The 71,066-nt window shown below is 41.2% G+C and overlaps 1 protein-coding gene across 1 annotated transcript; it reads right to left on the bottom strand.

Annotated features, from left to right (window-relative positions):
* Positions 1–13,728: 13,728 nt before the first annotated feature.
* On the bottom strand, positions 13,729–64,570 carry BACE2 (beta-secretase 2). The gene is made up of 9 exons (XM_054382670.1): positions 64,259–64,570; positions 41,067–41,155; positions 33,127–33,343; positions 31,437–31,565; positions 30,101–30,235; positions 27,380–27,481; positions 21,717–21,866; positions 20,357–20,525; positions 13,729–13,982 (listed from the first exon to the last, which is right to left on the bottom strand). Exons 1-9 carry the CDS (start codon positions 64,568–64,570, stop codon positions 13,729–13,731), a joined length of 1,557 nt encoding a protein of 518 aa, XP_054238645.1.
* Between the last annotated feature and the right edge of the window lie 6,496 nt (positions 64,571–71,066).

Here is a 71,066-nt window from a genome sequence, read left to right as displayed (position 1 = left end):
GCATAAACCTCTGTACAATAGCTGCTATTGTGAAAAGAAACCACCAGCAACAAACGTACCGAAACTTTTCTTGCTAAAAAGAGAAATACATTTAAGACGAGAGTTTAGATTAATCCAATCTAAGTTGGGTATCATTCCATGTTCAGATTCTGGCTAAGGCCTAGCCGCGAGGTCCGGCACTTGCCCCTCTAAAGCCTGTGTGGAGGCTCTGTCCTCTCTCGCCCCTAATTAAAGGACACTGTGGGGAACAGCCCTTCGCCCCCATCCCGCGATAAGGGGCCTCGCCCGCCTGGCCGGCCGGCCGGCCAGCACCTTCGGGGCGCCTACCTGAGGAAGGCGCAAGGCGAAAGCGAGTCGCCGGCAGCCCTGCCAGGAGCAGCGGACGGCAACACCGGCACTCTCTGCGCCCCTCTCAATTGGCGGGGTGAGCCCCCGGCGCTTTGGGGCTGCTACTCACTTTGCCGGCTCGGCCACATTATTCATAATGGGGGCGGACTGCTCGCCCTTCTGCCCCTGCTTCTCCTCCTTCTTGTTCTTCTCTCTCGCCTTGTTCTGCAGCCACCGGGACAGCGCGCGAAGGGGAGCGGCCGCCTTTCAGCGCCGCCCCGGTGCCGCTGGCAGCTCAGTAGGGCAGGGCAGTGCCAACAGAGCCCCGCACACCGCTGCCCTGGGCGCTTTCCTCTGATGGGGAGGCTGGCTGCCGGGGAAGAGGGGGGCTGAGAGCAGGAGATGGCCCTGTAGGTGCCATTGCCCGGGTGAGGCACAGGGGAGTGGAGCTGGGCACGACCACAGTTACGGCACAGCCAGGCAGGCGCGATGCCCCTTGCGGCGCGGCCCGTCGGCTTTGCAGTTTGCTGGTGTCAGGAAGGACCAGATGGCATCAAGGCCTCATGTTACTTCTTTAGCAAGGGGAAGGAAAAGTGGGAGCGCAGGTGCTCTGCAGGTAAAAAGGGCATGTAAAATTAGGGGGAAAAGGATTTATCCACGAAACCATGCCCCTTTTGAGCCAAGGAGATAGGACAGTAGATGTCACCTAAAATTCAAACATAAGAGAGAAAGCTAAAAGTTACTTTCTCCAGAAAGAAAGCAGATGGCTGGCAGGATCAAAAGGAAGGCTTGCATGCTATCCCGGAGCCTGCTTGAAAAGCTGTTTTACCCCACACATCAAAACAAACCAGTTATTTTAAGTCTGCTGAACCCAACCAAGAAAACCAGCAGGGAAGGGCCTTTCTCTGGCCATGATCAGGCTCTGTGTGGTGTTTTAAATAAGGCCACGGTGCAGGGCCCCATTGGAGCCTCCTCCTCGTTCCTCCACCCACTGCCCACAGCACTGGGATGAGACAAGCGCTACCGTGGACACCAGCCTACCCGTCTGAGCCCATGGTTCCACCTTGTGGTGGGCTCTGATAGAGCTGTGAGCAATGCGTTGTGCACCCTCACCTGGATGTTTTCTTCCCTTTGGGGTAGCTTGGTCAGTTCTTGGTTCCTATTGCCCCATCCAAAAAAACCTGGCACTGCTTGCACCCCCACTTCTCACCCACTCCCCAGCATCCTGGGCCAGATGTAACGAGTATGAAACTACAACAGTGCTGGCAGTGCACATTTCCTAGTCTGTGTCACATAACATGAGATAAAGGCATGGCCCATCAGGAGCCCCACATCATAAATATACTGTTCTGTTTTTAAAACTTCCAGTTTCCAACATGCTGTCGTTGGTAGGTGTTTACAGGCCTCTGTGGACGCTGAGTCTCCCCAGCATTGGTCAGCCCTGACCCTGAACCAAGAAATTCCATCTCACATCAGGGACAGCTTCTAAAGACTGAACAGCTACTCAAACATGTTTAGGAAACAGAGCTGAAGAAACTGAAGACCTTCAAGTTGGGCTGGTGATTTTGAAAATGTCTCAAACCACTATTCGTCTGTAAGACTGTCTGATTTGGATTTCCTTATTTATTCCCTCTGCAGCAAATCCTGCACTGAAATTATGTTTAGTTACCAAACAGATGAATAAAGTCCTGCAGGAGGGCACAAAGGACTGCAGCCAGACTGGGGCTTTTGCCTTCCTCCCAGTACACCCATGAAAGCTATAAATATTTCCAGTCTCTGGAGAAGAGACATTTCTTGTCCTTGTCTGTTGAGTGGAATAGTGTAGTATCTTATGATTTGCAGCTAAAACCTAAGGGAGTAATTGCTGCTGGTTATTTTCAAACATACTGGAGCTTGCAAATGAAAAGCAATGTCCAATAAAGCCTAGGTGTGTGAATAATTACAGTGGTAATATGGGTCAAATAAAAAATTAAAAATATAGGACAAAAAAGGGAGTTATGAGTGGGCAAGGGAAAGTTAGGGACAACACAGCTCTGGGTTACTATTCCAAATATGGAATTATTTCTGCAGGAAATGTTATCCTGCAAGATGGCACATCAGAAAATTACATGTCTTCTACTAAGTGACTGAAGCCATTGAAGAGTGCATTTCTAACCTTTAAAGTAAAAAATACATATTTTTCAACCCAAAATGCTACAAATCATGGTCACCAAATGAAAAATACTGATAATTTTTTCCCCCCAAGAAAATTAACCAGGACTCAGAATAACATAATTTTTAAATAAATTAATTGCATGTGCATTGGTGGGTCACAGAATGCATGGATAAAAATTCAAAGCTCCTAGGGGCTTTGTCACTATCTCAACACCTTACTGTGGAAAAAGCCCCATCATTAGAGGTCAGTGTCTATTGGGTAACTGCCATTTCACCTGCTTTTACCCACAAGAAAAATATAAGAGGTTACTTCATTTATCATAACTGCCTAAGCTACAATGAACTACATGCCAGCATTTGCTACAAAGCCAGGCCACACAGAGGTTGGTTTGCTTGCCTGCCAAAGTCCAGGGATCCAGTGGTCTCTAGCTGAGGAGTTTTTCCTACCAAAAGACTAGAAAACTTTAAAATGCTTTATTTACTTCAGTAAAGTAACTATCTCAGTCTTACGTCTGGAAAAGAAATGCAATACTGTTCTTTCTTTAGTAACTAATCATAGATTTGGGATGCAGAACACTTTTGGAGTATCATTTCTGTTCTTATTCTGTAACCATTCTGTATTTGAAAGCTTAGAGAAAATCTGAAAATATTAATCTTCACTCTCAGTGTTCATGAAGCTGTAAGATCCTTTGGTGATAAGCAACACAGGAAACAAATTACTCTTGCAGCCACTAAGGGGAACAGGTGAATGTATGTACCACCGTGCTTATGTATTAATCATGTTTTATCATCACAAAAGTCTTGGTTCTTAGGAAAAGTTTATGGGCATTTGCTAGCACTAAAAGTACAGCAGAGCACATCTCTGCTTGCCCTCTGAGCCACTGTACCTCGAGAGGTGTTTTCTGCATCCACCTCACTTGGATAACCAATTAACAGTGTCATTTCAGTCCTTGAAGTTATTTCATTTAAATGTTTTCAGCTCATCCACAAAAATCACAGAATCACAGACTGGTAGGGTAGGGGTTGGAAAGGACCTCTGGGGATCATCTAGTACAACCTCCCTGCTAAAGCAGGGTCACCCACAGCAGGTTGTGCATGGTCATGTCCAGGCAGCTTTGGAATCTCTGCAGAGGAGATTCCACAACCTCCCTGGGCAGGCTGCTCCAGGGCTCCAGCACCTTCACAGCAAATAATTTTCTCCTCATGTTCAGATGAATCATCCTGGGCTCTCATTTGTGCCTGTTGCCCATTGTCCTGTTGCTGGGCACTATTGAAAAGAGTCTGGCACCATCCTCTTGCCCCTTGTCCTTTAGGTATTGATGAACAATGAGAATGCTCTCTGTCTGCTCTTCTCTAGGCTAAAGAGCCCCAGGTGTCTCAGCCTTTCCTCCTCACAGACAAAGGTTCAGAAGTCTTTGCACATCCCTCCACTAGTGCTTCATTGTGCCCATGGACACCAGTATACACCAGAAGTATTTGTCATACTAACTGCTTGCAGGTGAGAATGTAACAGAGAACTGCAAGCATCTCCATAATTTACTAAGCTATTCTGAATTCTTCATCCCTTGTACTATTGCAGCTACAAGCTATGAAAGCAAAAGGATTTTTAATTCTGCTGAGTTAAAAAAAAATAATGATTTAAAATGAAGGCAGAGTTTATAAGGCAGAGAAAGAATATTATACCAAGTCTTTGCTTGTAGAGGTCACAAAGACTACAAGGGCTGCTAGAAAAACTAGAATATCTACATAAAATATGTAACTGATGTTTAAGGTCACTAATTTTTCCTAAGACATGGGCCAGATAAGAATATACACATGGACAAAATAGGTGGCAATGTGGAAGAGCAGTTCTTTAAGAAGCCATAACTCAGCCATGCATCACTGTCTGCCTGTGCATATACTTCAGGTAGAACCTCAATGTCCTGAGCTGTACTAGCATAAAAAATAATATGGAGAAATAGGAATTTAAATGTATATTTTGATACAATGGATTTTCTTTTTATCTGGTGTATCCTGAATGGCTTGAATGAAACCCAAGAGCAGATACTTAGAACAGGATGACAGCTTTTAGATAACACTTTCCCCCCAGATATGCAAAAATGAATTATATAACGAAAGGCAAAGAGCAAGCAATGATTACTTTCAGATGATAAGCTAGAAAACCTGTAAAGCTAGTGAGTCTAGCTCCCAGGACATAGCTGGGCTGTTAAACAACACAAAGGTGGGGCATCTGTGTGCTTTTCTTATGCTTCATTAATCCAGAGATAAAAAGGGAAAATAAATTCAGTTGCACTTCATCCAGATAGATGCTGTTGATCAGTGAAGTTTCCTCAGTATAAGCAGCAACAATATGGGCCTAAATCTAGTCATCTTTTGTACACAGCAGCTCAAACTTTTCAGAAGAGGAAGGCGAGGGCAGAGAGAGAAGAGCAAAATGAGAGGGAGAGGAAGATCCTTCTGTTAAATGCTGGATATTTTGATATGGCTTTGCAGAATCCTACAGGATCTCTGGTGTCTGTTTTTGTTGAAATGCTGCTGTCAACACAGTCATTAGACTTACAGGTCTCTATTAGCACAGGCCTGGTGCAATCTCACACGGTCTACAGCCAAGTCTGTCTGTAAACAATTCTGCAAGCTCACTCACTGAAGTAGAGATTTACCAGAGGAAGCTGGATTGGCAAGGTCCCTGCTGTCAGCAATCCCAAAGCACTTGAAGTGTGATGACATCCCATGGTTTGTCCTGGAGCTCTTTCTCCCTGTATCCATTCTGCCAACACCAGGTTTCTCATCAGGGTGCCAGGCTGATGCCATTGTGACAGGCTTAGGTCACCTGAAGGTGATGCTGGAGTTCTAAAAGAGAAAAAAACTCACAGTAAATCAATGCACACAGAATGGAGCACTAGATATCTTTCAAAGCTATCTTCTAGGGAGGGGGATGAGCAGGAAAAAAGAGGCATCACCTTTTGCTTGTGGGCCAGGATGGCAATGGACATGGACAGTCCCATTGGGTTGGTATTTCAGGACAGTGTGAAAAAAAAGGTGGGTATAAGTTATTTGATGGAAGGCAAAATATGCACAAACCAGAAGCCTGTGAAAATATACCAACAGTTTAAAAATCAGTAAAAACATCAGCCTAGAGATTTTCAAGATCTATGATAAAAATATCAGATAAAGAACAGGGAAAGCTGACAGCCAAAGGAAAAGTCAATAGTATTCTTATGCATAATACTTCAGAACACTGCTGTGTGCATGAAAAGAAAGAATTTGAGGAATCACAATACCTTACTTATGAATAAAAAAGCAGTTTCATCCAGCTAACAACTGTAACAACCCAATGTGCTATGTGTGTATACATTGGCAGCATAGATTCTTGCAGTCTTTACAATAACCTGCATTTCTTTGGAAACTGAATTTCATAGAAAACAAATGATGAGTCAAGGTATAGGCATACCAAACAACAAACAAACAAATGCCTAAACCATTTATTTTTAAAAAGAGTTTGTTTTGGTGCAGAAATGGAAGAATAGTTAATATCTACAGTTTTAAGTGGCCATCATCAGGATTATATGTTGTTCTGACAAATTACATTGAGCACTTGGATTGTAAGACTTCGTGTATTTGTTTACCCTGCAGCTATCATTACTAAGAAAGCTGTATTCTTGGAATAAATCCTTACTTTCCTGTTTCATATACAAACTGAAATGGTATTTTGTTTAGCTAGGCCAGCTTTAATGGGGAAAGGCACAAGAGAAATGTGCAGCCCACTTTACAGGTTTGGATTCAATAAGCCTGAAAGACAGAGGGTGCTCTGAAGATGATGGTAATTTCAAAAGTGTAAGAAGTGTTTAGTCATAAGGAAAAAAAAATTGCAAAGTTGTACAGTCCCCTGTGAGCAGATATGTAGTAACAGGCAGGCTTCACTAAATACCAAGGTAAATAAGTAAAACCAGCAGCTTTCCCAAGTATGAAATAAAAGCACAGTTTTAAACGGTGCTAATCTGTCTTGCTTGACCAATCCCCTACGTTTATCAACATGAATAAAATACCATCCTAGCATTAAAGATAAATGCTTAAAAATAACGAACTTTTTAAAAAAATAGACTTAAAAGGGGAGAGAAGGGCGGTGTTACTAAATGATGTGGAGACCCCACGCTAAGGACCTTTTTAGGTCGGCTATTTCAAAAAGAGAAGAATGTTAAGTAGTGTTAATAGCGTTCAAGCAAGACAGCAGAATTTGCTTTAAGCGCCGAGCTCCATGTGAAAATCAAACCATGTGCGCCACCTCCCGGGGTACGAAACACAAAGCACAGTAACCAGCTCCTCTGGGCTCTCCCAAGCTCAGAGCTGCTGGCCGTTTTAGGGACAGGGATATTCAATTTGTAGACCTTCCTGTTTTATAGTTTAGGGCAGCAGACAGCAATTTGTCCATCCCAAATCATCAGAAGCTTCATCTTCCCTAATTAATGTTTTCTGTGCCTGATTTCTGTCCAATACCAAAATGAACTGATGAAAAGTTGAAGCCACATCATCTCAGGTATTTGGCCATAAGTAGGAAAAATCACCTTGAGGACAAACTTGCCTGCTTCTGTCCCTCTATGCTAAGTTCAGATGAGATCTAAAGCAGTTCTGCTTTCCTTTCAGAGCTAAACCCAGAAGTTAGAACTGAAAACCACAAGGTACTAAAGAAGAATTTGGATGGATATAATTTATCAGCTTTGAAGTTTATCTTAACAGGATTTAAAAAGACCCATAGAATAGGTTGAAAGAATTAATCATTTATTTTAAGCAGCATAAAATTTGATTTTTTACATAGTGTTTATCTGAAAATGGCAAGACCTGGAAGTACAAAGTATTAATTTCTGGAAAATTCAGTAATGAGGCTTGACAGTAAGTATAACAGACATCCTAAACATCACCTGAAGACTGAATTAAAGAGACTATACCCCTATTTTCAAAATGTTGATCTCATTTTTCCTTTCAGTCAACGTTACAAAACATTGTCTATTAAAAAAAAAAAAATCAGGTGAAGAAATGCCTCTATAAGATGGAATCTTTTCCTTAAAAATGAAGGCCTTTCCACATTTCCTTATTAACTATCAAATAACAGTTATGTAGTGTTAAAGACTTAAAAGATTTCTGCATCTCTATATGAAACTGTCAATAAAAAAAATGTGAACTGCCTGTTTCAGATAAATCTTATTTAAACACTCAACCTTGTACAGTTTATGCACACACAGAGCACTGGCTAGCAAAGCAATTTTTTCCAGGACATACTGCAGTAGCCCATGCCTTGGTGCTATCAAGAAATTGTCAGTTGTCTTTTCAGTCCCACTTCATCATGACTTTCAGTCCATTCTTTTCTCCCCAGAACATTCCAAAGGATAGCGACGTTGCAAACACAGCATTTAAACATTCAACTATAGAATTCCTCTCTAATGACACAGGAACAAACATACCCTTTGCAGGCTTGATATGGCTCGGTGAAAACGTCGAAGATGGTTACAAACAATGTAGTTCATTCAAGTATTTTGCTTAAGCACACATTGCTGTAAAGTCAGAGCAGGCTTGTTGCTCAACTCTGAAAGAAGCAGAAGCATCCCAGTCAGCAAAGAGAACCAACAGACAGGGTCCACTACAGTTGGTGGAAGGACAAATTGCAAGGCCTTCAAGACAGGGGATGTCATCTGAGTAAGGAATGGTACTAACATACACTGCTCCTTGTGGTCCTCCTCTCCATCCTTGTATTTTGTAAGGGCAGAGAAAAAGGAGAATGTTCAGGACCAGTGAGGAAGACCAAGTGGTTAAGTATTTCCAAGTGGGAAGTGAAAGAGCTCAAGAAAACAATCAAATGCACAAAGGAGTTCTTTGCACACAGACAAATTCAGGACCAGTGACATTGATGAACTTTTAGTTGTAATTCTCCTCCAAATACTAAAGTATTTTCAACCTTGAGTTAATTTCTAAAGCCATACAAACTGCATTAAAACAGGTCTGTGAATGGTCACCAAGAGAAACATCTTTGGTCATAAGGCTGAAATTTGGATATAGAGGTCTTCAGAAATTAATAACTTTTTTTTCTGGGCAAGGGGCTGGGGAGTGGGCAAAATGAGGAAGCTAAAAGACATCAGAAAAATCAGCTTTATAGCCAGCAAATTAGTAGGACAGTAGATATACTGTATTTCCTCAATTTTAAGTGATTACCATCAATTTAAAAGAAGGAGAAATCATTTACTGAGGGCTGTTCCCCTTAAATGCTGAAAGTTACTTCCTGTGTTTTACTTTTTGGCTATCTTAAATTCTGCATATGCCTTCATAATCTAATCTAAAATTTCCAGTGTTTGAAAAAGCCATCCAACCAGAAAGACCCAGCCAAAGCCTAGTTACAATGAAAAGGAAGAAAAAAAAACCCCAACCAACCACAAACCATTTTATATTGCAACTGTACAGTCACTGATGTCAACATGTTTTAAAATAATTTTTTTGTTTTTACTGCAAGCAGAGTATTGGTGGAGGTGAGACAGATCACTATGCAATTTGTTTATGGAGAAGGGGATATTCAGAAACTGGCCTATGATTCTGCTCAAAGGTGACTGTGCTCATTGTTCACCTCTGAGTGGATAATTCCCAGTAGCAGCAATAGGCACCTTACAGTGCATTTGCTTTCAAAATACTCAGCCAAGTGAACCCTTACAAAAGAAGCCAGGTGACTGACTAACATTACATTTATATCCACTTGTCAGCATCTGCAGTTGCACTCCCATTCTGTTCTGCCAAAGAGCCTCAGCATTCATCTGGAAATCTGTCTGAAGACTCAATTATTTGGTGTCTCCACATATCACCAGCCAGCTTCAGCTCCCTGTAACCTTTCTGTCAGTTAGTACAAGTCATAGCAGTAGTTTTTGCATTATGGATCCATCGCATGCAGGGGTTTCAGGTAACATTCCTGAGGAGCCATTACCATGACTCAGGATTAAGCCTGGCCTAATGTCTAATTAGGCCTCAGAAGCCAGAAAATCCAACTGGCTCAGAAGATTGCTCATATCCCATTACCCACCTGTCCTCACTTCTCTCAACAGCAGCAAGAACTTCTATTGGCTAGAAATGAACAATTTATCAGAGATTCAAGTTTGACAGGAATTAACGGCTTGGTAAAATGTACAGATCTTTTTTTCTTTTAAAGGATCAATCTGTTATGGTCTTACAATTTTTTATAAAGTGAAGGGTAGTTTACTTCTCTCTCTTTCCATAATTTGCTTTACTTTCACTTCCATGGGTTGTTGTACCAGCCCTGTTCATCATGCTTATGTCCGAGATCAGGATATGACAACCAACCAACCCAGTTGTTGGACACCTCTACAGAAATCAGAGAAGCTTTCAGCAGCACAATCATTCTGGAATATCAGAAAATATAAGAAGCACTCTCTCTCTCTCTCTCAAAGGTGCTGTACTAAGCAACCCTCATTAGCCTTTTCATATTTAAAGGAAAAGGTTAGGACACAAAGGCTCATCCATAGGCAGCAAGTAACTGAGTATAATACCCACAGGTTCATTTTACCTGATAGTGAGTGTCAGATGTTGTAAGTAAGTGATATATTAACAAGAGATACTAAACCAAATAGCTCTGTGATGACCATTAATTAACCTGCACAGCAGCAAAGCTGAGCACTGGAATGGTGCACTGCCTTGATATATTGCATTTACCTTGATCCAGCATCTAAACGCTAAATACAAGCCCTTTCACCTTAAAAGCAAAGCAATCCCCTCTACCTAACTTCTTTTATAGAACCTGGAAAAAAGGCTTATTATAATTCATCAGTTTTCCTCAGCATTTAAATTGAGCCAAAAAGCCCGAGATAGCATTTCTAACACTTGTGAAGGCAGTAGGATAAAGCTAACATACTCCCATGCCTAAACTCAGGTTTAAGTACTTGAACTCAAATCACACATCTTCAAATCCCTAACAATTACACTGATAGGACCAATTATCTAAAAGGCTGCATCCAATGAAACACAACTTTCTGACATTTTCATGGAACATGATAGTACATCCACATAAGTGGAATGCTGGCTCTGCAAGAAATATTGGTATGTGCATAAGGAATTGTTTGGAGCATCCTGTCTTCCATAATAGAGTATTTTCCAGCACCATCTTCACTCAGAGCTCTGCTTTTTCACCCCCCTTCCCAGATTCCCCTCCCCACTTTTTTTTTTTTTTTTTAGGTATCGTTTAATGTTATCTCTGAAGTTAACAGGAGCTTGAAATACTTCATAGCATTCTTCTCTACAACAACAAAAAAAATATCAGGGAAAAAGATCACTCATAAAATATACTTGGTAACACTGTAGTCTGTCACTGTCTTTCATCTTTCATAGAAAAATGTGCAAAAGCATTATTTTTCTTAATGTGCTGTAGGCTAAAAATGAACCCTCAAGAATTTCTATTGCTCTTCTTGTTGCCTGAGCAACAAAGTGATACTCACCTGAATATCTGCCAGTGTAAGTATCAATTTACTAGCTGAGATGAAGTTTGTGCTGCTAGCAGATGTTGCTAACATCATTTTTATTATAAGCCAAATTTTAGTGGCGAGGGAATCAGGAAAACTCAAGAATATATTGAGCTAATATATTGAATATATTTGATTATTGCTCCTGTAATTCAAGTGCTTGTATTAAAATGTCTTGACCAATGACATTCAAAGTGAAAAGGTAAAACTGAAAGGCTTTTATATGAAATCTCTCACACTGAAAAGACTTCATTTAGCAACTCAGAAGAAATGTTGTCATTAGAAAGCATGTCATTAGAAACCTCTCCCAATAAATTTCATCCTCAAACTCTGTGGTAGGGAAATGGGAGGGGCTGAGGACAGGGAAGCAGCTAAGAAACATGTGAAGAGCATTCAGGTGTTACTACTTTCAGAATACTTTCACCACTCTATCTATCATTCACACTATGCTTGTTTGAAACTGGTGACAGAAGCATTACTTTCATTACCATGCTGTAGAAGAAGGAATACAACTTTGAAAACCAAACCCAGAAGGACACTATAGAACCCAACCACAGAACTGGAACATCATTATCTTTTCAGGGAGCTTCTTGTTATAACGTACTCAAAATGTTAAGACAGTAAGACGGAGACTTAGGAAAACATAAAACATGGAGAAAACACTGAAGCTACTGAAGCTCTCTACTTTCTTACATTCCTTACAATTAATCATTCTTCTTCTCTTAAAAAATAAGAGGCAGAGAAAGAAAGGATGGAAACTCAAAAAAATTTCCTTGTATTTCCAACTTCTAAGATAAATGAATTTCAGATGTTGGATCAGAACACCAATTATTTTACTCTCTTCAGACAAGAAATCAGAAAGTGCAAGAATTGAAAACCAGAAGAAAACTGTAGGCACTTCCAGTTATGAAGTGAAATAGACAAGTTAGTTTAACCCCCCCTGAACAATGCTTTATTTTCACACCCATCAAGTGCACCACTGTAAAAGCACCATTGCTGCTTTTTCCTTGCAGAGTCAAATGCAACGGCAGAGTGAATCAGAAAGCTATGTGAAAGGATAATAAGCAGAATATTTTCTAGACAAGACACTGGGAGATTCAGAGCTAAGCTTCCTTTTTTTTTTCCCCTCTCCTTGTTTCCCACACAGATATGCAAACTGCAAACTGATTTGCTAGAGAAATGTAAATGAATTATTTTTTTTCCTTTTTAAACAAAACCAAATGGATAACTAATAGTTATCACTGAACTCATCAACCTTGCATTATATTTCAAACCCACTATGCCAGTGGCATTAAAAGGTGATGGATGTCCTGCAATACTGAGAAACTGTCCTGTCTGCAAAGAAAACATCATGTTCTGACCTCAGCATTAAGATCTGTGCTTGTGCAATGAAGGTCGGGTCAAATATAGTCTTTCCTGCTCTCTCCCACTATTGTTTTCATCTTTCTACATTTATTTTCTGCTGATGAGTACACACACCTTTCGTTTGACTGACGCACTAGTGAAGCTAAACAAAACACCTCCAACTGCTGTTCAAGTTGAGAAACAATCCAGCCTTAAAACTTTGACTTCACAGTCTGTCCATGAAGACAGATACTTTCCCCTTGAACTTCTAAGGTTGCTGAGCTCAGCCAAAAAAAAAAACAACCCCAAAAAAACCAAAAGAAAGAAAAAGAAAAGTCTGTTTTGTTTTTTACTTTTTGTTACATGCTTACTAGAAATACCAAATGGCACAGCAGAACATAGACCTTACCTGTATCATCTGTCCATACATATGCAAGACCAGCCTTTCTAAGTATCAGTCATCCTCAAAAACCCCAAGAAACCTCACAAACCCCCACATTAGGGAGGAAACTGAAAAGTTTTTTTTTGTGCACCAAATTGGAAAGTTGTGACCTATTAGTTTTTATAAAATCCAGTATTTGAAGCAAGGAATTCCATTTGGTCATATGGAACGTCTTGTGCTTCAAGACCAGTTCTAAGCCACATGCTTACCAGTGGTAGCACCCCTGTAAATGAAGAGAGGTAGTCTGGTTTTACACTAAGGCTGAGCAAGTTAATTTCCCAGGTTTTATCTCCTCAAACTATTTTGTAACAACATTCAGGAAGGGCAACCCTCTGAAGTAGCAGCAGCGATCTTGAGGAAAAAGACCCCACAAACTGACATTTCTTTTTGACCTCAATTGTTTTCTCTGCTGCTTAAGTCTGATATTTCTCCCTCCCCCGCACCATAAGCAGTTTCAAAATGAACTGATGTAAACAGAGAGCAGTATTCATTTAATGGAATTAATTAGAAAGGTCATTATTTTTTTTTTCTTCTTCTACAGTTAGGGCTTGATTAATTAGAAAATACTGACAGAATACTGACAGCTCCTTTTTTTTTTCTCTTTTTTTTGTTTTGAAAGGGGAATGAACAATTTTGCTCAGACAGTGGAAGAACACAATGGTGTGGGGGGTTTCTTTTTTTTTTTTTTCCTTAAAGAAGGTACTATTAAGAACATAAAGGCTCACTGTACTGCAGTAGCAAACCCAGTACCGTAGCACTTACAGAGGTGGTTAACAGTGCTTTGGTTCAGAATCAGTGTTAGAAAATAAAGCTTAAAAAAAGTTATGACGCAGGATAGTTGGCGGGATTTCAACAGCAATTTGTAACGAACATGGAAAGAACTGAGGCATTGGCTTCTTCCTCTTGGCAAAATATGTTGTTCTTCATTATAAGTCCCAGGTTTGGTGATCAAGTTTCTCATTTCCATCGATGACGCACTAAGGAGGATTCGTCATTGACCACGTCATTGTCGGTGTAGCGATGCTGACACCGTGGTGGAATAAGCAGCAGGATGATCAGTACAAGGAGGATAATTCCACACAGGCTCATAAGAGCATAGGAGGCAATCCACAACACTGGTTCATGGAAAGAAATGCTAGAAACACAGTTGCTTGCAACATCTGCTGTTGTGAAAGGGCCTTCAATCTCAGATACTGGAGAGCCATCGACTTCTGTGAAATTACAGAAAGAAAAACATTAAGTCTACAGGCATCATTTAAAAGCAAATAACAAAACATTAAGCCTCAATACTTCTACATTTATTTCCCTCTGTCATCATACATCTTGGCATGCTATATTTTATTGTATTTCCCATTGCAATAAAAATGCTGTTACTCCTTGTTTATAGAATGGGAATCTAAAGCATAAGGAGACAGTGACATTCCCACATCTATACAGGCTGTCAATCAGAGAACAAGACATTTGAATCAGGGCTCCCACAGCCCAAGTTAAAGCCCAAGCCACTGGACCACCATTTCTCTCAGGACTAACCTTTAAGAAGTGTCAGTTTAACAAAGATTAAAAATCGTACATCACCTACACTTGGAGCAGGTAAGGGTCTGGGCAGGTTTTGTTTGTTTTTGGCAATTACAAGAACTGGAGGAGTACCTCAGATGAGTCTTATATCTTCTGTGTTTGCCAGAGTTTTAGGCAGCAGCATGCAGGTTTCATTAGCTTCACAGATACCTTAAAGGATTTGCAGCCCAAACACAAGGTGTAGGACAGAAAGCAGCACAGATGTTCTTGTGAGTGCAGGTGAAAATTCAGAAGGGGAGGCGAGTCAGGAAAGCTGGGTGACAGCTGTCCAGAAAAGGAGAAATTTGGTGAAGATGAATGGAAATGTCAGGAGTGCACAGCTGGGACAAGAGGGAGCAGTGCTGCTGGACAGGGAAGAACTAACCCAGGGCATGAAAAATTGAGATGACGAAGGTAAGGCAAGAAGCATGAAAAGGTGCATTGGTAGCTCCATTTTTGAACAGCCATCCATCTCAGTAACATCACAGACTGTGTTACTTGTTTCACCACAACAAACCCACTACTTGTTAAACCAGTATTTACTAAAAAGGGTTACGCTGCCCCTGGTTGTCACTGTAACCATGGCAAGCACAGCAAAGTTCCCCTGAGTTGTGGACAGGGCTATATGCATTGTAAAAGCAGAGCAAGTGAGTTGCCTAGGGCAACAAAATATTCAGAGCATTTGGTATCTGCAGGTGTTCAGCCAGGGAAGGATGGATACCTTTTAGCTTGCTTGGGGCAACCAGGAGGCTGCAGTTAGTACTGCTGTGCATTTTAAGAAGTTTTCCAAACAGTTGCAATTCACTTCTCTGGTCAGATACTTTAGGACATATACAGAGGCCTCAGTTTTAACCTTCCTGCTTAACTTATTGTTAATTTTACGTACAGACACACTCTTGCCAAATTGTAAGTGATCTTGCTTACTGAAAACAGGATCTTGTTATTTACAGAGATCTTAGACATAATTCCTGAAGACATGTTTAAAGAGATTAGCATAAAATACCCTTTGTAAGGAAAAGGGGAGCCTGGGTTTTGAAATAGCAGGAAGGTGGCCTTTAAGTTTCTTTTGTTGGTTTGGGTTTTTTTTGGGGGGGTAGAAGAGAAGGGGGGGTGGGCAGGGGGAGAGGAGAGAAACAAATGCAGAACAGGTGGGCCGCTTTATCTGCAACTTACTGGGAGAGATTTCAGTTGGCATTCAGTCTCTGGCCTCCCAACACCTCATTATTTTAAGATTTAACTCTCATTAGACTTAATTTGACTTAATTGTGGGCTGTTGCTGAGACAGTTCTGCTTTGTCTTTGCTCCTTTCCCTCACTGCCTTTTGTGTACTGGTGCTAGTGACTGGTAGGCTGCAAGCAGTGTCAGGGCAACTCACTAATCTCATAGAAAACTAGCCTATCATTAACAAACAAACAGAATGCTCCAATGAAGAATTTTCTGTAGGATCACTCAACTGAACCAACCCCTTCTCCAGCTGCAAGTGTAGGAAGACTCCTTTAGCAGGAATATACTGTTAGAGCAGACTGGGTGAAACTGAGGCTGTGCTCACAAGCACCCTAACTCTGGTGAATACCAAACATACCCTCTCATCTCATCAGATGGTAACAGGGCATATGCACCCTATGGTGTCAGCATATCTTTGTCAACACACTTCTGATACACAGATACAGTAAGGGAGCTGCACAGTACTGGACAAACTTGTGAAAGACTATCTAGGTCTGTGGCAGAATCAGTTTTGTCAGTATTTAACTTTTTCTGCCTTGCAGTTGTTTCTTCTGGACATCTCACCCCCTCACACCATTTCATCTGTCTATGAAGTCCTGCAGCAAAACCTAACTAAGCCACATGCTAAAGTGAAATGCAAGCCACAAGTATTACTGCTTAGGAATTTAGTATTTTTAAGAGATTTAAAAAAAAAAAAAAAAGGCAGCACAATTTTCCACCTTGGAGATAGCTTTGGAAATAAATAGTCCCCGATTATTCATTCTTTGGCTTGAGTGCTGTAATTATTCCTATTAAAAAAAGGCAATACAAAACTGTTGCCATAGTGTCTGACATTTTAATTTACATTTTGAGAATGTTTGATAGCAGCACAGCCTCTGCTTTCTTCCCTTCAAAAAGAAAAGTTTTCCCTCACTCTATTCCACCCCCAGAGAAACTGAGAGGAAATCAAAAGAGGGGAAATTTGCCTAAATTGTTCAAACAAGCTTTTAACAAACTAACAGTCACACACACTTAGCATATTACACTTAAGTCAAATTACGATATTTTGCCATATTTTTATTAGAACATCTGGTGGTAGCTATCTATAATAAATGCCTGACCTTGAATAAAGGGGATTTTATTCAAAATAGCACTGGAAAAATAGTCACCATCTTGGATGGTTTAGAAAGGAACCAAACCTGAAGGTAGGTCAAATAGAACATAAAACTGTAAAGTGCTGCTTGGAAAGGACCCCGGAAGTCTCTTACTCCTACTAGCCTACTACTCGGAGCAGGACTGTCACCATCATCAGATCAGGTCAGCTGGGGATGGAGTCCCCATGATCCCTCTGTCCAATCTAAACTTCCTAGATGTAACTGGTGGATGTTGCCCTGTGTTAGGTAGTTTCACTTGCAATCATCCTTGCATTCAACTTGGGGCCCATCATAATCTCCAGTTCTTTTTTTCCAGAGCTGCTGTTCACTTGGTCCCTTCCCAGACTGTACCCATGCATGATGGTTTCTGCTCAAGATGCAGAACTTTACACTTCTGTTCACTGCAGTTCTTGAGGTTTTTGTCTGTCCAGTCCTCCAAGTTATCAAGGTTCTGGACTGAAGCTCTGCTATTCATCATTCTTCCAAGTTTAGTGCCCACAAATTTGGGTGTGTTCTCTCTCATCACAGTTTAGCACAGATGCCACTTGTGATTACAGTGCTTGGTGTGTTTCTTCCCTGAAAAATACTCAAGTCTTGCTCCTCTGATCTTCTCACTTACTCCAAAAAATACAAGAGGTGTAATTCTGCTTGATGCCTACATGTCACTAGGTTACTTCACTATTACTACCTAGCTGATCTGAACATTTTTTCTGAAGAAGGTACCTGGCCCAAAACCTTTCCCAGACATACTGTGAACAGTATGTTATACCTGAAATTACCATCAGACAACTTGAAACAATTTCTAGTTAGCAACAGGCAGAATAAGTCTTAAAGGGTTTCACTTATTGAAGAAAATGCAAATTTCTTTTCCTACTATAACAGAATAGCTTCCTGCAGCATCTATCTAACTCTCCTCATTCTCAGTACATCCTTGTGGTAGTTTTAGGCTGTGCCTAGAAAATTTTCCACAGATCAGAACGGAACAGAAAGTGGTAGAATGTAAAGAAATCACTCTTGGATGTAAAAGGGAAAATAATGATAAGGTCTAAATAATCCTATTGGCCTGATATCTTATATAAAGTTAATAGCTGTAAGCTAACTTTCTCTTTTTTTCAGCTTCCTATGCTCTGGCAGATACTAGCTGGCTTTTGCTTAGCTGCTGCTGACCTTGGCTGTGTTCTTTGTTGTGGTTAAGTACTACCAAACTACTCTCTGCTCTTTCTTTTGTCCTGTGTACAGGGGGAGAGTGGGGGGGAAGGGAGCAGGAGGGGGAAGCTGTTGGTAGCCCCCTGGTTTTGTTCAGGGGGGTTCTTGGGTTTATAAATTGTAAATATGTGGTAATATTGTATATTTTGTATATATTCATTCCATTCCATATTTCTAGATTGTAGTTGTGCTTGTAAATACAGCTTAAGCCATTTGCTTTTCAACTGAGCTGGTCTGGCAATTTTATGCTGGGGGGGCGGAATTTCAACCCACCACAATCTGGGAGAATGAAAATGGTGCAAGGAATATTGTGGGATAAGCCGGTTCTCATCTCTAGCCAAATCTCAATAGAAGCTTGGGCGTTCAATGAATTTAAGGCTTTTAGTCCTGTTCACCTAATTTCTGTATACAGCATATACCCATTCAGCATCTTATCAAAACACAGGCTTAAATGTAGTGTTAATACTCGACTGTAAACAAGAAAGCACAGGTCATTGCAAAGCCACACCAAATGGTCTTTTATAATTCTGTTTCTGAAGATTTATTCCACCAGTAATTCAATTTAATTTATGCTTATGAACAGACTGTAAAGGGCCACATAATTACATTAATATAGTTGCTATGGAGGACATGGCTGGCCTCCACAGGAAGCCAGTTAGGCAGTGTAATCCCTCACACTGCACTAACTGCTAACCACTCACAGTTGTGGTTTTCGGAGGAAAGTAGCGTTAAATATGGAAAGCACAAGCTGTAAAAGAAGTGAATCCAGAATAACTGACACATCCAGCAAAATGTCATCTGCCTCATGTGAGTAGAGTCTGACAAATCAGTGTATCTTGTCTCAGTCAGTGGTTTGTGTCATCTGATTTCTCAAGAAGCTAAGTTCCCATACGCATGAAACATGGACAAAGAAAGGAGGAAATGCATTCTAGCACCAGCTGGGTACAATCACGTGTCAAAGCTCATGTAAATTCAGAATTCCTTGCTATTCAGCAAGCTCAGGTCCTTTCTAGATAAGGTTGGCAGAATATGTGAAGTGGCCAAACTATGTTTCTATGTAGCAATATTAACATTAAGGTGCTATTATGGTCCCCTGCCTCTTTTTCTCAATAATGACAAGCTGTCAAAGCAGTTCTTAAGGGCATCAGCTGGCTTGTGTTCCCTGCTGACCACACCGGTCAATATGTTGTCAAAATGCTCCCTCCCCTCTCCATTAATGATGCAGCATGGCAGGAACAGGAGGCTGATCTATGCTTGCTAAAATTGCAGCTAGGAAGCACAAGCAAGAATGAAAGGCAGGAAAACCTGGTCTTGCAGTATTTTTCTAGTTATGCTGTCCTTCCAGATGCATTCAAAATGTGTATTTCATCGCTGCATGGTACCTCCTAAGAGTCTTCATTAAGCAACCCACATCAATAACCAGAGTTTTTCTCAGCAAGCTCAAGTAAGACAATTTTGAATCCATTAACAATGTAGAGATTTAAAAAAAAAAAAAAAAAAAAAGGCAGCAGCATTTAAAATGCCCTGGAGTTGCAACTCAGCTAGCTTTTTTTCCCCTCAATGACCTGGTTGCATTAAGCACTCAAGTACTAACTGCCCTTACAGAAATACTGGGGATTAAAGAAACACTGTCAGTCATAATCCTTTTCTCATGCAAATCTCAAATGATACAATGTGTTTCAGGGCAGGCCACTTCTGTTTGGCACAGTGACTTGCATATACATGCACATCTTCCTCTTTCTTTTATGTTCTTGTGGTGGTAAAGCAATGTCTCATCAGCAGGGGGAGGCTTTTGGTTTTAGCTACCCTTGGTGAGATAACAGAAACCACAGAAAAAAGCACAAAAAATTATCCAGGCAAAAGTTACAAGCTTTGATACATTTTCTCAGCAGCTAATGGAAAAAAAACCAAAAAACCCAAAACTTTCTACTTACACTGAAAAACCTATGTTTAGAACCAATACAAACACCTTGGGTCTTAATTTGAGTCCCCTTTTTGTTTTAGCTTTTTCTCTCAGTATTTCTGAGAAGCTGAAAAGGCACAATTTACATTAAGAGAAAAGTGGGAATACTTCACTGCACATTGTAAAGTTAATTGAAGAATGAAGAACAGGAACTAGACAACTGAAGAATTGAATCAAAACAGGAACTAGACAAAAAAGAAGCTGCATTAAGAACAGGGACTCATCTCATGGAACACTTGGGGAAATGGCACACAGACAGATGTCTCAGAAAGAAGATATGCTCTCAGAAAACACAGCTAAGAAACCCAGAGCTGAGGCTGATTTTACTTCATGCCAGAAGACTGCTCTGTGCAATACAGATTTTCTTTCTTTCCTTGAAATCTGAATAGCTTGGGATTGCTCATAAGCAACCACGCTTTTTTGTCATCAGATAAGTGGCAAAGGTCTTTTTCTGAGAGAACAGGTGTTTCATCACTCCTCAAGTCCTGAACAATATTTCTCTTACCTGCACACGGACTTACTGCAAAGCCCACTCTTCTCTGGGCTCTGTCAAATACTACATAGAAGCCTTCCATGACTGTAGCACCAATAACTAGAGCGTTTGTGGAGGAAGAGATGCCAAATCGGTAGCACTGTAGATTTTCTCCTATCCCAAGGATGGGTTGAATATAAAGCTGTTAATTAAAACAAAACAAAAAAATAAAACAAACAAAAAAACACCAGACTGTAAAAAGCAACACCACACAGTACTTAAAAGTTCAGATGTTTTGATTTATATATTCAAGCATTCAAACTCCACTAGAAGTAGAGGATGAATGGGGACAAATAGATTTCTGTACATTATTTAATAGCTGGTCAAAGCTTACATGTAGAGGTAAAGCTCTTGGACTCCAACCTTAAATTTGAACACAGTCAGTCATTATGTGATGGTCAACAGCAAATTAATGAAAGACACTTTTTATTGTATTTTCTACATGGGAAGGATAGCTGAGAAAGATCTTGGGATACGAACTCAAATTAGAGAATAATTTTATTATTACAAAAACGATCAGGATGAAATCAGTTCAGAGAGTGTTCAGTGTCAGCTTCAAGGCTCTAGATTCATAAATTCAAGTCACATTTTACCCCTTGTCTCCTCAGGGAAGATGAAAGATTGCCAAGCTACAAGATCAATACAGAAAAAAAGCTTATTGTATGGCTTTACTATATTTGAAGTTAAAATGTACTTAATAGGTTCATTATTCCCTTTACTCCTGACCACCCCCTGAAGTGAAAGACTGTATTAGTGATTTTAGAGGACACTAGCCTGTATTGCAGCCTGGGATGGGAAACCAGAAAGGAAAAATAAAACTGGCATACTATGTTCTAAAAGCTGGTATGGAATATTAATAAAAGAGAAACCAACCAAGTTACAGAAACTGGTGAGGAAATCACATAGGCTCATTGCCAAGACTGTCATATTCACAAGAAGTATTTCAACTCAGAATGCCACAAAAAAACAAATCAATTTGCTTCCCAAAGCAAGATCAAAATGAGCATTCTGTAATGACATCTAATGTAGCTAAAGTTTGTAAACCAAACAAAAACTTGCCTGTTTTTCCTGACCAAATGAAAAAGTCCCTCCCAACTACATGGACTACACTCAAAGGGAAACTGCTTTACTTTTTTTTTTTTCTTACTTTAGGCTTGACAAGTTTATTTTCCCTATTTAAAATGAGCTTTTTAAAATTTAATTAAAAAAAGTCTCCCTTGCATGCAATAAACTAGTTCTCTATTACTGCTAAAAATAGGTCCTCTTTTTAAGAGCAAGTGCTTTGTAATAGTAAGACTAAATGCGTAAGTAAATAAACAATGAAGGTTGAGACCTGTGGTAGGATAGAGATCCGAAACGACCTACTGGAGTTTTCATCCCTCAAGTAAATGGAGAGTTTGGGAAATAAGGACCAGGGTCGTTCACTGTTATCCCAGCATGCAAGCTGTGAACCAGTCCAGAAACCAGAAGAGAATTCTTGTATCTATTGGAAAAAAAGAGAAATATGAAATGAAAAAAAAAGGAGGATAGATACATAGCAATTACATGCATTTTGACAGACTTTTGCAAATGATCACTACCACTATTCAGTACTTCTGTTTCCATGGAGAAATTCAAGCATGAACACAAAGAACTTTTTCTTTAAGGATCAAAGCAACACACAAATCAAGGCACGTCATAACCTATTATGACTTGTCTTGGGTTTGGGTTTGTGCCTGGGGCAGGGGCTACTGGTGTGGCTCCTGTAAGAAGCTTTGATAAGCTCCCTTGGCTCCAAGTTGGATGTGTGGCCAAGCCTATTAGCAATGTGGAAGCACCTCTTCTATAACGTAAGAGAAGAAATACCTGTTGGGTAAGTTCTTTTGTTTTGGAGAGGAGTGGGACCTGAGACAGCTATGCACACATCAAGGTCAACAAGGAAGGAGGAGCAGGGAGGGTGCCAAAGCAGGCTCCCCTGCAGCCTGTGGTGATGTGGCAGGCTGAGCCCTTGCAGCCCATGGTGATTAATGGTGGAGCAATATCCTGCCTGCAGCCCATGGAGGCCCCTACAGCAGAGCGGGTGGCTACACCCAAAGAAGGCTTTGACTCTGGAGGAAGCCAGTTCCTGAAAGGACTGCATTCTGTGGAAGAGACTCACACTGGTTGGAGAAGCCCATGGTGGATTGTCTCCTGTGGGAGAGACACCATGTTGCATCAGGGGAAGTGTCCTCCCCATAAAGAACAAGGAGCAGCAGAAACAAAATGGGAAGAACTGCAACTCCAATTCCCCTGTGCTGCTGAGAGCATGGAGGTAGAGATCAGGAGCAAAGCTGAGCCTGGAGAGAAGGGAAGTGTAGGGGGAAGATGTTAAGATCTAGTTGGATTTCTCACTATCTTACTCTGATTCAATTAGTAAATTGGAGTTGGGTTTGTTCAAAATAAATTGATTTTCTTTCCCCAAGTCCAGCCTGTCTTTCACCCATGATCACAACTGTTGAGTGAGCCCTCCCTGGCCTTTGTCTCAGCCCTTGCACCTTTTGTTATGTATTCCCCTCCTCATTCCACTAGAGAGGATGGCTGTGTAGTGGTTTGTTGCTGAGTGGGCTTAAACCATGACAACTTGGACATGCGCAAGAGGCAAAAGCAAGTTTAGTTTGTCCTTCCCTCCCTGTTTGTGTTTCATTACTTGTGCTTCTGCAATGAACATGTATGATCTTCCTGAGCAAAGGCAGAGGCACAGCATCAATAAGCTTTTACTATCTACCTCTTCTCTAACCATCTCTGACCAAACGCCACCATTTTGAAGCAGCAGACATTAAAATAACCTCAAACAATTAACAAAACCAAACCACATGAATGTGTAATGGAACAATCTCTCTTCCTTACACACTTGGTTTCTTACTCAACTTATGGTTTTGAAGGCAAGAGTTAAGACAAAAATCTCCAACCGTCTAAGGGTATCAAGATCTGCTACAGTCAATTGAAAGATTGAAAGAAGTATGTCCCTTCTTTTGCCTCTTTTACTGCCCTGTCACTCACTACCAGTGCAACTTGATATGCTTTTGAAATAAGGTTGATTAATGTTTTTTCTTAATATATCCATGGCACTCACAAAGCAAAAAGCAAACCAATACAGAGCTTGTTTGCCTAAACCAAACATCTAATCTTCACACTCCCTGAAGCTGATCTCTTGCCAGATCAGAGAAAAAAAAACTTCCTTATTTGAGTGCACTGCCTTGTGCTGGTTCTTCTTCCCCACATGAAGCAACATGCAAGGCAGTATCTTGTTCTGACCCTTCACAACCAAAGTCTCCTGTTTGGGTGAAGGAGAAAGATGCAATCCAGCCTCTCCATTCCCCTCACTTGTCTTGGCACAAGACAGAATGCTTTACCCCTCACAGCTACGTGCCAGGCCAGACTGGCTGAAAAATACAGCCACTCTCTCAATTTTCTCTTGGGAAGTAGAGCTTGTGATCTGAGAGAAACTGCAAGATAGCATGTAGACTGGACAGACCAAGTCTAGAAAGTGCTCTAAGTGCCTACTCTTGATTTTTCAGAAGACTGCTTATTACATTGCATTTCTTTGCCTTAGTTCTGTGCACTGAAGAAATGCATTTGGGGGGAATTTCGATGTAGGATACCTAAAAGGTTATTAAAATAAAGATTTGAGCCTTCCTTTCTTCAACTTATTAACTTAGAATTATATTGATGCTCTGAATAGACATGCTGTTCTGACTTCAGCTCAGTGAGGTGTAGTAGCTACCACCCCTCTGTGGCTCTTCTCTGTTCAACTGCCAAAACCACTGACCTTCAGATCTACCAACATCAGTTTGCATCTCTGTCTGCTCCTGTGATGGTTCTAAGACTGTCTTTTTAATTTTTCTTCACAAAGTTCGAGCACAGAAAGTGAAAGAATGTAAATAAATCACTATTGGGTGTAAGAAAGCAAAATAATGATTATTCTAAACACTTCCATTGGAGAGATAGAAATGTTTAAGAATCACTACTCAAAATAAGATATGGGACAGTGGGGCAGTCAGGGAGTCTCTCAGTCTGTCTTCTCTCAGTCTGCCTGCTTCTTCTTTTCTGGCTAAAGATAAGATAACACACATACTGACCTTGACAAGCAAAGTCTAACAGCCTCTCTGCTTCTTGACTCTCTGCCTTCTGTGAGGGGGCCTGGGGGAAGTCCTTCTGGCTGTTGGGGGGAGGCCCCTTGGGGAAGAAGGACAGCCCCTCGAGGGGAGGGGGAAGCCAGGGGGCTTGGTTGTGTTTTTCTGTTGATTGTACATATTTGTAAATGTTGTGAATAGTGTATATTTGTACATATTCATTGCATTTCATCATAGATTGTAGTTTTGCCTGTAAAATACAGCTTCATTTGCTTCCAGACTGAGCTAGCCTGGTTATTGTCGGTGTGGGAGGGGGATTTCAGCTCTCACACTGTTACAGCTCCCTAAAAGACATCTTTCGAAATAAATAAGGTTTAAAAAATTATCTGCACCATTAATGAGCATAAAGCTCACAGACTTGGTTTTTAAATGGAGCTGAATAAAGGAACACATCCCAGCATACCTGAGGAGGAAATAATATCTGGCTAGGAAGACCAGAGCAAGCTACTAGGGAGCAGGAACTTGTTAACCTGGCTCACCTGGTGGTCAGAGAAATATGTGTGATGACAGCAGATGATTTTGTATTTCAGTGGTACATAGTCTGCCAGAAGCAGAAAGTGCTAAAAATACAGTTGTGAAGCCATAGTACAATTGCTAAAAATACCCATTTTCCTGACTTTGCTCCTACACAGCTGGATTCTGATCCTTATATCTCGTAATTACTTTCTTATTTTATAGACTGTCATCTTTGTTTAGAGCTGCAAAAGTAGTTTTTGATGAGATCTGGATAGACTTAAGAGCTGGGTGCAGAGGAACCTAATGAAATTTAAGGACAAGTGTAGATTTGTACACCTGGGCAAGAATAACCCCGTGCACCAATACATGTTAGGGATTGACCAGCTCCATGGAAAAAGACCTTGAACTCCTAGTGAACAGTACATTGAGCACGAGAGAGCAATGAGCACTTGTGGCCAAGAGAACAAATGGTATCCCGGGGTACATTAAGAAGTGTGACCATCAGGTCAAGGGATGTTCTCTTGCCCCTCTACTCTGCCTAGTGAGGCCTCATACAGAGCACTGTGTCCAATTCTGGTCTCTTCAGTTCAAGAGGGACAGGGAATTACTGAAGAGAGTCCAACAGAGGGCTATTACGATGATTAAGGGAATGTAACATCTGTCTTATGAGGAAAGGCTGAGAGACCTGTGGCTGTTTAGCCTGGAGAAGAGAAGGCTGAGAGGGGATTTGATCAGTGTTCGCAAATATCTTAAGGGTGGGCATCAAGAAGACGGGGCCAATCTCTTTTCACTGGTGCCCACTGTTAGGACGAGGAGCAATGGATACAAACTGGAACACAAGTTCCACCTCAAGAAGAGGAAAAGCTTTACTGTGAAGGTGAAGGAGCACTGGAACAGGGTGCCCAGAAAGTTTGGAGTCTCCTCCTCTATAGACTTTCAAAACCTGCCTGGATGAATTGCTGTGCAACTTGCCCGAGGTGATCCTGCTTTGGCAGGGTGGTTGGACTCAATGATCTCCAGAGGTCCCTTCCAACCCCTACCATTCTGTGATTCTACGGCGTGTGTGGAGGGAAACGGGTACAGCAGCAAAGTCTTTGAGCTTAAAAAGAAAACCTAAAACAGAACAGTTACTTTATGCATTTTTAATAGAGAGAAGAAAAGAAACCATTAAGCAGAGTGAGTGGGTCCCCTCTAATACCTTATCATCAGTTAACTATTTACTTGTCATGTGGGAAGCACTAGCTCAACTGACCTGACCAACAACACAGAGGAGTGTGGACCGCTGTGACCCACTTCATGGGAGGATGCTCTATCCACAAAGTGCCATTACAGGAGCTCTTGTGTAGGTTTCCTTCAATGGACTGAAATTGTTCCAGTTAATGCTTACAGTGCTTTGCAAAGGAGAAGAAATTTTCAACCAGGGAAGCTGAGCTACATAAGGTAACTGGTACATTTATTTCAGATACTGGACATCTGCAGGCAGTGAAGAACATTTCATGCCAAATCTCTGCTCTCAATCTGGTAGGAAAAGGATCTCAATCTTGAATTATCAGCATACAGGCAAATACTTTTTTAGGCAGGCAGCCAATAGTCCGGCTAGTGCAATTCCTGTGAAATGCAGTGATTACTGGCTGTCTGATTCTGAATCCATGGCAAAAAAATAAACTTACTCACATTAAAATATCTGGGACTTCTTCTTCATCTTTAGATTCCTCAGTGCTGTTCAACCAACATTTCTGAATAGTTTTTATTAACCAGAAAATGCTGCTTCAGCTACTTTACACTCAGAGAAATTCACCATCCCCATGCCCTACTTCTGAAGCCCACTCTATTTCCAAAGAAAGACATGTTTAGACATAAATAATAATTCAGTAACCAAGCTCAAAAGCAGCTTTGTTGATGCAAATAATCCTAACGAATGACGTCTACTCTATACAACAATAAGTATTATACTTGGAAAGGAACTGCTTGCAGCAGCAGGTTCTTCTGCTTTATAAACCACTCCATTTTGAATGAAATAACTGATTTTTGCACTCTTAACACTTGGAATCAGAGTAAGAGGGATTATGTCCATGCTTCTGAAATGCTTAGAACAAAATATTCTACCTCTTCACTATTTCTGATGCATTTCCATACATGCACTTCTTGTCTGTACTCAGACACTACTTTTGTCTCTTTCCCTTTTCACCTCTGCTTTTCTCTTTCCTATTTCCATCACTACCTATAGTTTCTAATTTATTAACACAAGTAAGTTAGGAAAGATTTTTTTGATCTGCCTTGGCTTAAAACTCTAAGACTTTCATGGTGGACAGCAAAGATGCCTACTCCTTTCAAAGATGATGTGATGATTTAAGAGACATTTCAAGCAGATTTAATGACATTAGCTTACCAGGGACGTGCGAGCTATTGCTTGCACAACAGCACTGAAGACCTTCTGGGGCAGACGGAGGAGCGTGGTTCCACTGTCTACTATTGCTTTATCAGCATTATACTAGGGAAGGAGGGAAAGAAAAAGGAAAGACATTACACACTGCCACACCTCTCTCTCTCTCAACTGCTGAAAGCCACTAAAACACAGATTAAAAAAAAAAAAGCACAAAGAAACTTGAAATTTCTATCTTGCTGCCTCAAAAACTTCACTAAAAAACCCCTAAACAAACATTTATCTTCATTATTAAAATCACAACATTCAGATTAAGAGATTTCAGCAAACTTCAGATACAGTAAACAAAGAATACGCATTAAAAAACATATATATTTTTTCATTAACTCCTTGAAAACTATGATTAATTGGGGGTGGGGGGAAGAAAAGGCAAGTAGCAGTGGCAGCTGTTTGCATTAACTACTTCTGTTACCAGCTTTGGCAGCAGGATCAATATAACTGAACACAGACATGTTTATGGCATAATCATAAGACACAAGGTAATATACAGCATAAGATTTTTGGAAGACATCAAACAGCAAGTGAATTGAAAGTAAATTGGTTTGGATGTTTACCAAGTGACATGGAATATCTTTAGTGCAGTGACAAAAATAACTCCACCAAAACATAAAAAAGGAACTCTTAGTTATTTTCTTTTTGAAAGAAGGGCTGCTGTAGGCGGCCAAGCAGAGCTGAAAGTAAAGCAAACTGGACATGCTCGGAAATACTTCTAAAGAGTAGAGAGAATTATGAAAGTGTAGTGGAGTCCACAAATATGCAGTCGCCAGCATCCTGAAAAGCCACCTGTGGATGAAAGTGGGTAGGAGGCATAGCCAAGAGGGTCAGCCACTAACATAAATCCATGCAAATTGCCTAGAGTCACGCGATTGCTTGGCGAGGGACTAAGCACCCGGACTTTCACGCTGCATACAACGTACTTGCAGCCGGCAGTACCTTGCCTTCTTAAGTCTTCCTGGTTAATGTTTAACAATGCACCATGTGGGGTGCACTGCTGGCAGCTCAGTATTTCTCTCAGCCCTGGTCTGCCAGGCTCAAGGCCACAGCAGTGTAACACTGGACAGATTCCCAGCATTGAAGTAAAGGGACTATTTTTCCCTGGCAAGGAAAGGAGTAGTCTCTGGTGATGGTTACAAAGAATGTTCCATTTCCTAGAAAACAACTAAGAGGAGAGAGGGCACATAATTCAGCATCCTATACAGTGAATTATGTATCCTCTGCAAGCCTCTAATCTAGCCAAACTTTAATCATACTAGCTCTGAGTTACTGTTCTTCCTCTAAATGTTTGCAGGAAGACCTCCTTTGATCAAGAAAGGAATGCTGCCTTCTGTACTTGGGACGAACATAATATGCTAATATGTACCATGTGAAAGCAAGCCCTGGCTCAGAAAAGAGCAACAATAACAGGAAACTTTCATAACACTGCAAGATTTTTAAGTGAGTTGTTTTCTGGAAACAGCATGTATTAAACCATTAGTACACGGGCTCCTCTTCAAAAACATGTTGACTGGGCTTTTTTTAAGGAAAAAAAAGGAAAGCAAACACAAACACTGATGTTAGAGGAGTAATAGTTTTGCTTTCCTAAAGGTGTAATAGAGAGAGGCATTTAAATAGATGTTGTTTTCCATATTACGTTGAAAGACTATATGATTAGTTTAAAATATTTTAAATGAGAATTTCATTTCCACATTTTGTATGGAAATATGCACATGTAAGATCTTTATCATGAATGTAATTTAATTTGTATGAACTATAAAAGCTCAGAATTATCACATCCCAGTGATTTCCAGCTAAGAGAACAAGCATAAGATAAAACTAAGATGTCTAAGAAACAAAGCATGAAAATTATAGAACTAAAATCAAAACATGAATACCAACAAGCAACAGTGAGCAACAAATAAAACGCAAACACACACATGTCCTCCAGAGGAAAAAATGAAATAGCTTTGGATTAAAAATTACAACCACACAGTCTCATTAGACTGATTCAGAGATAGCAGAACATTATTCTTAATAAAACCACAGTATATATCCATCAGGAATAATAACTGGCAAGGCTGAAGTGAGCAAATAAAAAAAAAAAAAAAGGAAAGAAAGAAAGAAAGAAAAGGAGGCATAGGATGAGATGCTTTGGGAAGCAACCCAGGATGACACCTGCCCACTGCCATGATGAATTACATGCTTATTCATCTCCATAGGGGTCAATCCAAAAATCTTCCTTTTTCTTGGTTTGACCAGAATTGCTTTAAACCCCTTCGATTAGATTTTAGTGTGTGACAGCAAACCATAAACTGCAGCTGCTTAAAAACTCTTGTCTCCTGGAATCAATGCATCATCCTCAGTGTTTAGACACCTTTGTTACAACTGAAACTAGTCAAGAGGCTGACCCTGTCCAAACCACAGCAGCCTTATTTTCAGTGGACCATTCACCTAACAATTGTAGCTTAGTTCTTAATTTACTGAAAATATTATCACTGACTTTAAAGTTCTCTTTGAAGCAATTCTGGCATGCTTGATGTACACACTCTTTGACAGGGCTTAATTTCTTTTCAAAGTTACCATGCAGCCTTAATTGTCATAGAAGACTGCAATACAAAACTGATCAATTACGTGTTTTTGATTTAACCAAACTTGCATTTCATATAGACAGAAACACATCATCACAAATACCTCTCTGCAGTCCAATTCGAGATTCTGTCCTCCCACCTCCAGTTTGAGAACTTCAACCTGGTAATACCACTCCTCTTTGATTGGTGTGTACCAAATATCACCTGTGTACAGACTTGGTTCAATCCCACCCAAAACCTATGGGAAAGGAGAAAAGAATTCACATGCTTTAAAATCCTGGATTTTTAGTTTTGAGGCAAGTAGAGAAAAACAGGAGAATATTTAATTGTGATATACAGCATATGAAAATTTTAATTTAGCACTATTTGTAAGGATGCTACTGACAAGATCTTTGTCAGTAAGATGTATAAAACATCTAGACATTTGTTCTTCAGTCAAACAAAATTCCCATATTGGGCCAAGTTACCAGCATCTCCATCTACAAGCATATGTTTACTCTTTTATGAAAGCTCCTCTGTTTAAAATCAAAACTATATTCAGTGTTTTAATCTAGGCAATGGACAAAAAATTGGGACAGAATATCAAACTTTTACATCATAAATTAACTTTAGCAGATCAAAAAAGCCTTAATACTGTCCAAGAACCTTTCATTTTTCCTACACACATCCAAAAGAGAATATGACTTATATCTTATTATTGCCATCACTATTAGCTTCCATCAAAAGTTATGTTGAAGCTGACTGGGAAAATTAGGCTATCAGACTTTAAACTAAACTAACAAGCAATTTCTCCCTTGGGCTTCATCTATCTTGAGTGTGTTAACATTTACATTATGTGAATTCACAGTCTAATAACTATTTGTAATCAACACCTGTGCTGATATGCTTATTTCAGGATAATTTGGGAACAGTCATTCTAACTTCTGATTCCAGATAAATAATGCCCAATTCGTAGTCCCACTAAAACTGATGGAAAGACTTTCCAGACTAGTAAGTGTAAGAACTGGTCTTCATATTTCTTCCTTTAATATAGGAAAAGACCCTTAATTCCTCTCCCCCTTTTCACATCACATGAAAAAAAATTTGCTGCAGCATTCTGATGAGCTTGAACAAGAGTAGCAGCTGAGTAAGAGACTACTCAAGTTTGACAAAGGTAGTAGAATCTGCACTGAAAGAACACCACAAGATTTGTTCTTCTTTATTAAAATTGGACTTGAGATAAAAAAGTTTACTCAAAATTGAGAGACAAAGAAGAAAAAAAAGAACGGAGAATGAAAATAGACACTTGAGTTTTGCCTGAGGGCTTAACTTTTTCTTAAAAAATATTAAAACATTTCATATATTTAAATGCTTAATTTGGAAGAAGTACGATAGTCACAGAAAAGAGGGAGAGAGATTAACAAAGATACATCTTCCCTCTCAGACTGACAGATACCCACAAGACTACCTCCGTTGGTACCACTTCCAGAAACAGGCAGTCCAGCACCACACATCTGCAAGGAGAAAATGTTGGGGATCTTTGCCTGCCTCACAAGTGAATCAAAGAAGGTCTCCACAGAACTTGAAGGCTTGAAGTGTTGAAAAAAAAACAAAACAAGAATTGCAGAATTTCATTAAAGTTTCTTTGCATAAAAAAGCAAATCATTCAAACAAGACCATTTTTCACAAGTAAACTGAATTTTTGACAACCAGGTAATGAAAATTCTAGTCATTAAAAAAACAACATCTGTCATTTTTTCTCTTTCTAAAAACATTTTTACTCTTGACCACTGTCAAAGAAATCCCTACAGCACAAGAGTATTTTTCAATTGCAGTTTTCAAACTCGAATACCACTTTCAGTGAGAAACTCTCACTGTTCCTTTCTGGTTGGAAAAGACTTTGGCCTTTCCAAAAGGCTTAGAAGTGTCAAGTGTAACTTGCCTTACACACCCTTCCACAGTTAAAAAACAGGTCTTTAAAGGGAGGATTTTAAGTTTTTAAATACAGTTTAATTCTAATGAACTCTGAACTCACTGACCCTTATTTCCTCCTCTTTCTTTTAAAGAACTTCATATGCAAGCACACTCACTTTAGCTGACCACTGGGCAACAGGTTCTTTCTGCACTGCGTGCTGTGCTTTCCTTTGCAGTTATTAGAGCAATGCAGTTTCACTGTAATTCCTATTTCTGTGCAGACACATGCTAGGACAGGCAGGAACCTTGGCTCGCTTACAAAGTGCCAAGTGCTCTTACTACACAAAGCACCGAGCAGCCTCAGAAGCCACCACCACTTAAATCTTTGGAAGAAGGGAAAAATAAATGCCCTGAACACAGTATTTGCCCAAACCAGAGTCTGAGGAGCAGCTCTTCTCTGTCTGTTCACAGTGTGTGCTAGCAAATATGAGACAGAAGTCAATACAATGTTCACACAGCTCTCGAATAAAGCATTTTAATTCCAGAGCCAGCAGGCACTATCAAATCATTTGTTCTAACAGGATATATCTCTCTGTGAATTTCTCAGACAGTTATGTGTAGGTTGAAAACAATCGCTGTGTAGTATTCCAATCATGTTTTCAGTTTTAGATTTTAAGGTTATAAAATTACAGTCTACAATTTTAGGTTTTGAACTTCTATCTGAATTTCCTACCTCCCTGAGTCCTGCATGTGCTTGGTTCTACTGTAGTGAGATCATTGTAGATATTATTTGTTCTGAAATTATACATATATCCCCTCCATCTCAACTCTTGATGAATGGAGAATGTCTTAGAATGAACTGCCAAAGGCTATGCCAAGTAGGTTCACCAGTCCATTGAAAAGTCTTCAAGAGAGATCACCAGGGCCCTAATACCCACCTTTCATGCTAGAAGCCTTTACTCACATACTTTGGCACTGTAAGCTCTGTAAAAGCTCATTCATTTCAGAGGAGCTAAAATCAGAGCCTCCATTACCAGAAAAGCCAAAATGCTCACATAGGACTGTGGTACCATCACAACTCAGTTTTATTTTTCCTTAACAAACACAAAGTATCCTTAGGAAAGACTGGTTGGGAAGGGAGGAATCTAAAGCTGACAGACCATCTCCTCATTTTATTAGCTGGATTTCTTTTTATTGTCATTGTGAAAAACAGCTGTTGGGGAAAGGATGATTTACCTTTGCTAAGGCATCGTAGGCAAGACCAAGAATCCCATGCCATTTAACCCCTGGTAAGAAGAAATTCTCTGATTCAAGAATGGTAGCAATGTTGATGGTGTAGCTGCCATAGATTCCTTTTGGGATAGTAATGACATCTGTACCCAGCACTCCAGTCCAGCTTCCTTGACTGTACTTAACTGTGACATCAATCCCTTGAGATTTGTATGTACTTGACCTTTAAAAGGAAGAGATACACTTATGCATGAACTGTTCATTCACAGTGTGAGACAATGGAATATATTCAACATCATTTTTTTCCCAGAGAGGAAAAAAACCTGAATTCTTCAAAGTCAATCACTTATATTCACAGAAGGAGGGGGATGGCTTGTAAAAGCAGTAAAAGAAATGCCCTGTTTGTATTCTGAAGCCATCAGTGACTCAAATCTTCACAAAGTCTGTCTTTTTCTTTCTTTTTAAAATATATCTAAGGTATTATGCCACTTAGTGTAATGTATCCCTAACTCAAATTGGTCCATCACAATGGAAGTAATACTCTTTAATTGGAGATGGAACATATTCAGTGGTGCAGGAAAAGGGAAAGTGTTGTGGTAGGGCCAAAGAGGCCCAGCACAAACCCAGACAGGCCCTGATGTGTCTAGACATGGTCCCCCTCTCCCCTTTCCTTCCTGCAGGAGCCAGGGTAACGCAGGAAAAGGGACAAAGGGACAGGACCCAACGTGTCTGGTACACAAGTCTCCTTTTGGAGTAAGAAGACGTGTACTGGCCACTGCTTCTCCCAGTCAAGGCCTATCTTTCTGCCTTTTATGGCCACAGCCTGGCAGAATCCCCTCTTATTGGGTAACTGTTTGCTGGCTTCAGTTGCCCTACTGGCCCAATTGAATCTCAGGCAAGATACATATACAGGCTGATTTCTAGTCACCTCGCCTTGCCTGCTTGGATCCTGCCTTGCTTTCATCTGCATTGCCTCAAATTGCCCTGCCTCGAGTTGCCTGGGCCAGGGGCTGGGATGGAAGCCACGAGCCTACTCATAGAATCACAGAATCAGTCAGGGTTGGAAGGCACCACAAGGATCATCTAGTTCCAAACCCCTGCCATGGGCAGGGACACCTCACACTAGATCAGGCTGGCCAGAGCCTCATCCAGCCTGGCTGCAAACACCTCCCTGGGCAACTCATTCCAGGGTCTCACCACTCTCATGGTGAAGAACTTCTTCCTTAGTTCCAGCCTGAATCTCCCCACTTCCAACTTCATTCCATTCCCCCTAGTCCTGTCACTACCTGATATCCGAAAAAGTCCCTCCCCAGCTTTCTTGTAGGCTCCCCTCAGATACTGGAAGGCCACAATAAAGTCACCTCGGAGCCTTCTTTTCTCCAGACTGAACAGCCCCAACTCTTTCAGTCTGTCCTCACAGGAGAGGCGCTCCAGCCCTCTGATCATCCTGGTGGCCCTTCTCTGGACACATTCCAGCATATCCATATCCCTCTTGTAAAAAGGGCTCCAAAACTGGCACAGTACTCCAGGTCGGGTCTCACTGCAAGCCTCCCCTTGCAACTAGAATTTTGCCATGCCTCAGTTTACCCAGGAAAGCCAAGAGCCCTTCGCATTGACCGCGTCGTAAAGCCCGCCGTCCTGCTGGCACCAGACCAGCATCAAAGAGTGCGTGGCATTCCTGCTGCCAACCAGCCATGCTTGGCACACAAGAGTGCCCCACAAAGCCTCAATGGATGATGACCACAGCAGCACCCCCCCTACTTGGGGTAAAACCTTTCGTGAGTGATTAATTCATTGCCTCCTTGGATTAACGATTCTTGTCGAGTTTCCCCTCCGTGGTCGAGCACCGTTTTGCGCCGAGGAATTTTGTCTTTCCCTATTATTCCTCCTGGTTTGCTTAAAATTGTTGGAATTGTTGTATTTGCCTAAATATTGTACATTCCTGCTGTAAATATATATCCCAACTGTACATTGAACCTATCCGATACGTTTTGGCAATTTTTCATATTAATAAAAAAGTTATTAGTATTTTTATTAACATTCATATTTGCCATATTAATTTCGTAAGTGCTCAAATTCATAACAGAAAGCTTCTGAATTCAAATCTAAAATCGAAATGACAAGCTAACTGAATAGCTGCACAGTAGTACCTCATTAATATTATTTAAAAATCCATTTTGAGTAAATTGGAATATTATTGCAAGTATCAGCAGGAAGACATAGGTTTTCTAAATCTGCAGTCTGCTCTATCTATCAGGAAGTAAGTAGACTTGGATATTATTAACAAATGATTCACTGACTTGGAGGAGGCAAAAAAGGAGTTCCTTCTACATCACGGAAGCAAAGGTAAAGAAGCAGTTAAGCACGGCAAGTAAAAAAAAAAATAAAAGAGAAAAGAATCCTTTTTAGAAGTCTTAACAAAAACATTAAAAAAGCTTCAATAGATTTTTCATTTTAAAAACCTGTAGTATAAATATAGCAATCATCTTCCACCTGCATCACCACTGAAGAGCTATAAAATTTCAAGATCCCTTACAATTTAGTTTGGTTCCATTCCTCAGCATTAAGCTTCCCCTTCAAAAGAGACAGATGACCATGTTTGGTTCATCTGAACAGACTTTTCACTTGATACTGTGTTTTTTTAAAGTAAATTAAAAAAAAAAAAAAAAAGAAAAAAAAAGGCAAGTTTAAAATAATTCCATAACACCATCTTTACATCTATGCCTTAACAATAAAGCTGCATGTGATTTATGAAGTGTGGACAGTTTTATCAACACAGCTTTAATCTAACAGCTACTCTGACACAAACTGCCACATGAAGTGGCTTCACAGCCCCTTGTACCTGAGCTCGCCAAAATGCTTATTAGGGAAAACAACCTTCAGATGGCAATGCAGAGAACTCCCATCCATTCAAGCAGACACTTTATTTTGATGTACAGTTTGGCTATATGAACCATGTAGCTGATCCTTTTCCTAGCTAAGGGAGGAGGGAATAGCAAGAGACTAGGCTCTAACCCTGAGCAGTTTGATACTCCTAACACCTAACCCTTTGAGGATCTTCAAGGTTCAGTAGCTTGTAGCTTCTAAGATGGCAGAAATAAATCAGATAATGGGCCTCAGAGATCCCATTTCAAAACGTATGAACCACTTCCTGCATCATCCTCTTGGCTATAATCAGCCTATGTTTTTCTACCTCACTGGTGTAAAGGAAGAAAACTTCTTTAGAAGTCAGAACTAGAGACTTGCTCTAATTGATGGGCCAAGTGTTTTAAAACAAATACACAGCACAAAACTTTCCAAGGAAGATATTTTGGCTATGATGAGAAAACAAGAAATTAAAGCCTTCCAGCAGGACAGAGTGAATCTTAGCCAGAGGCAAGAAGAAAAGCCTTTTAGATTATGGTGCTGTGTGGCTATTCCCTTCTCCTTCTCCTTCCTGGTTACTATCTTTACTTCAAAGCAGCCAAGAGAAACAAAGTCCTCAAACTCTGAATGGATCTTAAGCCTCACATGAGAAAACTAGAAACAGATTCATTTTCTTGTGCATAGTTACTCCTCATTACCAGCACATAGAACTGAAAGAAATATTTCTCATGCCATGCTGCATTTGAAGGAAGCCCTATGCGGGAACAGCAAATCCACAACACAGGAAGCCCTGCTTAACACCAAGCTTGCCAAACACATGCTCTCTTGCTGCTTTGCAACAAACCAAGACTTCAGATTTTCTTGCTTACCCCATTTCTTAAGCACCAAATCTATGTCTCCACAGAGGGCAGTGGCAAAGAAGGGTCAGAAAACAGCAATGAGCAAAATAATCTGCACAGAGTTTTTGATTCCCTCTCTAGTGAATGGCACAAGGTAAATGATTTAGGGCTAACAACTTAAAGAAAACATGAAAATCCAACATAAATTCTTGATTTTGAATCTAGAATTCCCCTCTAATTTGCAGGGATTATGGAACAAGTTTATAATTTACCCCATTGTACCACAACCTGTACAGTATATACAACCAAACTCACAGGATCCCACCAAAAGCAACAGTTTACTTTTTCTTGCTGGTACATAACTTCTTGTATTACCTCAATTTACCACCTATCATTTTCTTACCTCTCTATCTCTTGGAATGATCAACTCTGGAGCAGTTTGTTCTTGAAATCTTATAGATAGTGAGGCAGTAGTACTCACATGAAATAAAACTGAATACTGTTGCTGAACATTGACAGCCTTGAGTACGTTGTTCTTTCACATGCTGCTACAAAGCCATCATTGGTAATTCACTTTCAAGTGTAAAAATTCCTTTATACATCTATTTAAATAGCCTTTTATCATAAGTAGGGCACTCAGCATAAACTTATCATAAGTAGGGTACTAGTTATTTTGAATAATGTGAGAAACAAATGTTGTGGTTTCTTTTTAGTTCAGGACAAATTAGGTCATTTCCCAAAAACTTACACATCATGGTGATTTATGCAGCATGGCCATCACAGCAGACTCAGAACTTTTCACAGCAAAGTTTTGTCACAGCCACTCAGAAGCCCAAGTTGTGAAGAGTTCATGATAACAGCTTTATTCATTTCATACAGAAAGACCCAGATAATTAAGCAGTAGAATTATACAACATGGATTATGGGACGTGCAACATCATTTAACACGTTAGATCTAAAATTGCTCAAGGAGGGCTCTTACTGAGCAATACACCCTCTGGGTCCTTTGAAACAAAGATAATGCCTTTGCTATGCACTCTTCTCAATTTCAGGCAAAAAACAATCATGCATTTAATTTCAGATTTGGATAATTTGAATAAAATTAAAATAAGAGCACAGGAATCAGGAAATTAAGACCTATCACTCACTGTCTCTGACACAATATTAATATTCTAATAAGCACACATCTATAACTCAGTTCCATTAACTTAATAAATTACTAATCCCTCTTTCCCTTCAATCTGCAGTTTATAACTCTCATATGGAAGCACTTCATGGCAATATAGGGAAAAACTGCAGGAATGGTTACCAGATGAGAGGAAACCTTATCTTATTTTCAAGTGCTCCACATAGTGTGGAAGAAAAGTGCTCAGAAGCCATTTGTCTTATTTACACATTGGTAAAGGTCACTACTAGGTAATTTTAGGGATCCAACTGATGTGATATCAAGGGTCATGTCTATCATCTATGCAAAGACATAATAATTAGGGAAGGAAACCTGACTACTGGGAAAAGGCTATCATAAGGCCAGTCTCAAAAAGAGATTATCAACAGGGCCTAGCAAACTAGCTTCACCTCAAGTCAGGAATAGCCTCGGAGAACAACCTCTTGGAATCTGTTTCCAAGCACATGAAGGAGTAATTATGTGGACATGCTAATTATATGGACATGCTAATTATACAGTCAGGCTTTTGACACCATCTCCCATGGCATTCCCATTTGGAAGGTTGAACAAGCAGACCACTGGGTGGGTTGAAGATGGGCTAAGCCAGTGGACCCAAAGGGCAGTGAGCATTGGATCAACAATTAGGCTCATGATAAACATAGTGCTCCATGGATTGCGAGTGAAAGAAAAATTGTTCAACATTTTCTTTAAGAACCTACAGGATGGACAGACTGCACCCTCAGCAGATTTGCACAGGACACCACATTAAGGGGAGCAGTTGACCTGATGAATGTCAGAGCTTGAATCCACAGGAACCTTGAAAAATGGGAAGACTGAGCTAAGAGAAACCTCCTGGCATTCGACAAGAAGCACAAAGTTTTATATTTGAGAGGAATCAACACCATCCATCAGGACAGACTGGGAAGCAACTGTAAAGAACTCAAAGGATTTGGGGTGATGGTGGATACTAGGCTGAATAAGAGCCAACACTGTACTTGCCCTGTGCATACAGCAAACTCCATGTCAGGCCACATTTCGAGGGCCATAGGAAACATATCTAAGGAAGACACTCTCACCTTGTGGTCAGCACTGGTGAGACCACAGCAGGAATAAACTGTGGCCAGCTGTGAGAACCCAGTTCAACAGGCATCTGGAGGAAGAGAAGAGGGATTGGCAAAAGGCTACCAGACAGATTAGTGTCCACAAACACAGGACCTGTGATAAGAGGCTGAGGGGAGCTAGGCTTTACTTTTGTAAAGCTAAGGAAAGATGTTATGGCAGTTTACAACTTGAGAGACCGCTACAAAGACAGCCAAACTTTTCTCTGCAATGTCAGGTAATAACATAAGGGGCAACACCCAGAAGTTACATTTTGTGAGGTTCAAGTTGGACAAGGGGACGTATTTCCTCCACAAGAGCGTGGCACAGCACTGAAACACACTGCCCAGGGAGAGAATGGATTCTCCATCCTTAAAGGTTTACAGGACTTGGCTGGACTGTGCAATGACTGACCTGATGTGGTAAAAGCCTTGCCTCATTTGGCATATGCACTAGGTGACCTACAAAGGTTCCTTGCAAACATTTTTTAAACATCTAGCTGATTTCAGTAGTGCTAGGATCCCTCCCAGATGTTATTTATTCAATTATATTTAAAGTATTTAAAACAGAAGAACCATGGTGTAGTCAGGTTCAAACATGCTAATGGTTGCACATTTTTCTGACCATACTGCAGTACTCCATCAATCCAACCCAAACCAGAAATTGCTCTGGACTGTAATGACTTGAGTTTCAATAATTTTACAAGGAACTCAACTCTTTAGGGACTAAATTTCAAGTTTTCATTATTAACTTTCTACCAGAGTTCTCAAAGCACAGCATACGCTTAGAACACTGACAAGAGACTGTAGCCTTCATGTGATTTCACAGCCTTTCTCAACAAACCACCTCTACCATTGCTGCTGTTTCTAATGCTTTATGGTTCTTATGAGAGAGGCCTTGCCCTTTCAGACAAAATAACATCACTGAAGAGAAAGGGTGGAAGGAATGCTTGTGCTTTTAGTTCCTGGCAATTAAGTTTCCCCTAGCCACTACCTATGGAAGGGGACAGCTTTCATGTAAAACTGTGCAGTAGTGCAGAAACAATTTTCAGTTGCCCATTCCGGACTTTCCAGACCTGAGTCATACCAGAGTGAGATGTGAAATAGCTCTATTAACATCTGAGTATGTGACAGGAGGTAGGGCTGTTCTAGTAAACAAGATGGAAATACTGACTTTCCCTCTATCACCAGTGTATCTTACTGGGTAAAAGAAATTCAAACCCCCATGTTAAAATACATAAGGAGGTAATGATAATAGTGATGCTCTCTGGCCTTCTGGTCCTCCAAGTATTTTTATGCATATGCTTCAGCTAAAGAGAGACACTGTTTTAAAAAAGTTTACCTGAAATAACTGAAACTAGAGGACAGAAAGGAAAGAAGAAAGAAGGGAGAGTGATTCAGACAGACAAAACTGACTAACGTCAGCTCATACTAATCATACCAAAGACTATCAAAACCACCAAACAGCATCCTATAAACAACCAGATTCAGCAGGGTCTGTTCAGATCACCAACTAATCAAAGCACTTGGCCATTCTAAAGTACAAATTAGGTTTTGACTAATTTTGATTTTGGACAAAATGTCAAGTAACAGATACAACTACTGGGGTTTAATTTTTGTATAAGGTATGTTTAAGTAAAATATATTTAAACTCTGGATTCCTTCCAAGATTGTTCAGATAAGAAATTCACTGAAACTGATGTTATTTTGCAAATGTTTTTTTACTCTGTAATCTTCTTTCCTTTTCTCCAGCTCTAATCATCACTGTGCTCAGAGCTCAGCTGTGCTGCCATGAGTGGGACTGTTCATAGTATTAGGCAGGACTTTGCAAGTCCAATCTTCCCATTCAAGCAACAAACATCCTACTGTCATAGGGTGTCACAGGAGCCCCACCAACTGCCTTATCATCCTCTTGCATATGGAGGAGCCAGAATCTAAAAGACATCCCAACCCATCATGGCATGCAGAACAGGTACTTACAGCTCAGCATTGAAGTAGGAGGTGACATCAGGATCAGGCACACCTGCTACCGCAAAATTACTGCTCCCAGTGTCAACCAGGATATTTAACTGCAGAAAGAGAAGAAAGGAGAAGTGGTTTGCATATCCAACTACACAAACAAACAGATCATTCAAGTTTTTTGTCTAAACTACCTTTAGTTTTAAAACTGTGAAAATTGTCCTGAAAAAGAAATACAAAGTGTCATTTTTGGGAAAGATATACTGCAGCCCATTCAGAACAGTTGATCATGAAGAAGGGTTTTAAAAGGTCATGTTTCTGGAAGGGGGAAACCCTTATAGGCCATATTCTCCCAGCAGAGGAACCCACAACCACCTTGAATTTGTTTTTGACCCAACCCATGTGTCTCGGCAACCTGGCTCATCCAGGACACAAGCTGAATTGCATACTGTTTAAAGCACTATTTGCCTTGGAGTTTACGAGGTTTCAGGATAGGGGCGGAGTGCAAGTCTGAGCAGAAATAAGCAGAAGCATGAAGATGCCTTGTGGCTTGGAGAGCACAGGAATGATGCCCAGTTTTGTCTGGAGCAGCAGCAACCTAACACAGCCTTCACTGCATTTAAATATGAAGATGGCAGATCTATAAACACCATGAAAAGCACTGACTGAAAGGTAGCCTAGGAGTGTTAAACTGCTCAGTTAATCGAGAGGACAATTTAGGTCAAAAATTGCCTTACAAAACCTCATGGATAAAACGAGACATCTCCTTTCCCCATTTGGCTCAGTTAACCAAGCTGGTTCACCACAGCTGCCTGACAGCTTGTGCTAACACGAGGCAGAATGCAACAGCACAGAAGTGAGCAGACAGATGCAGGGTCAGTCTTTCAGTGAGATTTTGAAATGGCATTATTGTAAAGTGTTGTTAAGTGATCATTTAGTCAGTCGGAGACTGTACTGCTACCAAAAGCAGCAGTCGTACTTCTCCCTTGCTCTTGGCTGGATGCTTCCTAGGGCTTTTAGGCATATGAACTTGTACCCCATGGGGCTGTGATGTAAATCAGATCAGGTTCCTCACCTACAGTTACTAAAAATATAATAGCAATCTGCCATATCAGACAGCTACTTGAAAAGAGATGGTAGGAACAGACACTAGAAAAGAGCAATTTCCTCCTTTGGTGACAGGGTGGCCTCAGACTGGCATAATTGTAAAATTATGCCCTAGGCAGTAGGGAGTACCTGCTCCCCAGAAAAATATTAAGAAGTCAAGAATTTTCGTGTAGGAGGGAGTGAGACGTGAAAAGTGGTTTACCCCTGGTTTAAAGCTAGCTTGAATCAGGCACTTTGGTAGTCCTCATCACTCCTTAACACATGAGTTAGCTTGGGATCTAACACTGAAAGTGGACGTGGGAAGGGTAAATGTTGTCAAAGGAAGTGGAGAAACAGGACTGAGCTCAGAAAGGAAAGTGAAGACAAAGGAGGATAACACATTTACAGAAGATAAGCTGAATACTGTGTAAATAAGTTTAAGAGCAAGCATAGACAAAACAAAACCAAAACCAAACAAAAAACCAAAACAAAAATAACAAAAATTGTGCGTTGATGTCCAGAACATCTTTGGTTTGTTTATGGAGGTGGAGGGAAGAGGTGGTTACCCTTGTTTATTCTAGTTAATATAGTATAGGACTGAAGAGCTCTGAAATGAAAACATGAACAGAAACCCAACTATTAATCCATGGGACCCTCTTCTGAACTGCACACTGTCGTTGGTGTTCCCAGTCCTCATCATGCAAAAAAAATTAAGACTAAAAAGTAACAAACCTACAACTTTAGTCAACTGCCTCACTGCATCCCAGATTTTAGATTAAGCCGAGACAATACATTAAAATTTATTTTGCAACCACACAAGCTAGACACAGACTTTTAAAATTAAAAGGCCATCTACAAGTCCACCTGGCTCCAGGAGCTGAGGCTTTAAAAGCAGATAAGAATCTCTGAGTCATGGCTTGCAATAAAATCCAAAGTTTGCTACATACTTTATTTCAATGATATCAAAAGCCTGACATTTTTTTTCAACTACCTCACAAAGTAAGAAATATTCATTTTTAACTCCTCTCTGGGATAGAAATCATGGTAAAAAATAAATAACAAAGAGCAGCTACAACGTGTGCATCTATCAAGACCAACAAAAGTTGCCTCAGAGGGGTGCTGCAGGGCTTAAATTAATTAGACTTTCTGAGGCAGCCTGTGATGCTGGAGTAATGGACACTACATCAGCTGCATAAATAAATGTAGGTGTTGCCCTAGCTTCAGTAATATGCATGACACCATATACTGAGGACGATCTGGGGAAAAAACCCAACCACAAAAAAACCCCAAACCACTAAATATGAAAGATATTTTACCCCCACACCTTAAATTCACAAATCACTGAAAAGGGCAAATTTACTACTCATATAGTACAGGGCAAATCAACATTTCCAAAAGAAAATGGGTATCTCCTACACATACACACACACAAAAAAAGCCCCAAAACCCAAGTAAAAAAAAAAAAAAAGGAACAAAGAAAAATACAAAGCTAGCTAACCATGCAAGTGCCAGCCCACTCGAGCACAGCAACATTCAGATGACAGATCACTATTGAGACTGACATTCTCTATCCACATGTTTGTGCTTAATGAGATGCAGGCAGCTGGGGCAGACACTGATTTATTGTAGTTCTCACAATAGTGCCAGTGATTAGAAGCTCATTTTGGATGGGTATAACCTACTGAGTTCTCTTTCTTTCCTGGTTAGCCTTTGGGTCTGAATTTTCTTTGGTGTCTCCACGTCTCATTAAGAATCACTTTCATGTGGTCAGCACTGGAGCCTAGCTTTAGTCTATACTGCCTGCTGCCAGTTTAATGGTGCTACTGGGGGAGCTTCAGACAAGCTCTGGTGAATCACGGGGTGGCAACCAAAGAAGCTATGGTCTAGGGCTACCCATCCTGTCCCATCTCCAGAGGTCAGCCCTGCCCTCCCCTTGAAAACTGCATACTCACTCTCCAGCCTCTGGATTTCATGACCCAGCTTACTAATGAAAACTGCAATCAATGGCACATCACCTTGATTCACTGAGCTCTGCAATGTGATAGCTGGGGAATGGTCATACCTTTCTGTGCCTTTACCTTTCTGTCACAGGCACAGATGACCCTGATGCCAAATCAGCACCAATAGCAGTGGTACCTGCCTTCTTTCAAGCCCCAGAAATGGTGAATCAGAGCTTTCCTGGGGAGGTGGAGCTGGTTCCTTGGGTTTACCATGGCCATCTCAAATGATTCATGTCCTGTCATGGAGAGTGGACTACTTAGTGATTACCCTGGTTTGTCAGAGGTTGTCAGATGAAGTCAGATTTTGCAGAAGCCAAGGCTGGAAAGACACAGCTGAAAGAAGCTATGAAGGAAAAACTGTCCAAAGACTGCTGACCGATTACGTGACCAGCATCAGAAACCACGAAAAGCTACCTTCCTTTCACTTTTGGAGGCACAGAAGGAAAGCCCTGGGTGTTCTTTTTATTGTGGCTTCCAAGTTCAATTTTAGACTTATCTAGCAGAAAGCAGACAGCAAATGCAAAAGGCTGCTTTTTCCTCTTGAAGGTCACCTTTGCCACAGCAGTGGGACATAAAATCTGCACCTAGCATCATACCTGGAGATTATTTTGCTGGATACATTTCCTATATGGAAATAGTGTTGCTGTTATTATTAATAAGCTTCATAAAGATCCCTAGCAATAGAACAAGCAAACATCCACCTCTGCCATGACAAACTTACAGAAGAAATCTGACACTCTTATCTATATGCCATTAAGTTGTGTTTATAAATAGAACCAAATCCAAACCTGTTTACTGAAAGTCACCAACATTACAAGCAGAAGCCACCTTAGGCCATGCATTTTTATTTTTTCTACTCTGAAGGGGTAGAGACACTGAATAAAACCCAGTCATAATGATTTATTTCAACTGGAAGTCAAACACATTGTCAATACTTCAAGGATCCCTCAAATTTTCCAGTGCTTGATTTAGCACTAATATCAAATAGTACTTTGATGGCATCCTGCTTCAATAATTTAACTTACTGCTATGTCTTTAGTATTTTTAAGCTTTTTATTGCTGTATGTTTTTTGTATTCTGACATCAGAACAAAAATTACCTATTGATCTGTCATTTTTTTTTTTCATTCAGCAAAGCTTCATCTGTCTGTGGTTCAGGCACCTGCCCTGTTGTAGCAAGTGGCATCAATGCAGCGTCATCAACGCTAGACACTATCTATGCCTCATTTAGCTGCCCTGTGAACAGCAATTTGCAGTTAACCCATCATGCATTCAGAATGTTACTTCCTCACCATTTTCAAGGATATGTGGTAAAATGTTGCAATCATTCCATATTTGTTAGGTACAGGTTGCTAACATCCTCTAGCAGGGACAGACATTGCCTCTGTTCTGACCTACCCCTTAGACTTAGGCTACGTTTCTATTTCCTGTCTTAGTTTGAGGTCAGGAGGTTTTGGCAACTTTCAGAAAAATATACAAAACAAGTCTCATGGGCTGTAAGTGCATAATGCATTTCTTTGAAGCATCTCTCTGCATGGTTTAGCATACACAGCATTTTCCAGGTGGAAAATAAGGCTTGCATGCAATCCTGTTGCACTGCTGCTTTTGATGTGATTCCCTGGGTAACCCACACAGAGCTAGTGATAATCTTCATCTCCACTGAAAGACTGGTCCATGGAAAAATCCACTATTTTATATTTTCATGTTAACATTTCTGGTCCTTTTAGGTTAAGCAATAAAGTTTCACCACTAGGCAGTAGAAATGAGGCTGGGAAAAAAAAAATGTATTCCACTCTTCATTCTTGCTTCAGCAAGGGGAAGCATAGGGGGGGAAAATCATTTACATAGATAGGGTCATAAATACAATAATCAATCTTATTTAGCCTTACATTTACTCCGAGGTTCAGTCAAAGTCTTAATGATAAGGCAATTGATAGCTTCCAGCACACAAACCAGCAGACCCAGAAGCTGGCTCCTTAAGAGTTCATGATGAAAACTACCAGTGTACATGACTTCTCTGGGATTTTAACTTGGCTCAAGGGTGCCCCTTTTCCCTTCTCTCCCATTCCTAACAAAGAGAATGGCTCATATGCCATTCAAAATCTTGTCCTGCTGTGCTTTCAAGTTTTCTCCCACACACGTACTTAAAATAGGGCTTATAGTCCTACTCTGCTTGATGGAGTATGCCACACAGTGAACTATCACAAAGTAAAAATGTTTTGTTTTTTTTTTCCCTTTTGTCCACATGTAAAGACTATAAATAAGAAGCATTCCATTACTGGCTCATGAGTTGTTACCACATAACATGATGTACTGGCTTAGTAGAGGTCTACCCCATTTAACAATCCCTGAACTTGTATTACAGAACAGCTTAGGTTGGAAGGGACCTTAGAGATCATCTACTCCAACCTCCTCACCATAGATGCCTCTCAGCTGCTCAAGACCTCATCCAGCTTGGCCTGGAACATCTCTTAAACTCCCTCTCTTACTTCATCCCACACATAATAAACCCTATAGGAAATGATTTACTAGATAGTGCTTCAAAACCAGTGCAAAGTGCTGCATTTCTTGTCAAGGATTTGCAACTAGAAATCATTTGGTTAACAGCTCTTCTTTTTCAGCCCGGTTAATAGATAGGAAAATTAGTTGCCAATTTAAATACTGCCTCATTTAACACAACTATTCCTAATTACATGATCAGCCCATCTGGCAAGAATTGCTTACAACCATCACTTGAAGAAGAAAACACACTAGCAACTATAGCCTGTGTTTGCCCACAGTTATTACGTGTTATCATTGGCACAGACTGTCAGCTGGGTTATTTCGGCAATTTGTTTCTACAAATTAGTAATGTTACAAATATACAGTGGCTTTTTAAGCATAGAGCACAGAGTTACTGTACACTTTTTTCTCCCCTGCATTATTCAGAATCAGCATTTGCAGCCACTTTCTAATAAACAAATTCAGAAGCCAGGGCTGTAATATAGATTTGTTCCTCTTAAGATACAGAAATAAAACCAATTTAAAGATGGGTTAGAGAATGTGTAGATGCAGAGGCCTGCAAAGTCAGACATAAACTGAAAAAGCTTCCACAACAAAATAAAAAAACATTTTTGCTTGCAGAAGAATACGTATTTTACTGAAAAGGTAAGACTGAAGTTTGGTGGTCTGTACAACAGATCAGCATGCTGCCTTGGAAGACTGGGGCAGTGACAGGACTCTTCCATTTTTCATTGTACATAAATAGCTCCTGGACTGGAGCACCCCAGTCTTCACTGCTCTGCAGCACTTCATAGAATGATTAAGCCTGAACGGACCTCTCGAGCTCAACTGGTCCAATCCCCTGCTCAAGCATGGCCACCTAGAGCCAGCTGCCCAGGACAGTGCCCAGACAGCTTTCATGCATCTCTCCAAATGCAAAGACTCCACAGCCTCCCTGCGCAACATGTGACAGTGCTCAGTCTCCCCCATAGTAAAGTTAATTTTCCCATTTTAGCAGGAATCTCCTGTATTTCAGCTGGTGCCTCTTACCTCTGGTCTTGTCACTGGGCATCACTGAAAACAGCCTGGCTCTGTCATCTTTACACATCTTTAGGTATTTATGTACATTGATGAGATCCTTCCTGAGTCTTCTTTTCCTCAGGCTGAGCAGTCTCAGCTGTCTCAGCCTTTTCTCATGTGAGGGATGTTCAAATCCCTTCAATGCCTTTATGGCCCTTCACAGGACTCTCTCCAGTATGTCCATGTCTCTCTTGTACTGCGGAGCCCAGCACTGGGCACAGCACAGCAGGTGTGGCCTCACCAGCGCTAAGCTGATGAATCCAAAGAACAACTCAACTTTTTGGTGGACAGTTGCATGGCTACTGGTGATGATGGAAAACCACCCAATCCAGAGTCAAATGACTCTCTGAAGCTTGGACAGCTCCTCTGAGGAGGAAGAGGGCAGGGCCACATGTTAAAGCTGAGTCCAGGAGGGTAAGTATTCCCTGTGATGCACTGACAGAGGTCATCACAGCAGAGAAAACAGACCTATAGGCTACTACCTCCAAAGAAAATCCTCCCATAGTCTTAAGGGTTTAACTATGCAGTCAAGAGAAGACAGGCATTGTGGAAAACAAAAATGGAACAGAGATTAATGATTTTCTAATGCTGTTTGTTCAGCAGGTGGTGCCCATGTTTCACTGCAACGTCACACTGGGGACACAGAGGAAGGTGATGGATTGTAGCATGAAAGTTTGGCCAAACCAGAAAGTCAAGTCTATCACCAAAGATAATTCCTACTTTTGCAATGGCACAGAAACTATGGTGTGTTTGTAGGTTGTGGAGTAAGCAGGAGAACAAGAGACAAATGGATGCTTGTTGGGGCAGCAGCAGATCAAGCCTACCAGAGAAGGTTTAGTGTTCACTGCCATTCCCCTTTCCACATTCCCAGCCAGTGTCAGGACTGAGACCCCATATCTATACAGCCTTTACACAAGACAAGGGATAATGACCTTAGGATGAAAGAGGGTAGGATTTAGATTACATGTAAGGAAAAAGTTTTTCACTGTGATGAAGGTGGTGAGACACTGGGAACTGGCTGTGCATGACCCCTCCCTGAAAGTGTTCAAGATCGGGCTGGATGGGGCTTTGAGCAGCCTGGTCTAGTGGAAGGTGTCCCCACATATGGCAGGGGGTTTGGAACTAGATGATCTTTATGTTCTTTTCCAACCCAACCCATTCAATGATTCCCTCTCTCCCCCAGCCAGCTAAACCGCTCAGCTCGCCCTGGAAACTCTCACACTTGCATTGGGCTCAGCAGAAGATTAAGGTCTTTTGTCCTCAATCTTTTCATGATCTTCACTGCTAGACTGGGAGGAGTAGTTTATTTCTTTTTCCCTCTGAAAAGCAATAATCTCTTTCTTTGCCAAAAGATTACAAAGTACTATCTGGATTAGCCAATCTATCCGTGCTTAAGAGCACTGTGTGCTTCTGTAGTTGAGATCTGTATTAAAAACACAAATGCTAAAATGACTGATTGCTCTGAAGTACAAACTTGCTAAACTAAATTGTGAGTTGAAATATGAGCATCTGACTCTGGGACTGATGAATAGTCATTTTGAAGAGAAATATTACAGGAAGTGCTTTATATATATTATCATTTTGACAATAAGGGAAGGCTATTATGGTTTAAAGACACACAAAAAAAAAAAAAAGAAAAAAAAGAGCAGCCAATCAATCCCAGTAACAAACCAAAATATCTATTCTTCATTTCTGTGCTATCCTCTCTGCCAATGCCTTCAGCTCCCTAAGCATTAGCATTCTTTCTGCACATGCTGTCTCATGTAGTGTCTTATTTTTCAGGCTGAAATTTATTTGCTGTGTCTAGATTTATCATACAATACATCCATCCTATTCATGCTATATGAACATGCTTTGCTGTTGAACATGAGCTATTACTTGCTTATCTTAGAGCCGTGTGAATCGTAGCAATTTTGTCTCATTGCCCTTTCAGAAAAGATTAACTTTTTCTCTTTTTTTTTCCTCCCAGACAGAAGTCCCTCTCCCGTATCACACCCTAAAGCTGACAGAAAACTAGGGTGTGTGAAGCAACCCTTCATATCAAGCAGCTACAGATGAAATCAATCCCCACTCCAGGCAGTAGATTTTAAGTAAAATCTGAACTAGTTAGAGAAAGTTCAGTAACAAAAATAATCTGGACATCTGGAAAAATCTCACCTGTAAATAGCCATTGAAAGTGTTGAGCTGGTTTGAGAAGACTAAAGAAAACTGTGATAGTCTTCTAACAGACACATGGTTGCCACAGAGACCCCCCCCCCCACCAGGAACTTCACCTTTCAGAAATAAAAGGGGTATCTTCATCAGCCTTTCCAGTGTAGCTGGCAACAAGCTAGTATCAAGTATACTGTTAGTTTTCACTAAGAACAGTAAGGCACCCAAGTGCTCACAGATTTCAGTGAGGAAAATCTATATATATTTGTATTAAATATGTTCTTGAAAGATAAATGAGTGTCTAGATAAATGGAAGAAAAAAACCCCATCCAACCAACCATAAACACTCCCTGAAATTTAGGAATGAATGCAGAAGACATCAGCTATTTGCACTAGGGTACACACAGAGGTATTGTTAAGTCTGAAAGCATGGTTCCACCTTTTAGTAGGTGTACAGGAATTAAATTAATTCATTTTCTGCTAATTACTGTACAGCACTAACAAAAAAAGGAGACTGTAAACCAAATGGCACTGCGATCAACTGTCACATCTAACTGCAAGACTCATGAAGAATCCCAGTGCCCATGCAGCCCTGGTTTAGAGACATGCTATGCCTAAGCTCTGTTGCCACATCTATGAATTACTGAGCATTTCATTCAGAGCCCACCTTTCCCTCCCTTGAGAACACAGCAGCCAAAGGGGTTTGGATACACAGCTATTAATTCAATAATTCAGTTAAAGAAACTGAAGAAATGCCTGAAGTTTGTTCCTAACACCAGTCTGACTCTTGGAGATACACTCAGGAATGCCATTACCAATTCCATAGACATTTTCTCAACCTAAACCTCTTCCTCACTGTGAAAACACCAAGCATAGCCACTTCAGAGCAGACCTGCTGGGCAGTGCTCAGCAGGATTTTGAACTCTGGAACAAGGGCAAGCAACATCAGATGGCTACTAGTCCATGGAGATATGGGCACTGCAGGAGGATGTGAAGAGAGAGACAGCTCCACAGTGAAAAGGAGGGTGGCAGAGGTGGGGAAAGGGCTGCACAATTGTATTTCACAATGCAGAAGCACAGAAACCACCAGCTACTGGAAAAGGGTTTCACTGTCCTCAGCTCCTTCAACAAGCCTCCAAGCACATGTGCTTAACCATAGCCCATCTCACTGCATTCCTGAAGAAAACCACTGACAAATTATTTCAGTTGACCTGAAGCTAAACTTTCTCTGCAAAAAAAGCCCAACAAACCAAACCCACAACCACCTCATTGAAAAACAACAAACCATCCACCTCCAGTGTCTCAGGTTAAATGTCTGCTATGTCTGTTTTATTTACCAGTACTACTTAGAGCGTGATACTTCAGGGAAAACACAGTCTTATGCCAAACAGTTTTAGAGGGGTATATTTTTATGGGGGGAAAAAAAAAAGAGAGAGAAAAGGACTCATCATGATAATACACTATCTTTAAGAATACCAGAATATTATACCCAAGGAGGTTGTTTTGCTTTGAGTTGTTTTTTCCTTGTTTCTTTAAAGGAAATTATCAGCTTATATTAATGCATTACAGTCAGCAAATTATTACAATTTGAAACTGCATACAGTTCTGAATTTCAATTTTCTGAGGCTTTGGCTCTCCAAAATTAACTTCCAATTTCTTTTGTCAGGCCACCCTTTTTGTTACCTCTATTGTTCATTAGGATCAAAGAAACTGTTGTCTGAAAAACAAACTCACTCACTCAACCCAAAAACTCTATCCAAAAAATGTTTTGAAACCAAAGCAACAATCCCCCAACTGCAGTTGCTGTAAGACTACAATAATTTTACACGTTTGGACAGAGCCAAGCTGTACTAAGTAAACTCAAGGAAGTTTGAACTGACTAATCTTTAAACCTTCCTCCTGCTGTACACGCTTCTACGCTGTGAGTCACTGCCTGTGTTTACTGTGCCATTTGGGAATAACAAAGTCACGTTGGGAACCAAGAGTCGCGTTTCAGACTTCAGCTTATGAAACCCATTTCCGATGTTCTTGGGTGTAGACTAGGAGGTATCTCTAGCATCATGAACACTGTGCATGTTTTTTTTTTTTGTAATCTCCCCGTAGTTAAAGACACCACAGTATCCCTCCCTTCAGCAGTGGGCAGAAGCCTCTCAGGAGAGATTCACAGATTGCATTGCATTGACTCTCAAAGGTCATCTTGTCCTACTGCCCTGTAGTGAGCACGGACACCTCCAACTAGATTAGGCTGCCCAGGGACACATTGAGTCTGACCTTGAATGTCTCCAGGGTTGAGGCCTCAAGTACATCCCTGAGCAACTTGTTCCAGTATTTTACCACTCTCATTGTAAAGAAATTCCTTCCTTTCATCCAATCTAAATCTACTCTGCTCCAGTTTAAAGCCATTACTCCTTATCCTATCACTACAAGCCTTTCTAAAGTCCTTCACCAGCCTTCCTGTAGGTCCTATTCAGATATGGAAATGTAGCTTTCAAGGGCTCCTTAGAGCTTTCTCTTCTCCAGGCTAAACAGCTCCAATTCTTTCAGGTGTCTCCATAGGAGAGGCACTCCCACCCTCTGATCATCTTTGTGGCCCTCACTCCTTTATTTCTATCTACATTAAAAGGTCTCCCTTGCACCAAGGATCTGAATCTCAAATTTAACTGGATTTCAAATCACACTGGAGATGTGAAACCAAGTGCCAAAACCGCTCCTGCAATATTTAAGAAGCTTTTGAAGGCAGTGATTAACTTGGAAAAAGGCTACGTTTGGGAGTCAGGTAGTAAGGAAAGGAAGTTTGCAGGACAGCAAGTGATAAAAATCAAGGTTTTGAGAAGGGCGCACACTGGATCTGTTCTCTTCCCTTTTCTCTCCCCATCAACTCACTCCCTTAATGACACAATTCTTTTCAGGATTTCCCCCCCTCCCCCCACTATCAAGATGTTTTGAAGATGAGTGTTTGCTAGCAAAGCTTTTTCAAAGGCTGGACAGCTGCTAGGAGGTGAATGCAGGACACTTAACACACCAGGTCTATGCATTCTTCCCAGAACAAGCTGCTCCCAGTAGCACTTCTGCACCCATACAGCAGGGCTGCTCTTTATAAAGTCTTTCTAGCCACACTTACTGCCTATTTTCAGGAAGGGCTTGTGTATGGCTTTTTTTAGAGCTTTTCTTCAAGAGGACACTTGAATGCTTATATGGTATTTTCCAGTTGTTCCCCTAAAACACCCAAACAAAACCCAAGTGTATAAGCATAATTTTTCTTGGACTTTCTCTATCCATATGCTGCACTGGTGAAATGACCAACCTTCCAAAAACAGGAAAGTCAATGGGCATTGATTACACAGGGAACCCTCACCTTGCTGCTTAAGTCAAGGTCATGGCTATGAAAGTAGTCCCTCCCTCCTAGACACCAGTACCAACAATCTTGCGTTCACACACTGGGATCCCTGGATTAGGCAAGACTGTTGGATATGGAGAGATAAATTAGTACACACCTTGGAAAACCAACTATGAACTCCTTGGACTTCAGGACTTCTCATATGTTGTTTAAGGTATGAGAGCTGCTACAGTATTTCATACTGCCAAACAGGGATGTTTCAGCTGGGAGAGCTGAAGAAAACCTGGTCTCTGCATTTACCCATCCGCTAACTCTTCTCCACCTGCCACAGCAGCTCCCACCTCCATTTATGCCCAGAAACAGCCATGGTCACATACTTTGGCACATCTATTGGGTTACTGCCATATGGACAGCAAAGGGACATGACCGGATCCACTGCTGCAAGCAAGGAAATCAGGAAAACTAAAGCAAGTCCAGCTATGTCAAGCACAAGGACTACAATTTAGTTATTCTGATTGTATTCCCTGCTAGAAAAGCCATGCCCCATCTCTGGGGAAAGGTGCAGGGTCAGGCAGCTGCCCGCTGCTCTGTGCCATCTTAAGTGGCCACAGGAATGTACACAGGCAGCTCCAGGTCTCAGAGCACAAACAAGGTGATGCAACACCGGTATTTTTATTTCCTTGGTAATTAATAAAGGGAATACAACAGACAGAAGGCTTTTGCTTCCCATTCCACCTGACCTATTTAGGATATTACCAAAGAGCAGAATTTGCTTGCCATCAATGGTATTTTTTGGAATTATAAAGGGGAGTTCAAAGGCACAAACAGAAAGCAGCCTTCTACTCCAAAATACCAGGAAGGGCTATTTGATCACAATAAGGAAAAAAAAAAAAAAAAGGTCAAAATAAAAAAAGCTGTTCAACAATGTCACAGTAATGCATTTGATTCATTAAAAAGAAAAAAAAATTTATATTCATATCTATTCTAACATTTTTACTTTAAAATATGGCAAGGCAATTTAAAAGGCAGATTTGATTCTTGAGTGAAATAAGACTCTTTTTTTAAAAAATTTATTTCTTCTCTTAAAAAAGCAGCAATGTTCCTCCCCTTGCTATTGGACTCATTTATTTCTCTTTCTCCTTCTCAAACATTCACACTTTCTTCTTTACCCTGGCTAATACTGTAGAGGCAGCAGCTCTGGGAAATGAACCAGCTTCGCCTGTGGCTCATACATCATTACAATTGTTAACCAAGTTCCACTATAAAAATCTTTATTACACAAGAGAACACAGAGGCATGCAGGAACACAGCTTTATTTTCAGATACCAGGTTGAGTTTGTAGGGCAGGAACTTAAAAGTCTTTTTTTTATGCTTTCAGGTCAAAGAAGTCTGCTACTACACACTGCAACAAAACACAATATAGCTTTTTACATTCTTCCACATATTAGCCTGCATGCAGGACTAAGCTACCTTCTACCTCAGCCTGGGGTTACAACTTTTGGAGTGATGACGACAGAAGCCCAGTGCTCTAACATTTTATTCACTCTGAGGAAGGCATCAAGTGTAGCCATGTTGCTGCCTACATACGAGCTGATGGTGCTCAGGCCACTGGAATTGTGGCATTTTGCCCATTATCAACAGTGAACACTGTTGTGCACTTCTGCTGTGGATGAACTTTCCAAACCTGAACAAAAATGCAGGGGTAGTATCACTAGTCACTTTCCATGAAAAGGTTAATCTGTAGACTCAGCAGAGTGCAAATTAAAGTTAACTTTAGCTGGAACATGTAACTCACTGCAGCATTCATAACTGCAGCTGCTGAGAAATTTTCTGAATTTTTTTCCTCCCCATACATTATTTATCTCAGCAGTCCAAATGCAAAAATCTGGCACTTCGGATGATGTGAAATGTTTGTGTTATTCCCTGAAGGACTTTGCATCTGTGAAGTAATGAGAAGATTATTCTGTGACAGATAAACTGAAGCACTGTGAGTACATCAGATGTCATCTTGCTACAGCACTTCTCAGACTTTTGGACACTGTAACCACCTTTGGACTCCTTCATCTTATTTGCAACCTTAGATTCACCGAGAAGAAAAATGAATTAAATAAAAAATCACTTTAGTAACAGAAATGTGCAAGTAGGATTGATGAATCATTTTTCAACACACCTCGCATTTCACTCTTACCCACAGCAGACATTTACTAGACAGCACAATGAATAAAAGCACAGGTCTTTCCATACCATGCTTAAGCAGCATGGTAGCTAATACTGCCCTGAAGACCTTCCAAATTGGCATAGCATGCTCCATCTTGAAAAGATGCCACAACTGTTAATTTCTTACGTTGCAAACCCCAACAGTCAGGGTTTCTGTACCAACAAGTATCATAACAGAATTTTGGAAGTAAAGTTTCCCATTAGGTAGAAAAAAAAAAAAAGGAGAAAAAAACCCCACCTCTCTCAATATTTTGTAAAGTCACAAATTAGAAAATAGATCTGAAGTCTGCAGTCAAAATAGACAACCTAGTGTATTATTTTCTATCCCAAAACTATTGCCAAGAGATTGCCAAAAGCAATCTTCAAAATTTACCTTTTGCTGACACAATGTATTCTTTCCTTCTCTAATATCACAATAAAATTTTCAAAGGGGGACACGCAAGACCCATACTTCAACGTGCCTTAGCAGGCAAGCCTTTTGCTTTTCTAGAAGCCCCAAATGGCTAATGTTCTCTGGCATGAAGCTTCCTATTGTAGCAAAGTAAGAAACAGAGCACAGGTAGGCATGAAAATTTTCACATCTGGGCTTGACATGAGCCCGAGCGCAAGCTGCAGCACCACAGCAGGCTATGAGGTCTTCTAAAGGACCACTCTTGCAGGCAGATCCACTAACAAGTATCAAGGGATCATCTAAGAGGTGGCTATCAAAAAGGGAAAAAGTAATTGGATCTGTTGAATGGCAGGAGACCTTTAATGCAAGGTGGCTTACACTCCCTTCCTCAAGTCAAGCGCTCACTCTCAGTTCTCGAGTTGTCCTCTGTTTTTCTTTAAAACAAAAAAAACACTGAGTAAACACAGCGTTATCAAGCAGTTTAGATCCCTGGATTCCTTTATATCTTTCAGGAGGAGAAGCTTACCATGTGCTACTGCAGTGTTAGTGCTTTTCCCCTTTTAAAATGAAACCAGACTAGCAATGACTTTGAGACCAACATTTTCCCTAAACACACACGGCCTAGCTTAATAGCAATTTTCACTAGTAAGTAGATGCAAAAAAAATAAACCAAACATAAAGCTAAATAAAATTAACTAATTTTAGTATTCACAATTTGACCAAAAAGGACAAAAACTACAAGTAATTTATTTTTCACATTTTCAAATTATTAGTAAGCACTGTGAAGGGAAATAAAGGATTAGAGAGTACAGTTACTATCTTAACAGATTCCTTTAAAAATAGACTTTTTATTATGACAGTAATTTTATTCAGTGAATTGTAATTTTCTCTCAAATAACATTCTTCCTATCTAGCTTCTTTTCCTCAAATTCCCTCTGCTATACCCCACAGGTTTCACCTGTTTGAGGAGTACTCTTTGGAAAACTAAACAAAGCTCTAGAACATCTGCCCCCTACACCTTCCCTGTAAGGCATAAAAAGATAGTGAGAGCAGGAGGAGGAGAATGGCAAAAGGAAGAACAAAGAAGAACTCTGAAGGAGGAGAGAGAAGGGGGGCCAGGGAGAAAGGTATTATTTTATCAAACATCTGCAAAAGAGGGAGCAAATGCTGACTCTGGCCCAAGGCTTTCTGGAGGCATGAGAGCTGACTTTGCTACATTACTGCTCTCGAATCAGTGCAGTCCAAAGCATGCGACAGCCATGCCTGGAGGAAGTCCTCAGAATGAGCTGGGTGCACAGACAGTGGCACGTTCAGCCGCCAAACTTTTATGCCATGGGCATTTTACCAAGCTCCTCAGCGAGGCTCTTGAGCAGCTGTGGGCTGGTGCAGTCCTTGCTGTGCAGACCACGCAGCCACTGCCTTAGCAATACCAGAACGCGAGGCTGATGCAGAGATGCTTGAGCTACCTTAGGTGCCGCCAGCAGTAATGGAACTCGCTGCGTGTTGCGGAGCCACCCAGAAAAGCACAAAGCACAGTAGGTTGTTTGTGCAGAGGTCCCTGTTGTCACAGCTAGACTGTTAGTGACCCTAGTTAGCTGGTTTCTACTAGCTTGGTTCTTTAACACCGCAATCCAGTCACACAGGTGACTACAATCTAGGCATATGAGGAGAGAGTCAGCTAACTTGTGATTTTAAAACTAAGGGAACTCATGTGCAAAAAATCATGAATAAAATCTATTTTAGTTCTGGGCTATTTCAAATGCTTTGAAGGACACTGAACTGATAAAAATTCAAGTATAAAACTCCTGATTTTAACAGCACTCTGGTATCTGTAAAACACATGCTGCATTTGTTTCACAAGCTCAGATCCATGCAGCAAAACCAGGGTGAAAAGCAGCAAGATAATATGACGGCTGCATCAATGGCAGGAAAAAAAAAAAAAACTTCCTTTTTCTGGGGCAGCTGAGTGCTGCCTCCTTTACTTTGAAGATCTGATCTCAAGTCCTAATCTGGTCAGAAACAGGAATAACGAGTTCCTTCACTTATTTACACAAATTATTATTAACTCTGTATTTTACAGCCAGTAAGAAAAGAGAGAGATGCATGTCTGATTCATACTGGAGATGCACATGTGGCAAGGGTATAAGCATATGCATATGGGTACCATGGAGCTCCATGGAGAAAGACCTTGGAGTCCTAGTGGACAGCAAGTTCTCCATGAGCAGCAATATGCCCTTGTGGCCAAGAGGGCCAATGGTATCCTGGCATGCAACAAAAAAAGTGTGTCCAGCAGGTCTAGGGAAGTTATTCTCCCCCTCTACTCTGCCCTGGTGAGACCACACCTGGAGTACTGTGTCCAGTTTTGGGCTCCCCAATTCAAGAAAGAGACAGGGATCTGCTAGAGAGAGTCACAAGGATGATGAGGGGGCTTCAGTATCTCCCCTATGAAGAGAGACTGAGAGACCTGGGGCTGTTCAGTCTTGAGAAGACTCAGAGGGCATCTGATCAATGTCTATAAATATCTGACGGGTGGGTGTCAAGTGGATGGGACCAATCTCTTTTTGGTGATGCACAGTAATGAGACCAGGAACAATGGATGAAAATTTGAACACAGAAAGTTTCACCTTAACATGAGGAGAAACTTCACAGAGATGGTGACAAAGCACTAGAACAGGCTGCCCAGGGGGGTTCTGGAGTCTCCTTCTCTGGAGGCTTTCAAAACCTGCCTGGATGCATTCCTGTATGGACTAACCTAGGTGATCCTGCCGTTGGCAGGGGGCTTGGACTCAATGATCTCTTGAGGTCCCTTCCTAACATTCTGTGATTTGGTACGCCATTGTATCAACTTCCTTTGTCAAATGTAGCTATATTTGACAATGATCAGATAACATTTCAGGTCAGACTCACTTCACCTACAGTAAGTGAGAAATTTTCAAAGATGATAAGATGTGGAAGCAATGCAATAGCTAACATGTCCTTGTAGAATCAAAGTTGTAAGTGCCCTTCACAAAAATAAAGACCCTTGCAGGGTATAGGAGTTTTTAAATCTGTCTTACCAGACACTACACCTAGAGTTTCACATCCTTCTGGTCAGAGGAAGGGGATAAAAGTTAAAAACCAAAACAAAACCAAAAAACACCCAACAACAAAAAAGCCACACACAAAAAACCCCCAAAAACGAAACAAAAAGAATCCCAAACACAAAACCAACCAACCAACAAAAAAACCCCAAACAACAAAACAAACAAACAAAAAAAAAACCTGACAACAAAACCCCCCAGAAGATTCCTTAGTAATCTCAAACATCCAAACATATGGGAATTCCACATGGGTTTTCTTCTGCCCACTAGTTTGTTTTCATCTCTTCTCCAAATCCCAACTCATTTATTCCTTAATAATAGGTAAAATAGCTATTAGCTCACCCTCTATTTTTGTCTTTCGAAATTCAACTGATGCTTTTGCCTCGATAGGGAATGAAATGCATGGAGCACACAAAAAAAGTGTGAACCCAACACCTGCCACAACCACCACCATTGTCCCTCGCAAATCTTCTTTCCCAACCTCTCATGATCTGACTGCACAATTGCTATGGTTGACAACCCTGGGTAACAAAGCTTCCACCATTTCTCTGATGGAGGAAAAGCACCTCTAAAGGAGCAGTTAGTGGGGTTCTAATTCAACTGACCCTGGGAGAAAAGCAGCTCCTGCAGAACAGCCACAATGAAATCTCTTCCATTCAGAGTCACTCTGGGAAGAGGCACTGCAGGGCATTGCATCTCACAAACAGATTATGGCAAAGCCTTCCTACAAACACTAATTATGCTATACTCAGGGCAAATTCATTGCAATGTTTTGGGTTATTTTTACAGTACAGGCTCCACCACCTCCTTTTGTGAAGGCTGATTTTGTATGGAAGAAGGTGCCAGAATGCTAATTTGTAAAGGCAGGGACTGTTCTGCCAATCCAAACCTGTTAGTTTGCTTTGTCTTTAGTCAAAAATACATTACAGCCCACTGCACCACAGTCACCACTGTATTAACCCCATCTTAGGGCCTTCGGATCCTTGTCTTTTTAATTTTGCAGGCACACGACAACGAAAATCTGCTCAATTTATCATTTAACAACAGGAATATTTTGCATCATGTTTCCAAAACTTCTTGTGTCTAGAATAACAGCATTAAGAAAGCAGAGCTTCACTTCTTATGGAAGAGCACAGCTTCAAAAATCAAGCCCTTATCACCCAATATAGCAAGACTAGTGAAGCAATGAAATTACAAAATCCTTCCTCTTTATTCCTTCAACACTCAGGAAGTAAGAGCTATGTACAATTAAGGAAGAATGGCTGTACGTTCAGAATTTAATGTGTGCATTCATCACCTTCAAAATACCAAGCTATAAATTTTAAGAGTCCATGACACATTTGAGGTGTTTAATATATGTGCTTCTTTATCATTTTTATTCTTTAATAGCTGGAATAAATTGAGGGAAATAAAACCTCCCACCAGTTGCATGGAAACTGGAATTCGTGTTTTGCAGTGAAGGCCATTAGACCCAACATTCGTGTTGGCCTTAAAACTTCAGAGCAAGTTTACAGGACAGGTTTTTGCTCACACCCTAGGAAAAACAATAAACAAAATCTCTTCATCATAGAAAGAAAAATTGATACTGAAATTAAAAAAAAAAAAAGGAGCTGTGGCATTCAGAACACAAGTCAGAGACCACAGCTATGTGACTCAGGTCTCAGGAGTAACATTTACATGGTCTCAATGAAAACAATTCAGAAAGAGAGTAGGACCAGCAGGACTGCCACTACTTCATACAATGAAGACTTGCACAAAAGGCAAGATGAGGCAACAGCACTTTCTTTGCAAACATTCAGTGCAGTCCACATGGATTTCAAGAAAGCTGTGAAGAACATGTGGTGCCTTAAGAATTCTAGTGGTCAACAGGTCCTCGGAGGAACAAAAATAAGAAGAGAACTGCAGTGAAGATAGCGAAAAACCCTAAATGATCTTTGATTTAACACCTCACAGTACTTATAATCTCAGGGCAGGCAAAATAATAAAAGATAGAGAAAAGGAATTCCATCAGATTATATAAGGAAACAAAATGTAAGAACAGAACACACAATTCATATTGGGCTCTTGCCACCTCTTATTTAAATCTGCAATTGAAAGAAGTGCACCTATACAGACAGGTGTAAACCACAATCTGTTACAAGTAGGACACATAATACATCCATGAAATAAGAGACAAATATATCAGACTCTTCAATACAATAGACTTTCTTTTCCACCTTTCACCTAATTCTTAAGTAGATGTGCATGTGAATGAGTGAGAATTAATGGCAGTAATGACAGTTGACACCAAGCTGGTAGCTAGCCTGGAGATCTGGTACTATTAGGAAGGATAGTGTATCATAAAACTAGAAATGATCAGAAGCACTTCCACTGCAAAGCCTTTGCAAAACTGGATTGACTGCACTTAAGTTTTCTCTCTTGAAAATAAATTTGACTTCACACAGCTGCTCTATTTTTATATCGTCAGAACAAGTATTTCAGAACTGCCATTGTGAAACTCAGTTCTGTACTGTGTTTATCTGCTATATGACAAATCAGAATTGGAACGAAAGCCAAACAGCGTGCCTTAAATGACCTTAAAGACAAAATTCTTTCATAGTAGCTTCCTTCCAAGAACAGAAATGTAAAAAGGAAAATTTCTAAAAATGCAACTGAGCAGTACAGCAAGCGCAGGAGTCCTGGAATCTCTCACAAATGCTCATTCCCCATACTTGGCACAGTAGCTTTCAAAACTTAAAGCACACACTTTGAAAGTTACCAGCCATCAACACTATCGTAAATGAGACATTAAGTCTTGTGCATCTTTTCACAACCTGCTGTTTGGTCTTGATCCATTACAGAGAGGGGATGGGTAAATGCAAATAAGGCAGTAATGGACCAAGACCAAGTAGCAGGTTGTGAAAATGGTTGGACTTGATCTTAGAGGTCTTTTCCAACCAAAGCAACTCTGAGTCTATGATTCTGCAACGCCGTCTGGAGCAGCAGCTCTGCCATCCACCTTTCTGTTCAGACAGTGTAGAAGCAAAGCTGTTCCTCTTCAATGCACTTCTTTGTTGCCAGTATCCTTCTTCCTCCTTGGCAAAACACCAGGGCAGCATTACCCCCTCCACAGGCTTGGCAGTCTTGGGAGGGGCCTTGGCAAGGAAAGGAGTTAGTTTGGGGGAAGGTCCCATGCCAGAGGGGAGCAGGAGCAAAGGAAAATGTCCAAGCATCACTTCACAGGGCAACTTCTAACATGAGGCAAAGTCAGGTTGGGAGGAGCATTTAAACTAGCAAGAGAGGTATCTCCTTTTTCTACCTAATCATGACCTGCTCTGACTCCTGTGACTGCTTGCCCAAGGAGTTTAACATGATCCCAGCACTTGGTAGTATCAAGACACTTGCTTTTAGTAGAAGGATTCAAGTAGCCTGCAGTGACCACCAAGCTTTATATTCTTCATTGCAAAGCATTAAAGCAACAAGAACATTTATGATCTTTAAGTCTTCCAGCTTCAAGCAGAGAAGGAGATAACAAATTCGTCTCCATCAAAAGGAGAGAATAAATTTTAACTGTGCTCTACTGAGTCACTATACACCAAGATCTGATTTTGGAAACAGAAGCACGTTTATAACCTTGCTTACAACCTCAGTGGGCCTACTCGTGAATAAAACTTCACACGTGCTAAACACCAGTGGTTGTCTTTTAAATAATTAACTTTGCAAGAACTTGCTCAAAAAAGCTTTGCAAACAGACTCAAGGGTGGTTTTATTGTCTTCAGATGGACCCCCCCCCCCCCCAAAAAAAAAAAACAAACCATCACTGAGGCAAGTTTATCTCAAATCTTACATCACATGTAATACAAATAATACTAGCTGTTAAGTGTAAGTGAAGCTGATGGCAGCCCACTTCTTCCTCTTAGACCTCTAGTCACGTTATAAAAAGACTGTAATATCTTTTTCCTTCTCCATTCCTTCTAATTTCAGAACCTCTCTAGACATGTAAAGACATTATATGCCTGATAGTCACGTTTTCTACCTAAAATAATTTCTTGCATAATACGAATTGGATTATTAAACCAATCAAATCTGGCATCTTGATTCTGGGAGAAACCAAGATTGAACATTCCCTGTAGCAATGAAGTGCACACAATGCCACACTAATAAAACTAGTCAAATAAGCAGCACACAACATAGAGGAAAAAACTATTTCATGGCCTCTGTGGCTATCAAGCCACACCTCGATACATCAAACCTAGTTATCTTTTCCATTTTTTCCTAAACATCTATTGATCATAAAACAACACCACCCTTTCTCAACACATGTATTGATCCCAGTGTCAAACATTTCAGTTAGAACGATGATGTGGCCAAGCCTCTTGCACACAAGGAGTTAAAAAAAAAAGCGCACAGAAACCGAAAAATGTCACAATGGCTGAGTGCTCCCTGTTGGCTAGGCATCTTGGCATTCAGTGGCTTTTGCTGCATAAAGAAGCTAAAGCAGGAGAATAAAGGGGTTTTTTTTGTGTGTGTGTGTGTGTGTTTGTACGCTGAGAATGCAAGGACCTAAACTCCCCAAGCGAACACAAAGTTTTGAGAGAAAGCTCCGAGGGCTTTCAGGAAATTAATCCCCACTCAGCTGACTAGTCATCCCCACCACCAGCCCAGCACTGCTCCTCCAGGGATCTCATGACACAGATGAAAGAGCAACTACGTTGAAAAAAACAAACAAACAAAAAAAACCCCCCAAACTTCAGCCATGCTGGTGAAGGCAGATGGGGGAAATTAAAGGAAACATGGTCTATTTGAAAACAATATCCCCCCCACACACGTTCTTCGCGTTATTAATGAGTAACACACGAATTCCCGACAGAAGGGGCTAGTTTTCCCTAGCCATTGCTTAGTTTAGCAGGAAGACTTCGAGTGATTCTCCCGGAGGCACCCAGAAGGCTCTGTCAAAGCACCCAATCGCAACGCGAAGCCTCTTAAAAAACAGAATACCAAAAGAACCCTCGTCGTCTAAAACACAGACATTTCGACTAACAGAACAACTCGCTTCGAATCTAAACGCCATGAGACAGCTTGACAACAGGGACCAGCTCCGCACGTTTCACAGGCAGCCTCCGGCCGGCAGCCACTGCCCATCGCTGCTCCCCGCACGGCTCCGCCACCTCCCACGCGGCCCTGGGAGGGCGGACGGGGACGCGCCTCAAGCCCGGCCCGGCCCGCAGAAACTCGCTGCTCCCCCGCGCCAGGCACCGGCACCATCTTTCGGGGTGAGGGGGGCTGGGAAGGCGCAAGCACTGAGCACCGGGAGAAAGTTGTGTTTAGGCTGGGGGAGGGTAGCAGACTCCTATTCACCAAGGAAAAGTTTGCCCTCCCCCTCCAAGCCCGCAGCCCCCTGTCCGCTCCTACCGCTTGCGGCGGGGTCCCGATCAGCATCTCCAGGTAGTAGCCACGGCCGGAGTCTCCCTGCAGATTCTCCACCATGGCTAAAAAGTTGAGGGTGCCTCCGGGATCCGAGGCCAAGGCCAAGCCGTCCGCGCCACCGAGGGGATCCTGCTGTCGGCTGTCGCTCGCCGGCCGCAACACCACCGGGGCAGGCGGCGACCCGCTGGGGGCGGCCGGGTGCGACACACGGAGCGGCAGAAAGAAGAAAGCCCGGCAGAAGCCAGCACTGCCGGCCAGGAGAAGTAGGAGGCCGGGAGCCGCCAGCGGCGTCCCCATCCCAGCAGCAGCACAGGGGCCGGGGGAAGCTTCCCAACTGCAGTGGCTCCGGCCGGAGGCAGCGGCCGCCTAGCTGCCAGACTGGAGCAACCGAGAGGGGAGGAGGAGGAGGAGGAGGAAGAAGGGAGCGGCTTCCCCACGCCCTAGCTTCATCTCCCCCTCCCCCGAACTGAGCTCCTCCTCGCGTTTCTGCCGTACGGCCCCCGAGCAGCCGGAGCGGCTCTGGCTGCCCAAGCACCATGCGGAAAAGTTGCTCCAGCCCGACAACCGCCGAAGAAACTTCCCGACCCGGCCCGGCCCGGCCCGTAGCTGCCGCTAACGAAGCCTGACGGCACGGTGGAGAGAAAAGTTTTCGAAATCCTTAAAGGGCGAGCAAGCGGGGATCTGCGGTTGGGGTTCCGGTTTCCTTCTGGGGTTTGTCGCGCTCGACCCTTACCCAGCTCCTCGGGCGGCCGGCCGCCCGCCTCAAAACGCCACGGAGTCTGTGGCCGGGCGGGACGTGGATGAAGATGCGGAGGTGGGAGTGCGGAGCCTCACGGGTGTCCGTGGCAGCGTGTGTTTGTGGCGCAGGTGAGAGCAGATGCGTTTCACAGCGGCGGCATCTGCTGTGAGGAACGGGCGTGTGTGTGTAAATTCATCTGCCGTGCTAATAAGAGCGAGGCATGAAAGACAGCTACTCATGAGAAAGCCTGTGAGGCTTTAAATGTCTTCATCACGCACGGAATTAGTAACAGCAGCCAAGTGTGGCCTGTTGGAAGATGGGACCACTTAAGACAGAATTAGTTTCCACATCTCTGGAGTAATGACAGTGCTAGATAGATCATTGGATGGAGCAGATAGTAAAAAATAACCCTGGGCAAGTCTAACCAGAGTTATTTCTGTATTTGTTTCTGACCCTTCTTCCCCTCCCTTTACCCCCGTCCTCTGTAGTTGATAATGCTGAAAAACATCCAGCGTAAGTCATGCATACTCTCGGAATCCACTGAGCAAATTTGTTGTCCCAGGCAGCCACCTGGTCTGTCCTTGTGTGTAAATCTACTCCAGGCTGTGTGGGCTGTGATCCCTCCTCTGCCACAGTAAACACCAAGGCCTCCCTTCCTTTCTTGATAGAGACCGGCAAGATTTCCAAGTGGTTCACAGATACTAAATGAAGCTTCACCAGTAGTGCTCATCCCCAGAACGGCTGAGCAAACTATTTGCTGGAAGGGTACTCAGGTGAGGCTGTTATTTGTAGCTATTGCCTGAGTTGTTTGCAGAGGATAAGCATTAAAAAGAAAAACGGAGCCCACCTGCCCTTGTTGAAAGAAAAACGTGGTTTCACTTTTTTTTTTTCCTTTTACTGATGATTTTAGTATTCTGATGCTCTGCACTTAAAATCTGGAGGCTTTGCTTCCACTTTGTAGCTCCTCCTTAGATCAGTGCTCCTGGTGTACTTGGGTGCCTTCCCCTGCACCCCCAGCAGGAGGAGGATGCAGTCCTTGTCTCTGCAGAGCCCTCCGCAGGAGGAAGAAAGCGCTTTAGTGGTCTGAACCTCACTGCCCCAGCTGGGAGCGTGGGAATCTTGCAAGGGGTTTGGTCTAGCTGGAGACTTGGGTAGAGAGCATAGATGAGGCTTGTGCTTGTTTTACTTGTGGCAAACTGCACCTCTTAGTAAAAGCTGAAATTGTGCAAACTTCTGCTGCAGGAAGCTTTTTATTTGCCTGACAAGTAGGAATGTGAAATATTGCAGTCCTGGTATGTCTACTCTCACCTGTTCTAGACAGAGCTGGAAAATGCTGCTGTAGGCTGAAGGCAGCTGAACACCTGAGGGAGTGGTAGTGTGGCTCACACAAAGAGGTTATCTCCAGGGTGCTACAGTAATGGCTTTTTCTAATGTAGCTGGGATAGTGACAGGTTATACTCTAAGGCCTGTCTACCCAGAGCTGAAGGGGAATTAAAATGCTTTGTACTCTTCATGGGTGAGCTGAAAACTGGAAAAATGCCCTTGCCCCTTTGAAAAAGGAAATGTGAAAAGTAATCAGGAGTATAATTGAACACCCCCTCAGAGTGGTAGGGATGTATTTATAACAGTCAGCAGCTCTATACATTTTAATTCTTTTACAGTACAGTAAGTCTTCCCTCATGCTACTGTTGCTAAGATACATTACCATACTTCTGAGTAAAGCAATCCCAGTCAAAAGAAGTGTGTAGTATCAAAGTATAGAAGGTACAGCACAGCCTTCAAGTGTTCAAGAGAAAACTTGTCTCTTTTCATAATATTTGTTGAAAGTTCTTGTGCTGTTTTCCACACTAGATAAATCTTGCAGTGAATGCATATCAGACAGCTGCTGCATATGAAATGGTGTATGCATAACCTTTCTGTTCTCCCATTGCATCATCACAGCGGGGCTTGTGTTTGTACAGTGTTGTGAGATTTCTGCCTTGCCTTGTCTGCTCCTCTTTTTACCTAAGTATTTGATAAGGCTTTGACTGTGCCATGTGCAGGTGAGTAGTCCCAGAGCATTTATGAACAATGGCAGGAATGGGCCTTAAAAGAACAGTGTAAACAACTGCTTTTGAAAGAAGACATTATAAATTCCTCCCAAAGAGCTGAATATAACTATATCCAAAACATAATTTGGAGGGGAAGTCATCTGCATGCAGTGAATGCCACTACACTTAATATGCACATTTATTTCTTTGTGTATCACATACAGAAAATAAATGGGATACTAGAAATGGGCACATTAAAGTTCGGTACTCCTTGTTTTCTAGAATAATTGGAGAATCTTAGTTTCAGGTTTTTTGTTATTCAAAATTCATGTTCGGTAAGTAAATAATGAAAAAAATCCTTAAATATCAGCCCCTGTCTTTTTATAAAAATAAGTCTTTTTAAAAAGTTGTTTGTCCATTTATGAATTTGCAGGTATATCTTGCCTTTGATCCAGTTCTGCATTAATGTAATTTGGTGTTATTGTTGTGCTTCCAACTTGACAGTGGATTACCATATGTCTCTGTAACATAAACTTCCAGTATTTACAGAATACAACATATCATAACAATGCAACTGCTCCATGTTATGGTCAAAGGATATTAACTAAGTCAGAAGGACTGTTGCTATATGGAGATGTTAAATCAGGACATTGAAAAAACAAGCAGAAGTTGAGAAGGCGGCTGAAGATGCAGAGGAAGTGCTGAAGCTGATTCGAGCAGAGGAACTCTCCATGGCTAAAACAAGATCTCTACTTCCAAAAGAGGAAGCTGGCATGGGACTGCTCAGGCTGAAGCAATTCTCTGCTATGCATCTGAAGAAGTCTGTCTGACCTGTGCTATTGTTAAGCAATGATAACGGCAGATGGGCACACAATGAAGACTTCTGTTCCAAAGTCTGCTTTCTGTGTTCCTACTATTAGCATAATCAATACTTCGGTTTTAAGAGTGATTGTTCTTTACCGCTAATTGCACACTAATGCTGAAAGAAACCCAGCTGGACCTGCAGTGTGCAAGTGGTTCATTTGCTGAATGCTATAGTCTTGGGAGAAGGGAGACTTTGTTCCTCCTGGATCTGACTCTGAAATGGGCTTCTCTATCCATGATTATCTTGCAATCAGCTTTTTCATGTTTTGGGCCTAATCCAGTGAAGTGTTGCTGCTGAGTGACAGTTAAGTGGCAGAAGAGGCCACAAGACTTGATTGTCTCATATCTGCCAGGACAGTACGTCTTCAAAGGCAACAAACAAACTGCCTTGTGGGCTGAGAAATGCCACCCAGGATAATATTCCAGTGGTACTGCTAGGATTCTATTAATATCTCCTATGTCAGCATGAGGGCATGGACAGTTCTGAGGCTTAAGGACGGAATGTATTATATACACTGCGTATAGAACTCATCCAAAATGAATCTTGTGGCTGGACATTATAGGTGCAAATGTTTAATGCCCTTCATCTCTTTACTGTGGGTAGAGTATTTGTGGGTTGGGGTGTGGTCTTTTGATCACTGTCTGTGCAATTGTTTTTTGAATGATCTTTTTGCCTACAATTGAACATGTAAGGTGTCGAAGATCCAGCTGTCTTCTACTGAAGTTCCAGTCAAGAACAAGCAAAATATCATCTTTAGTTGCTGCTGAAGGCATGGAATCACTGGTGGGTACTGGCTGAGCTGATATGAAAGGTCATCCCAAGACTTTGTTTTGTAGTAGAGGCTGTTACCCACTTGGGTGATGAGGTCCCTATTTTACATCTCCTTCCCTGGAGCAAGGTTCTCCACTCCATGTGAGCTTGTCTCAATTTGGAAGATGAAGCTCTTTCTCCTAAAGAAGTTTCCATGCCTCAAAATGTTTTCTTTCTCCCTTGGGTCTTCAGGAGGACATACATAATGTCTTCTCCTCTGTCCCACTCCGTCCTTTTTCTCTAACAAAGTGATGTGTCACCATTCGAAGGAAAGAGATGCAAAACCCATCTTGTTTTCTGCTTGTCCCAGTGCTAGAGCAGAGGTGGCTATGTGGAAGCCACTATCCTTCCTTTGTGGAAAGGAGTAGAAGCAAATGAAAGAGAAGCAAAACAGTCACAGGTCTAAATAACTCAAAGTAAAGCTTGCTCAGGCTCAAAAGACAGCACAGAGGAGAGGTCAAGATTAGGATCATGGACATCCTGATGCTACAGTTCTGTCAATATGTTTGTGTTGTGTTAGTTTTGACTGGTTTTTTATCACTTCTATTGAATCTTGCAAAGATATAGCTCATTGATATGTGGGAGAGTGGTTGGTTGAGGTTCTGCCCCACATCTGAGGCAGCCTGCAGAATTCTTGATGAATACATTGACCACTCAAGTGTTATTTCTCCTCAGCAAGCTCTGCAGGCTTCCTCAACTCTCTTCTTCAGCTGGCACCACAGAAGAAATAATTTGTGGGTTAGACCTTAAAACGATCCAGTATCGACCTTCTGATTTCAGACCTTCCTGCACCACAAAGAGCAATGGTTATAAATTTATAAACTATGAAAAATTAAACATGCAGTGAACTATTATAGCACTTAAAAACAACACACTGAGAGCTGGCACATACTGTTGAGATTTCTCAGATACGTTCCTAAATGTGGCCAGCAATCCACTTGCCTAGTACTGGTAGACTATTTATTTATTGTTAATAGTAAGAGTAGTAGGAATTGCTTGTTAGTGGATGTTCAGGGAACTAGTCAGCTTGGTCAAAACTTTTCAGACTTTCACAATGTATCCTCCTATGAGGACTGAGAGAGTTGGGGCTATTCAGTCTGAAGAAGAGAATGCTCCAAGGAGACTTTATTGTGGCCTTCCAGTATCTGAAGGGGGCCTCCAAGAAAGCTGGGGAGGGAGGTAATGATGGGACTAGGGGGGATGGAACAAAAATAGAAATGGGTGGATTCGGATTGGATGTTAGGAAGAAATTCACCATGAGGGTGGTGAAACACTGGAACAGGAGGTGGTGGAAGCCTCATCCCTGGAGGTTTTTAAGGCCAGGCTGGATGTGGCTCTGAGCAACCTGATCTAGTGTGAGGTGTCCCTACCCATGTCAGGGAGGTTGGAACTAGATGATCCTTGAGGTCCCTTCCAACCCTAACGATTCTATGATTCTATACTGGGAAGTAGAGAACATGGGCTAGAGTCCTGGATGTCTAGGCACTGGTCACTTTGGGGAGATAAATGCATATTGTGCGGTTTTGTTCTAATCCACTTGTGTGTTACCTGTTCAGTAAGGAGACTGCAGGTGTGCTCCTGGCTGCACCCCACTTAAAAGCTTGTAAAAAATCAGGAATGTTTTTTTTTAATAAATTTGTTGTGTAATAGAGATATGGGTCTATATTTATCCATGTTCCTGGAGAGACTTAAGAATTTTGTGGTGGACTACATTGTCTGAACAGCCAACCTTAAGATGGGAAGTTGCTGACGGTCTTCCTTTACTTTGTGGTAGCCTGCATAACCACTTCAGCCTGGAAAGCTCAAGAAATAAAGAATCTCACAAAAGGCAAAATTAGTTTCTGCAGCCTGTCATTATAACTTCTTTTTTTTTCCTTTTTTTTTTTTTCCTTTAGTCCACCTGTCTTTATCACCCTGATGCTGACCACAACAAAGCCTCTGAAGACTGGATGCAGCAGGTACGTTTAGCTGTAATCTATGAAGATCTGCAGTTTCCTCAACTTGAGTTGCTCAACTCAGTGATTGCCAGCTGGATGGAGATATTCCTTCCTTCCTTTCCTTTCTTCCTGGAGCAGTAAATTTCTGGATTCTAGTTTAGATATGCTGCTGTAGTAAAAAAAATCTGAAATGCTGAAGGTTGAGTGTTAACAACAGACTTCAAATGTCTGAGTGACACTTGGTTGAAGGAGAATTTGGAATTACAACCTAGGTACATGTAATTAAGAGAATGAATTAAAAAATTTGTAAAAATATGTCTTTGTTTTGAATAAAGATTATTTACAGTCTAAAAATGAACTCTTTATTTTTGTTTTTGTTTTGGCTTTTTAGTCTTGAAATTATACTTTGCTG

This window comes from Indicator indicator, chromosome 1 (assembly GCF_027791375.1).
Source record: "Indicator indicator isolate 239-I01 chromosome 1, UM_Iind_1.1, whole genome shotgun sequence".
Classification (NCBI taxonomy): domain Eukaryota; kingdom Metazoa; phylum Chordata; class Aves; order Piciformes; family Indicatoridae; genus Indicator; species Indicator indicator.
Note: the sequence above shows the minus strand (reverse complement) of the source record. Positions and strands in the feature narration are given on the sequence as shown.

What these genes read in the sequence shown, in the direction of transcription:
- BACE2 (XM_054382670.1), bottom strand. Translation starts at nt 64,570, where the DNA reads ATGGGGACGCCGCTGGCGGCTCCCGGCCTCCTACTTCTCCTGGCCGGC. An exon ending in TCCTACTTCAATGCTGAGCT is followed by an intron (nt 33,344 to 41,066) that starts GTAAGTACCTGT and finishes TTCCTTTTAAAG; the next exon opens with GTCAAGTACATACAAATCTC. An exon ending in CAATAGCTCGCACGTCCCTG is followed by an intron (nt 21,867 to 27,379) that starts GTAAGCTAATGT and finishes TTTTTCCAATAG; the next exon opens with ATACAAGAATTCTCTTCTGG.